We start from the raw sequence: 72089 nt of genomic DNA on the forward strand, positions 1-72089 counted from the left end.
AGCTGTGTTCTATGGCTACAGCTCGGCTGCAGTGGCTAGCAGGTAGTCTGAGACACACCCCCTGGCTCATCATTGGTTCTGTGCTCTCCCTCCCCCGATTGGCTGCAGAGTATAAACACAATGCTATCACAGTCTCACCAGGAAGACGGTGCACGGATCCGATGTCTATTACAGCAGAAAGATTGTAAAGTGCAGATTACTAAACCACAAGTGAGAAAAAGAAGATCATCAGGAAACTGCCACACAAATACTGAGGTAAATGAGCCTTAGTAAGATGGAGCCTAGAGAGTCGCTTTAATGTTCTTATTGATTTGGATGGCTTGGAAATACGAATGGAGGCAAGAAATGCTGGCTAACTTGTAGCCATTACATAAAAATAACAGAGTTAGCTTTGACAGACCTGATTTTAGACGTGTCAGAGGCTGATAGAAAATGAGACGATCTATGCTTCATTTCAAAAACACATTGAAAGGAAAATTTGTCCATTCTCCACACCATATTCTTCAGAAGAGAAAACATCATATTTAGATTTCATCGCTAAAAGCATCAGAATGTTAAGAGCAAAGAAGATCCATCATGTAGGAGGAAGGGCAAAATTTACAATTAGTGTTGAGGGAATCACAGTCAAACTAATTGACTTTGATCTGAATTTCAGGAAAAATTCAATTCACTGCGGGGCTGAATTTCCTCACACTTCATGGTAACATTTTTTTCCCCCTGAAATGGCAGTATAACCCCCCCCCAAAAAAACCTTACCACCGTTTGCATGTGAAGAGGCCATCGCGGCCATATTGATTCATTTAAGATGTCCACAATGGCCTGAGCAAATAGATAAGGTTTTTATTTTATTTTGATGAACCCCTGAACAGGAAGCGGGGGGGGGGGGGTGATCACCATTCCCCATGTTTGCGCCCACTACATACAGAGAAATGCACTTCATGACAAAATAATTTGTCACAAATCTAATTTCCTAGTGAAGCTCGGCAAAGCAGCCGAACAAAAATTTTCAGAACTTTGTTCATCTCTATTTACCATATTAAGACCTTCTTAAAAACCATGACAGCGGGACAAAGTGTAGGGCTGGGGCTACAAAGTGATTCTGCCCAAGACATCTACTGCTTGAGCAGAGATCGCCATGCAGCAATTGAAATGAATGGGACTGCAGCACCACTCGCAAGTTGCTGTGACTGCAACCCCAGAAATGCAAAAAATACAGCAGTTTTGGAATTTTTTTGTGTCTATAGTTCCCATAAAAGGAGCAAAGGATCTCTCTATACTACCTACTGTATGTGTGCAGTATTATGGCAATGTATAGTAGGTATAGAGAATGAAGACTAGCAGGGGTGGACTGGGAACTTTAAGTGGCCCTGGGGAAAGAAAAAAAAAAAAACTGATCCCATTTTGTAGGCAGGTCCAAATTAACAGATGGCGGGGCAACACAAGTAGGTGGGGTCAACAATACCATAGTGCAAAATACCACCCCATCAGAACCAAATAACACAGTGTAGCACAATATACTGTCCCAAAAGCTGTCCCTCTGTGGTAAGCCATCAATAGCTGCCATCTTCTGTCCTTCCTTCTTCAGTTGTCTTTGATTAAGATAAGGATCAGGGGGCTTAGGAGGGGAGGTGCAGGCCACATCAGTTGAATTGTGGAGGGCATAGGCGGTGGCTGGCCGGGCACATGAGTACCTGATTCTCATAGCGTTAACTACTGTTGAGAGCTCATTATGTACCAGGTCAGCGGCAGAGAGTAGGACTTGGGTGACCCCCTAGGGCATTGGTCCACTGGGAAATTTCCCTGTAAGGTCTATGGCCAATCCGCTTCTAAAGACTAGCAAAAATTAGTAAAAATGGGATTGATACATGGTTCCTATGAAAGCAGCTACATTGGTAGCTATAGGCCTCTACTCCATATTTCCCTTGCTATAGTTAAAGGGGTAGTCCGGGATTAAGGCCTTTGTTCCATTAGTACAAGACAGACATACATATAACATACATCCATGTCCTACCTTTTCCACATGTTTCTGAAGCCCCATTTTCTTATAGGAAATTCTTCTCCGGAAGTGAAGTTTTCTTAGACTCTGTGACGTACCGGGTGCCTTGCAGAAGCGCTGAAGCCTCTTCTGGCTGCTCAGGGAGCCCGGTGACATCACGGCACTGATGGGCGAGCTTTAGCGCTGCTCTAGCTAGTAAAACGGCTAGGGCAGTGCTAAAGCCCGCTCATCAGAGCCGGTGACATCAACGAACACACTGCCGGGCGAAAGCCTCCGCCCGGCAGTGTGTTATTGTAAATAAAAGAGCCTTTGCCCTGCGCGATTTAGCGCAGCGCAAAAGGAGAGCATTGAAGCATGAACTTCTCCGATGCTCAAGTCAGGGGGGCTGCCTGGATGAAAATAGAGGTTTGTCCGGGTTCAGCTCTGAACCCGGACAACCCCTTTAATAAAAATATTTGCATGTATGCGCATAGTGGTTGAGATCCCCCAAGCTGCCTCCAATTTACCCAAAACTCTCCTCCTGTCAACCGATAGCCAAATCCATAGATCAGAGTCACAAATCACCTTTTCGATCCTGCTTCTGCATGCCTAAAAACACATTTGTAAAGCGATCTTCTGGGGACAGATTCACGAGTTTGTTTTTTTAGCAGAAATATATATTGTAATATCCTGCACTGTAGCGGCGGTGCTATCTTTAAGTATAGCAATAAAACAAGGAGATGTATCATGTTTATCAGAGAGTAGTGAACTCGCCTCATTTTCTAGCAGAAGCTGAAATGTTTCAATGTAGCATTTGATCAAAACATCAAGAGAGATAAATCAGTCATCAGCGAACATTGATTTTATTTTCCAGGTGCTGTTTTTCATTCAATATGTTTTATAGAAAGATGATTAATGTATTGATGCCGGGGCCCTTGTTTATGATGCTATTGGAAACCCAGCCGGTTTTGGTTACATGAATATCCTTTCTCCGCTCAATAGTCTGGCTTGTGTCTGCTTGATACACAATGAAGTTAGAACTCGGTCAAATGGTTAGTTTAGGGCTATCAGATGGCAGATAATGACACCAGGGAGTTTAATATTTATGTAAATCACAAGGAAACATATGTTTCTTGGAAGATTAAGGCTGGATATACACACAAAGTGTATATATATATATATATATATATATATATGTTTTATGGACAGAAGGGATGTGGGGAGTCAGAAGATGATGTAAACTTGGTCTGGGGCCAGTTGAAGATTGCAGCAGATCATATCCAGTATTGTTTGGCCATTGACGATGCAGATTTCACATGTACTAAGAAACCATGGGTGTAAATATAAGGATATCAGCCATAGCATCTTATATGGAGCCCATCTTTACTGTTTAATATCTTCACAATTTAAATGGCTGTCCAATATTTTCACATTGATCTCAGAATAGGTAATCAGTATCTATAGGGTTAGACTCCTTGCACCCCCACTGATCAGCTGTTTGAAGTTGCTGCAATGCTCTGGTAAGCGCCATGGTCTCTTCCTAGACCAGGGACGTCACATTCACATGGCCTAACCACGGCTCAGTCCCATTGAAGTGAATAGGGATAAGCTGACGCCCTAACCGATGCTCCACTGCTGCAGTTCCTACACTGGTCAGGTCCCAGCTGCTCTACACTCCTTGGTCCTGATTCGACAGGCCAGAAAATGCATGATCAACCAATCACTCGCAGCAGTGACCTGTCTCAGCAAGTGATCCTGGAATGTCGAGTTAGGACCAGGAAGTGAAGAGCTGTGGTTTTGGACCAGCGTGGAATTGCAATGGCAGAGGATCTGCCAGGAAAACCTCTTTAACAATCACTGTGTTGCATGAAAGGGAGAGGTTGTAGGAAAAGGAGGAGAGGCAATAGAAATTATAACTTTGAAAAAGCCTGAGCCTTTTTCAAACTGCAATAATAATGGTATTGCAGTTTGAAAAAGGCTTAGGCTTGAGCTGAAACTGATGATGCTATTATGCTTTGAATAATAGTCTCTTCATATCGCCAAGAAAGTGAGTGTCGGTCCTTCTCCGCTATATGCTGCTGCTGGTAGCCATTGGGAACAGGCTCTATTCAATCTTTGGCTATATGGTCACATGGTTACTTGCGACACCCCTGCACGAAACCCTAACACTCATTTTTTTTTAAACCCTTGTAACTATGTAATAGTTCTTTGCTAGTAATGAAAGGGCCTGTCCTGAGGACAAGTTTTCTTAGGCTTCATGCCACAAGCATATTTTGCATCTATGTCCAATCCACTTCTTTTATGGATTGCACACAGACCCATTAATTTCTATAGGACTACGAAAAAAGAAAATGGACAGCACACATGATCTGTGTACTCTACCCTTCCGTATCGCCATTCCCAAAATTAAAAAACATGTTCTATTCTTGTCCATTTTGCCAACAAGAATCGTCATTTCTAGTGATGGAAGTGAGAAGAAGTAGACCACAGACAGAAGGTACCTGTATTTTGCAGACCAAAATATGGATATGGTCATGTGCATGAAGACTTAAATGTCTTTAATATGTCAGCTGGTCCTCTGGGCACAGGGAAAATTGGAATTGCAACTTTTACAAACTTTTGCCAATTCTTAAAAAAAAAAAAATGTGGCTCTTGGTAGCAGCTGTGATGTACTAAACATTCAGTTACAGCTGAACAGTTCCATATACTGGTCCCGAATCCACGGGGCCATCCATAAAAAGATGAACATGTTCTCACCTCTGTCAAAAGTCAATTCCTAGTAGCCTAAGTTCAAGGGGCACTTTCCCACCCTACTTCTCCCCATATGATTATTGGGAGAAGGGGCAATACAGTAAGAAAAGCAGTAAGGCGGGTCTGAAAACATTCAGATCAGATGTCATTGTGAAAAATATAAAACTTTCTTAATGTTTTATAGCTACCTATGTCTGTGTCAGTTCCAGTTAGTGAAAGATTGTGCTGTTGAAAACAATGCTGCTAATGCACAGTAATGGCGTCTGTAATAACCTTCTGGTAAACGTATGTAGAGAAATACTAATGATATGATGATGAAAATAATAATAGGAATATAAAAAATAATGATGCAATAATAATGATACAAATAATTATATAAAATACTTAATATATTTTAGGGATCTCTCGCACTGCTACACAGATTCAATGCGGTAAAGACCCCTGGTTCCTTGTAATAAATTGCACCTTTGAACAAATAATATGTAGCAACTGCCTGTCTGTCTGTTCTCAGCTAAGTGCTCCGACCGTGTGCGTGGATTATATTAAAACGAGCAGCTCAGGAGCAGCATGATGTAATTTAAAAGACTTACTCTGCAATAGACGCCATTGCCCACAGCAACACCTACCAATCACCCAGTTCATATCGTGGGTCCTCCTGACATGAGAACTTCTAATGCTGCGCTCCACGTCAGAGCCTGGCTGTGAGGTGGATTTCAGGCCTATTTTAATCTGTAAGGAAATAGCTGCAGGTGACATAACCTTTTATGTAGGCCTGCTGTGTACATATACAAATAATGTGGGCTCTTGACCCTGTCGACGTACATACAACTGTAAGTACAAACTTGACATTTGAAATCTCGATACCCCTCGTAGCCTTTCCTGTGCTTATTTTCTGTTTCAATAATCTGTTAGAGGTAGGAAAAAGAAACGAAGGGAAAAAATAAAATAAGTGAACGCAGGAAGGGAGCATGAATGATTAATGCTGTCAAACTAAAATAACGTATTTAGAAAAATCCATAAATCTGTTATTTTTGACATTTTAAAGCAGAGCAGGACGCTCATTGGCCCTGCCAGCCAATATTACAGGGAAGAAATGATGTAAATAGGATGCTACATATTAACCCGTTGGCTGCTGAAGAGTTACAAGCCGATGATAAAACGTCTTGGTCTTGTAGGATCAAGGCCTGATATCGCCAATGTAGGTTAATGCAGGTGAGGGACAGACAGCAAGGTGCTGAACATTCAGAATATATGCGTTAGGCCTCATGCACACAGCATAAAAAAATAAAAATATCAGCAAAATACAGATATCTTCCATGTGTATTCAATATTTCTCTCACTCCCATCAATAGAAAGGGCTATTTACAGCCACAATACAGACAAGAACAGGACCTGCTCTATAATTTGCTGTCCGGCCACAATGATCTGCCAAAAACAAAGATATGTGCTTGGCCCCATAGGGATGACTGGGTCAGTGTGCTACCTGCACAAATTGTGGATAGCACATGGATGAAAAATATATGTACATGAAGCTTATATAAAGGAGATTTTTGTAATTCTGAGTTCGGTTTATTTTCCTGGAACTAGAAGGCTCTTCAAGTATAAATATAGTATACAGATATAAAATGCATGTTTCCTAGACTTTGACATGGATGAGCTCTCATGATAAATCAGATATCAGACTGCAAGGGTTTACCTCAACCACAGCAATCAATGCGCTGAGGGGGCCACAACACTACGGTGAACCCACCAAGCCTCTATTATTTGCTAGGGACATTGCTGAATATTTGACAGTGGCTGTGCCTGGTACTGCAGTTCTGTGCGGCTCAGTTCCATTCAAGTTTATGGGACCGAGATGGAATACCAGGTATGGCCACTACTAAATGTATGGTGCTGGGCCTAGTAACCAAGGAAGTCAGCCAGCTGATCTTGGGAGTACCGGGAGCCAGGGCCTCTCACAGGAAATATTCTTACCCGGGTCCCCACTCCCGGTCCCCGCACCACCGCTGCTTCTCCCCGTGCACGGATACAAACATCCAGTGTCGGGGGGGAGCAGCCAATAACAACCTCTTTCAGTAAAGTAAAAGTCACAACATGACACTTGGCTGACGCCCATCTGATACAAACAGAGGTGATGGTGGCAAGACATATTACCCTGATGAGGTCTTCTATGGAGCTGAGCTCTTTGTTCCAAAACTAAGGGGGTCATTTACTAACCAGAAATATGCCTATATAAGGCGCATTTCTGGTGCAGATTGTGGTACAAAGGTCAATTGGGTCTCAATCTGCGACTTTCCCCCGGCTCACGCCAGTTCTAAAAAAGTGGGCATTGCATGGGTGGGGATGGGCCGGGAGGCCCGTCTCATTTACCATTATATACCTCTGGTTTAGGCATAGGAAATTGTCTAAATGGAAGACAGCTAGGAAGCTGTCTTACATTTGGAACTGGCATCGGATCCGCCAAAGTTATGAAGAGGCCGATGCCACCACCAGATATTGGGAATATTAAGACTGGCGTCTAAAACGGCGGTCTTAATAAATGACCCCCTAAGTGTTTTCTACTCTCCTGGCCCTTCCTAGCCCTACCTAAAGGTTGATACGCATGTGCAGTTAGATTATACTGCAGAAATGTGGCCAGGTATAAACATCACTAAATAACTTCATGAAGTTAAAGGGGAAGAACCAATTAAAAACCTCGCTTTATAGCTGTATAGAACTTTTGGTCACACCAAAATGGCCCTTCTGGCTCATAAGATGATATAAGTGCTTCAAATGGCATAGAATAGTTGGGGGACAATGTCCCCCTGTGGTGTTATCTATTAGTCCTCCATACTAATCTAAAGTACTCTGAGAGTTTTTGAATAATGCAGTCAAGTGACATTGCTATAGATAAAATGTCACAGAGGTGATGGGGACAGTGAAAGATCTTGGAAGACAACTATATTTGTTTGCGTTATATGTAGATTTGGCTGCAGATTTGCATCAATTTGACAAAAAAAAAAAAACACACGTGACTAGGGTTTCATTGAAAAACTTAAACTGATTGTGCTGTACTTTGTTGCAGATTTTCTTTGTGTAAAGTTTGCACTGAAAATCCATAAACTAATCTGCCATGTGTGAATGTGGCCCTACAGAACATAAAGTTATTTACTAGAAATGAAATGCTTGATTGCCATGATAACAGCCTGTTGGTTGCTAGTTATGCAAGTTTAGGTCCATGACATGTTAAACATGATTTTTGAATCCTATGGTAAACAAGGGATTGACATTATAACAGATGCTACATCTATAAATGACCCTGAGCCTTCCAGGAGAACCAGCAATCTACGTTTTCTCCAGGTTCTGATACAAATGAGAAAATGTCTCATTGTGCAAATATTAACATTGCAGCTCTTCTCCCCAGTGAAAGGCTTCAGTATAAAATAGCATGAGATTTTTCAGCAAGAATATACTCGCCTGTGGTCATGTATTCTGCCAAAAAATTCATATAAACCGGTGACAATATTGTACATCAAACACATTCCAATTATTTTCTTCTTACAAATCTGAGTTTCTTTCAACATGACCCTTATAACTAACAGCCTTTGTCTGTGCCTGGCCATAACAGACCAGTCAGTGTCACGCTCAATGGGCTCATAATTTGATATTAAATTCATTGATCATCAAGTAGTACAATAGAACTCCGTTACAGATTTAAAGAAAAGTTTATGTTCCCTCCTGCCTTCTCCTCCAGCAGATGCAAGAAGAGATACTTAAACTGTATATATTTTTTACAGCTGCGGCTTTAGCACTAAAGGCGACTCCCGGTGATTTTTGCTTACAAGAAACACATAGGGTTTATTAAAAATACAATTTGTAAATATTTCAAAAGAACATTGGGACGTAAATGACCTAATTTAAGCATTATCTTCGACCCCTGCTGTATAATTAACTTACAAGAAATGTAATGTAACTTCTAAATACATTACTTACCCTGTACTGATCCCAAGTTACATCCTGTATTATACTCCAGAGCTGTGCTCACTATTCTGCTCTCTGCTGGTGCAGTCACTGTGTACATACATTACATTACTTATCCAGTACTGATCTTGAGTTACATCCTGTATTATACTCCAGAGCTGCACTCACTATTCTGCTGGTGCAGTCACTGTGTACATACATTACTTATCTTGTACTGATCCTGAGTTACATCCTGTATTATACTCCAGAGCTGCACTCACTATTCAGCTGGTGCAGTCACTGTGTACATACATTACATTACATCCTGTACTGATCCTGAGTTGCATCCTGTATTATACTCCACAGCTGCACTCACTATTCTGCTGGTGTAGTCACTGTGTACATACATTACTTATCCTGTACTGATCCTGAGTTACCTCCTGTATTATACTCCAGAGCTGCACTCACTATTCTGCTGGTGTAGTTACTGTGTACATATGTTATTATCCTGTACTGATCCTGAGCTACATCAGAAAAGTTGCTCTGATGATATGTATTCTTGAATGTTGACTGTACAGCAAATGGTATAACAGTAATCCAGTAATGAAGTGTCATTAAACAATCTTTCGACTGACTCTAGTCGCAAACAGCAGAATAGTGCCAGAGTATAATACAGAATATAGCTCTGAGTAGTGCACATTCTAACTATTTCCTACTTTTTAACTTTTTCAAGCTATTTTAGAATTACATTTAAGTCATCGAATAGTAACATAAATGAAATAACAGTATAACATTATAATCAGATGCAATGTGCTATATTTGTAAGTACAGAGAAGTCACTTGTTTTGTGTTATCCCTTGCTGTTCAGGGCACCTGTTACGTTACATGTCGAGGTCACCATCTCAATGGCACTTACGGATGTACTGTACATTTTAACACAATAAGATGGTTTGTTGGGGTCTAAATTAATAGGGAACAATCTGTTGTTCTCAGGGACGATAATGCAGAAAATGACTTACATTTCGGCCCAAGGCAGTGGCTGAACAGGAGCGAGGCGCAGGTCAAGTAGAAGTCAATTGTCTTATCATGACACTGGGGATAGAAAAAAATGGTTCCCTTTTAGATTACATCTCAGAAATTAAATGCTGGAAAAATCATTTGTAACTATATTACATTTACAACTTTAGCTTAATCCTTGGTCGGCCTGGGGGTTTGAGACACTTTGTTGCGCAAAACATGAATTCAAGCCTGGAACTCTGACTTGGCCCAAATAAAGACTTGCAGGCCCTTCAAGAGGCAGCAGGTCACTGAGGCGCCCTCTCTATACTAATCAATGCCTAAGAACATCCTTACCTACTGACAGTCTACATCACATAGCAGCTTCTATTCAATCCAGGATACAGAATATATCATGTTTCATTATAATTATGTATTAGTGTTCTAGTATAATGGAGACAATTACTTATTGTTGTGATTTATTTTGCAGGCATGGATGAAATCTGTTTCATTTCAGTGACCACATTAGAAGACAGGAACTGGATTGTTATTAAATTTTAAATACACGGAAGATGGTTTAGATATTATTTTCACTCAAGAAGGAAACGTATATATGTTTCTTTTAACACAGACAATCACAGTTATGGACAAAATGTTACATTTTGGTTATTGATGGGCACTCCCTGTACTTTGGAAACACACCATGGTTCTAGTAAGAAACACTTAATAAGGCCTCATGCACACTGCCGTGTTCCGCAGCCGAGAGCGGTCCGTGTTAACACGCCCTGGATTCCTGTTGAGAGCAAGAGCGCACGGCGTCACTCGTATAGTGTATTACTGTAGTGCAGCGGCGGCATGAAGCGCACGGCGTCATAGCAACCAATGACACCGTGCACTCCTGCTCTAAACAGGAATCCAGGCCGTGTTACCATGGACCGCTCTCGGCCGCGGAACACGGTCGTGTGCATGAGGCCTAATATGAAGGGAAAAAAAATCTGATGTTTTCTTAGAAATTCAATTTCAGGCAGAATTTACATTTCTATTTAACACTTAGAGACAACATAACTTGTTAATGCTGCTGCATTTCAGAATATCAAGATTATAATACTGCTCCTATGTAAAAGAATATAACTACTATAATACTGCTCCTATGTACAAGAATATAACTACTATAATACTGCCTCATATGTACAAGAATATAACTACTATAATACTGCTCCTATGTACAAGAATATAACTACTATAATACTGCCTCTTATGTACAAGAATATAACTACTATATTACTGCTCCTATGTACAAGAATATAACTACTATAATACTGCTCCTATGTACAAGAATATAACTACTATAATACTGCCTCTTATGTACAAGAATATAACTACTATAATACTGCCTCCTATGTACAAGAATATAACTACTATAATACTGCCTCTTATGTGCAAGAATATAACTACTATATTACTGCTCCTATGTACAAGAATATAACTACTATAATACTGCTCCTATGTACAAGAATATAACTACTATAATACTGCTCCTATGTACAAGAATATAACTACTATAATACTGCCTCCTATGTACAAGAATATAACTACTATAATACTGCCTCCTATGTACAAGACTATAACTACTATAATACTGCCTCCTATGTACAAGAATATAACTACTATAATGCTGCTCCTATGTACAAGAATATAACTACTATAATACTGCATACTATGTACAAGAATATAACTACTATAATACTGCTCCTATGTACAAGAATATACCTACTATACTACTGCTCCTATGTACAAGAATATAACTACTATAATACTGCTCCTATGTACAAGAATATAACTACTATACTACTGCTCCTATGTACAAGAATATAACTACTATAATACTGCTCCTATGTACAAGAATAAAACTACTATAATATTGCCTATTTATGAGACTATAATTCTGCCCCATATAGAAGAATTTGAAGCAAACACATAACTGCTGGCTTTTACAGGAATATATATATATATATATTTTTTTTTTTATTTTTTTTTTATTAATTTTTTTTTTTTTTTTTTTAAAGGGGTTTTATTTACCATTGGCTATCTAAGGCTAGTTTTACACTAGCATTAATGGTTTCAGCAGGCTGTTCCAACAAAAAACTGCCTACAGGAACTCTCTGGATGGTACTGCAATGGTTGCCTTCCCCAATGACTGAGGGCTCCTCTGCCCGAATCTGGTTGACGCTATGTTTTTAACTTGTTTATGTCCTCAGATGAAATAGACATTTTATGCTCATCTTGCAAGTGCTGAGCAGACTATACTTCAGACAACCTATAATGGGATCTGGTGGAGATCTGGCCACCATGCCGGGAATCGACTGGATCCCATTATAGTTAGGGATTTGGCGGGCATTGCAGTAACATCCAGAAGTGCTGAATCCTGAGAGCTCATGTTGATGTGAAAGAAGCCTAAGCCTGGGTGTATACACAGCGGGCATTGCTGTACACGTTATGCCATGCTCACATGTAAACTTTATAAAAGCTGGAAGCTATAAAAAGTTACTTGATTGCTACAGATTTTGATAAAAAGTATATGCCAGCACACGAATGGTTAGATCCCAGCTGGCATATTCATATACTGTATGTGTGAAGACTATGTAGGCTTTTAAAAAACATGTAAAAAATGATTGCCGACAGTCTCCAAAACACAGACTTATGAATGCTTAAAACACAGCTCCCTCCTTTAAAATGTAAACTACCTTCATAAATGTGTTTTGCAAAAGTCTTTTTTTGTCAATAATACACTACCTCTTGTGAATTAATTATAATAAATAATGAAAAGTCTGAGCCTAACAATCACTGGCAGAAAGTCAGCTTTGTTCGAATGTTAAGATGCAAAAAATATGCACATTACACCAGCCTCCCCATCAGTAATTAAGATAAATGCATCAATTATTAAACATGCAAACATGTCAAGCAAGCATAACTAATTATTTGAGCATGTTAACAGTTGTTTAATGTTAACAAGCAGTGAATTATTAAAGACCCAGGTGTCACATTTTGGATTACATCAAACAGAGAGTTGTAAAAGAGATCGGGAGTTCTGCAGAGATATTTCAGTCTGATAAGCAATAAAGTTCTCCTCATTTCCAATAAAGACAAAGTAGTCATTTACAAATAATTATGGCAACCTGCAAGAAAGGAGCCCTGGGTGCATTGTTAGAATCTTATATTCACGGGAATGTGGTCATGAAGATTGCATATCTCATCTTCTAGTATGAGTTCTAATTGCATCGGAATAAAATACAATGGCAAGAAGCGCAGTCGTATGATGGGAAGTTTTCTTGATTGACAAACGGCGGAGGAAGTTTACGGCTGCAGCACCAGCGGTATAATGGCTGTCAATTTCTTATAAAAGTCATTTCATTCTTTAAAGGTACAGTCAAATGTGGCGGGTTGGCTGGAGACTGTCCCACAGCGGAACATCTCACATTGTATCTGCTGGGATTCTGCAGCGGCAAATTCTGCACCAGATGGGATTTTGCTGCAGAATTCAACACAAAATGCTGTTGATGCAGAATTCTTCCTCTGCATTACAATAGTTGAAATCTGCTGCAGAATTCCACAACAAACCGTAAATTGAATTTCCGTGAGAGGATGAGATTCCTTAAAAACTCTCCCACATCTCCCGCTACTGTAAACGCTGTGGATTTTTCACACACAATTATGCTGTGGAAAATCTGCAACCTATAAGTCAAATGGGGCCATACCATAAGTCAGGGATAAGCAGCCTTCAACACTCCAAATGCTGTGAAACTACAACTCCCAGCATGCGAACATGCTTGGCCGTTCTTCTAACTCCCATAGAAGTGAATGGAGCACTCAGAGTTGCAGTTTCGGAACACCTGGAGTGCCGGAGGTTGCTGATCTCTTCTCTAGGGGTATACGCACACGGAGCAGATTTACATGCAGAAAATCAGCATGAGGAATGCAATAAAAAACTGCATATAAATGCGCACGACACACTGAATACTATTTATCACCTTTTGTTTGCCGTGTTTGGTGAAGATTTTCTGTGTATTTTGACAACCCCATTAAAGTCAAAGGGGAAAACACAATACACCAGCTGCGGAGCCGCACAAACAGATGACATGCTGCAGATATTAAAAGCTGCCCCACAGCTTAATTTCCAACATGTACAAAGTATGCACCGTGTACGTGAGAAATTGGAAATCTCATTCACTTTGCTGCTACTGTATTTTGTGCATGAAAATCCACACGGAAAATCTGTGTGTAATTCACACCGTGTGCAGGTGCGCCAAAAGTGCCCATACACTGTCAATTGCTGTCGCCAAATGCTTGCTTCCTCTACAGCTGTCCCTCCAAAGGCCCCCACACCCATTTGTTCTCGGTTTGGCCAAGTGTGCATGTATTGTCAATTGAGAGAATGGAATAAGCTGCCGCTAGACGCTAAATCTAATTACCCGATCCTTCTTTCCCTGTTTCTGCTGTCAGGGGAGAGTTGGCATACACCCATGTACGTAAGATATGCGTCCGGTCCTAATGGCAGGTGCGGCTGACTGTTCTTTTTTATGGGTTCCTGATTTTTTTCCAGGCCAAGGTTGGTTGACAACTGCAATATCCGTAGGCCCCTTTTTGATTTAAAATAGCTTTTATTGGCAATCAGTCATTAATACAAATCACACATTATACAGCGACGCAGCGCAGGCTGAAACACAGTACAATAAATACTTACACGGAAACATTTTGTGCATGGGTGTAGAGCACAGCGCAGGCACAGATCCTGTTCTGTACACCACACTAACATTTTAACATCACACATCAATCAATAGGCATCTGACGAGTGATAGAAGAAGGGGGTAGGAAAGTGGGGAATGGGACGGGAGTCACAGGCCCGAAGCCCTTTTTTAAAAACAGACACACCGGGGGGAGAGGGGGGAAGGAGAGGGGTTTTAATCCTCTTTTTTGTCGACGTTTGGACCGTCCATGATGGAGTAGTCTCTAAGCAGGCTGAGAGCCAGCCTGCAGCAGTCCTGGACGGACATCCTCTCACAGTTCATCACTAGGCGTTTCCTGGCAAGCCACACAGGCCCCTGCATCCCATGAAGTCCCACCTCTTTCCAAGCCCCACACCCTTGATGAGTTTGACGGGGAAAAAGTGTAGAAACACTAGGGGGCACATTTATTAAGGCCAGCGGTTTAGACGCAGGTCTTAATAAGCCCTATACCCGGCAGTAGATCTGCCGAAAATACGAAGAGGCCTCTACATAACTTCACCGAATCCTCTGCTGTTTCTTAACATAAGACAACTTCCTAGTTATCTTACATTTAGACCATTTTCTATGCCCAAAACAGGTCCCCTTACCCACCCACACCACGCCCACTTTTTTACACTTGGAGTGAGGGGGGGGGGGGGGGGGAATTCGCAGATTGAGTTGCGACGCAAACTGCACCAGAAATAAGCCTAATTTAAGCGTATTTCTGTTTAATAAATGACTCCCTAGATGTGCCAAATTACACCACTTTTTTAGACAGATTTTTGGTGCAGACACATTAGTAAATCTGGGCCAATGTCTTAGTGTATGCTCATATGTGGCAAATTTGTGCCACATGTGGAATTTGCAAGAATTCATGCACATGCTGCAGCATTATCATACAAATGAATGGAACATTTCTGCATAATATCTGCTATATGTGAACATACCTACTGAAATATGTTGAAAGACAACCATGTTGAGGTGGTAGTGCTTTAGAGATATTACCTCTCGTCAGGACAGATGAGCATTTTGCATGTTTATGTGGAGATGTGTGCTGCCCCACAAGAACAAAACAAAAATGCTGCAGAGGGTCACATCTCCAGTTGTTAAAATCTGCTAAAAACCGCATTATAGTGATTTTATGAGATTAGAAAACACTACTCTCTTCAGCGCCACACTTGTGAATGGGCTTTGTCTGGTATTGCAAAACAGTCTCATTCACTTTAGCACAACACACGACCCACAGACAACAGCGGCACCGGAAGAGAGTAGCCATGTTTTCCTAACCGGTGCCAACCCTTTAATAAATGCTGCTGAGACATTAGAAGGGGGTTATTAATCACCATTTACTATATCAATAATCAAAGGACACATCACACAATGTCATCTTTTTTTAGGAGCTACTCCAGGTTTATGCCATTTTTACTTACTTCTTTTAGGACTGTGATATAAAAATAATTCAGATCAAAGACTCATGGAGAAAACTATGCAAAAATAAAGATCTGATAAAGCTCTCACAGCCTGCGGAGCTCTAGATTGAAGCTGTAAGTCTTGAGCTCAAATCAATATCCCTGTAATAGAAATACTAGTGTCTTTACATCTATATTTCCCCAGCATTTCAGCCAAAAAATTTATATAGATTAGACTGGTGTACAAAGTGATTTACTGACGTATCACATCCTGTCTCACCTCAGCCCTGCAGCTGGGAAGCTGGTTTATTGGCAGAAAGGCTGACCAGTATTTTATGTAAGGCTACTTTCACACTAGCGGTTTTTGAGGATCAGTGATGGATCTGCAAAAACGCTTCTATTACAATAATACAACCGCATGCATTCATCATGAACGGATCCGGTTGTATTATGTCTTCTATAGCCATCCGTCTTGAACACCATGAAAAGCCAATGGGGACGGACCCGTTTTCTATTGTGTCAGAGAAAACTGATCTGTCCCTATTGACTTACATTTTGTGTCAGGACGGATCCGTCTTGCTCCGCATCACTTAGCGGACAGAAAAACGCTACTTGCAGCATTTTACTGTTCGCGAAGGGGACGCAACCAAACGGAACGGAATGCATTTTGGTGCATTCCGTTCAGTTTTGTGGGGACAAAACTGAAGCGTTTTCTTCCGCTATGGAGACCCTATGACAGATCTCAATAGCGGAATTGAAAACGCTAGTGTGAAAGTAGCCTAACTGTACTGTCTTCTATTTATAGAGCATTGTGGAGATTAAGCATTTGGATAGATCAGGCATGCTCAACCTGCGGCCCTCCGGCTGTTGTAAAACTACAACTCCCACAATGCCCTGCTGTAGGCTTATAGCTGTAGGCTGTTCGGGCATGCTGGGAGTTGTAGTTTTTCAACAGCTGTACGGCCGCAGGTTGAGCATGCCTGGGATAGATGAATAGATAAATAGATCTGAGAGATGGACAGACAAGCAGACAGATATGAAATAGCTAGCTAGATAGATAGTCGATAGCCAGATAGATATTGCGGATATGAAAGATATAGATATTAGATAGATAGATAGATATGAGAGACAGATCTGTAGATATAAAGGCATACAGTAAGATATATAGATAATAGATATATATGAGATACAAGATACAAAAGATAAAATGGATAAATATGTATGCAATGGCCAGGTTTGGGGTGGTTCGAATGGTATGCTACTATATGTTGCTGCTCTCCGGAAGGCATGGTGAGGCGTGGTGCACCCCAATGGGAAAAAAGTCCGGACAATCAGGGTTTGCAGTAAACCAGCATGCTTCTTTACTGGAGAAACTCAAGAGCAAAATATTACAGGCAATGCACTGAGCTGGCTTCTTCAGTCTCCCCTCTAGCAGAAGGCGGCTCTGAGCTAGCTGTCCTCCTCTCAGAAGGCTGGCACACTGGCCAAAAAGCTGGTAGCCCATGGTCTTTGGCTCAGCCACAGTGGCAGCCTGTGGCAGGGTATCCTCTTCTCACCATCTTCTTCTGGTCACTCCTGTAGTCTTTCAGAATCTCTTCTGCTAAAAACTGGTCCCTATAAATTAGGGAATCTGACTGCCCTCCTTAGATACAGTTTTTCTAACTGAACTAGAAACTTCCCTAGTGGGAAGGGTGGAGTGGAGAATTACAGCCTAAACAGAAACAATTATGCAATGTCAGTCTGTCATAGACTTGTACACAGTTTCAATACCAGCCTATGGGAATGACTAAGCAGTTTTTCCAGACATAAACAGTCTTACAATGTAAATTACTGAGCTGAACCAGATAGTCAACAGGTCAGTGCGTCTGTTTCCCTCCAAAACATTGCATAGTCCCATATAGTAACTGTAAAAGATTTATAAATGACTCAGCATCGTTAAACTGCATTTTTTTTTAAGTGTAAACAACAGTATAAATCATAGTGCAAGGTAACCCTTCAAAGTGCACTAAAGTAGTGAGTTGATGGCTTTGCGCAGTAGCAGAAGGGCAAATGTCCACAAAAGTCCATAGTCCAAAGTACCCTTCCTCCAGGGCACTACATATATAAGCTAGATAGATACTTTAGACCAGACATGCTCAACCTGTGGTCCTCCAGCTGTTAAAACTACAACTCCCAGTATGCCTGAACAACCTACAGCTATCAGCCTACAGCAGGGCATTGTGCATGCCTGCTTTAGACAGATGTAGGTAGATTTGGCATAAAAATAGTGCAGCATGCAGTGCTGATCTTCCAGTCAAAATGATGCCACATTAGGACCCATGAAGGATAACCATTACTGTGTAAATTACATTCTGCACTGCCAAACATTCAGGAGAATACAGCACTACATCTCCTCTGATATAGACACTGTCTTTTCTTATCCTCTACATTCAGACAACCATGATGACTTCTTTCAGCGCCCTCTCATCTCTGCAGAGTTTGTCACACAGACATTTTAGGTTCCTACTTATATCATCCTCCGCACCTTGTGAAAACCCCACCCTGACAGCCAAAAATACTACGCCCTCTGTACTTCCCAATACTATACTGCAGAAACCTGATATTCAACTTGAAAATACTGGCACCCCACAAATAGTGCTACCATCAATAATTATTGCCACACAATGCCCTCAAAAATAATTCCACCCAGCAAATAGTTCCCCTGACAATAATAGTGCTGTACAGTGTCTCCCAAAAATACTTGTGCTAAGCTGATACTGTTACACTTCAGGGTGCCCTTAGTAGTAATTCTTCATCTAGAGTACCTTCGTAATAATGCACCCCATTCTGCCCATACTAGTAATGATGTTCTCCATAGTACCCCAGTAGTAATAGAGCCAAACATAATTTCCCCTGTACTAATAATTCTCCCTATAGTGTCCTCAGTAGAACTAATGACTTCTATAGTTCCCCAGGACACTGGACTCTTCCCGAGTGCTAGAATCTTGGCTCAAGCAGCTGAATAATGATAAGGTTGGTGCACCATCCTCTTCAGCCTAGTGCATGTGGCCTATGAGAGTGAATGGCAGGGCAGGGGGATATCATCTCCAATGCCCCACCGCAGTAATAACCTGTATCGCTGTCCAGAGGACGGCCATGCAGTTTAATGTGGTGTGGCTGTAGCAACCAGTAATTGCACAGACAAATTGAGGAAAATAAACAGTATGACCAGAGGAGGTGAGAAGCACTGCTCACATCTTTAGGAACGTCTATATGTCCAATGTCTCTATTGGTTTCCTCTTCATTTTTGATTGTCATCCATCTCGTTTCAGTGTCTGCATTTCAGTGATTAATAGAATTATTTTCTTTTATCTCTGTTGTAAATTGGCAATAGCTTATAATACAGATGGGTCTTTTTTTTGCCTGTCAAGGTCAGCAGACAGGGACTCTTCAAGATTTTCACCTCGATCTTCCTTCACCCTTCTACTCGTAGAGGATCTCATGAATCATCCAGTCTTCGAATTGAACTCCTGATGCCTCTCTCCCACCAAACTGCCCGACTTGTGCAATTTTTCTTCATTCTCACTAACAATTTGGTAATGAAATATTGATTTTTAGTTACATTCAGATAGATGTTATTAAGTTTGCATTGATAAATCTCTCCTTCTCTCAGGCTGGAAGTACCTCAGTCAAATTGTAAGTGTGGTTTCATATATTGTGATGTATTCATTTGACATAACTGTCACCCCACACTGCTTGGCTCAGGATTGCAGGCGGAATTAGTAGCCATAATATATTGAAGTGCTGGAGATCATTGCACATGAGGGAACGTTGATTTGTGTTACAAAATAGTTTAAGCCTAATCCGGTGAACACAAATGAAAGTTTGTGAAGTTTAAGGAGATGGGAATGTTGCTGCTATATAAAGTGAATATATTTTTATCCAAATATTACATATACATATTTCAAGTGGTTATCTCCTAATATTACAGTCATAAATTACTGTTCTCCTTCTAATTGGATAACACTGTTCTATATTAATCATTAGAGCATATGGATTTATTAACGTGGGACCCCAAACAACCCACCCAAATTAACCTAAGCCTCTGCAAATGCAACTTTCTCTGCAAGGCCACTAGATTCCATACATTGCATGTTGGTATTTAATCAGCTTCTCCGGAGGTTTGCACATTCCAGAGAACTGGTGCAGCATGAGAAAAGTTTTGGAGATGGCAGTGGGAGGTTTAGATTATGGAGGATGGCAGAATGTAGAGAACAGGTAAGGTGGAGGACAGAGATAAGGGAGGAGATGTAGGATGGTGCATTACTGTGGCACTTCTATTGTAAAGTGAATGGGATATCGTTGCAGTGACGGGCACAGGATAGAAGCATCGTTGTAGCAAGGAAATCATTACAAATAATAATTAAAAAGATAATAATTACCATACCCTATGTAGGGCTGTGTGCAGGTTGAGGGAACATCTCCAAAAAAAAAAAAAGGTAATTTAACACGTCCGCAAGTGTTTTGCGGTCCGCAAATTGCAGATCCGCAAAACATGGACACCAGCCATGTGCATTTTGCGGACCGCACATGGCCGGCACTTTAATAGAAATGTTTTTTCTTGTCCGTGTCTGCAGACAAGAATAGGACATGTTGTATTCTTTGTGGAGCGGAAGTGCGGATGCGGACAGCTAGTGTGTGCTGTCCACATCTTATATAAACCCTTTGAAAATGAATGGGTCCAGATCCGTTCTGCAACGCGTGAATGGACCCTAACCCTGTGTCTACTAGTAGTGCAGCCATGAATTATCCCCTCTTCTTGCTGTAGAGGAACCTATGGTCAGAACAGGTTAGTATTATTCTTACACGGCACGTTATATCCCTCTATAGAGACATCAGTGTTGCATTTTGTTTTCACAGCCATATGAGCAGCGTGTGGAAGGGGAGAGGACTCACAAGCTAAAGCATTGAGAGCAACTTCACAGGGAACACCCATTGAGCTCTGAACTTACAGCTTCAAAAGCAGAGGTGTCAGAGGAAGTAGAATATGACAATAAAATAAAAAAATAAAATCAGCTACAACAATTTTGTGCAACTTAGATTTCTCTAAAAAATAATATCTTCCAGTAAAAAGTTGCACAACTACAAAATTGCATTGGAAAATGGTCTTCTAAAGGTGGGTAGTCTCAAAGAATATGGCCAGTGGGCATAATAATAATAATATAATATGGCGAAACTGAACATCTGTCAGCTCAGATATGGTCTGGACAAGGAGATGGTCTTTTGGACATAAGAAAAATAAAAAATAAACTATATTTTTCATAACTCAGAATCCTCCTTGCCTAGGGTTCATAGACTAAATAGCATGGCCTTTCAGGGTCAGGGTCAGGTTACAAAGAGGAAACAGTCCTTCTCTATACCAATCCCAGTACATAAATAAAATGCTCTGTAACCTTCTCTTTTGAGCTGCATTATTGTCACAGGAACGCCATAAATTATAGAAACGAGCTAGGGATAAAGCTGATGGATACAAATTTACTGAATACTCAGGAAAAAATTAAAAATAAAAATAAATAAAACAAAAATGCCAAGAGCAAATAGGCTGGGTGACTTGCAATAATTCTTTATTGGGAGCAGTCTTCAGCAGCCCCTCATTGAACTGCGCTCTAACTGGGTCATGTTTCACAGAAATCATTGACCTTTAAAGAGCCCTGCTTAAATGTTTTAAGAACTTTGTGATGAGGAAAGAAAAAAAATAGAAAGAAAAAGAAAATCAATAAGCACAAATTATTAGGAGGATGCAATGACTGCTGTCGCTTTTGAGATGTACAAGTAGAAAATTTGAAAGACACCTCAATAATTACTCAGTTTATCACTTGGAGAGGATGGTAAGGCAGTAATGAAGTGGTTAATCAATAGGATAGATAAATAAGCCATTAGTAGTCACATGTTTTACTGTTAAACCCCCCTAAGAGCGGTCACAGTTATATTAATAGTATACAGGGCCGGACTGGGACTAAAAAGCCATCCTAGCACCCAAACCCTGTCAGCCCAAATATTATGCCGTGATTGTATCACTGAAAAATAGTCAAACTTATTACACCAACAGATTATCTGACCAATTTCTGTCCATTCAGACCAATAGTCAGTGTGTATAACAAAAGATCTGTGTGTGTAAACGGCCTTCTGACCAATGATTGGTCAGAAAATCTGTTGGTGTAATACAGGCCTTATTGGTATCACCAATGTGGCTAAGACTGGCTGCAGCAGTATGCACATTTTCCATACACTGGAGGTCATTTACTAAGGGTTTACACCAGTTTTCTAATGTAAAAAAAGGCACAATATAAAGGGCATGTTGCTTAAAAATTTGGTGACATTATAGGGGACAATGTTGATATTTGTTGTATATTAAGGGGAGACGGTCACATCATTTTCACCAATATAACTAACAGCATTGGCCGACAGAAAATGTTGTGTCTTTATTCCAAGTTCAGGAAAAGCCCTTATTCTGCTAAAAACAAAGCAAAAAAAAACCTTCCACTTCTGAGTTGTTTTTCAGCAAAATATAAATGATTTTCTTAGACACGGAATGCACACAGATATGTTTGGAATGCTTCTGTGGGGCAATGCTGTAAGTTATATAGGCGAAAATGACGTGACAGACTTCCTTTAATGAAGTCTTGCACTGGCTAATGGTGTCATACAGTTTATAGTTTTTGCTGCTGTACAGTGAATGTATCATACAGTATAGGCCCCATACATACAACCTTATTTTTATCCGTGTGCTATACACTTTTTTTTTCATATGCATGTCCGTTCTGTAAATGAATATATTAAATTAAATATATGTCCTATTCTGGTTCATCCGTTGGAAAAGAATAGCTATGTCTACCAATGGAGGTGAGAAGTAGGCGTAATACAAATAAAATCTGGCTATAACGTAAAAGAATATCACTACTATTACACTTCTATATACAAGAATATAACTGCTATAATACTGCTCCTATGTACAATAATATAACTACTATAATACTGCTCCTATGTACAAGAATATAACTACTATAATACTACCTTCTATGTACAAGAATATAACTGCTATAATACTGCGCCTATGTACAAGAATATAACTACTATAATACTGCCTCCTATGTACAAGAATATAACTATTATAATACTTCTTCTATGTACAAGAATATAACTACTATAATACTGCGCCTATGTACAAGAATATAACTACTATAGTACTGCTCTTATGTACAAGAATATAACTACTATAATACTGCCTCCTATGTACAAGAATATAACTACTATAATGCTGCTCCTATGTACAAGAATATAACTACTATATTACTGCCCCTATGTGCAAGAATATATCTACTATAATACTGCCTTCTATATACATGAATATAACTACTATAATACTGCCTCCTAGCTGAGAGGTTGTGTCTCAGTAGCTCTCCTCATGTCTGGAGCAAGCCCAGGAAGGGGCCACCCTGGGCAGGGATGCTCCCCAGGCAAAGTCCAGACTCGAAGGCCCAATTTAGGAAACAATTCCCAGTCCTCTCAATCTGTGGATGAAAATCCCAAAGTTCTACTAAAAAACATGAATGTGCATAATCTCACAAGCAGTGATGGCCAGTTCGCAGTGTTCGCCGACGAGCACTGCGATCTGCCATCTTCACTCCCAAGTCTGGCGATGAAGAGGCAATTCCTTACCTGTGCCTGCGCCGCGAGCCGTTCTGAAACACATGCGGTCACCGGGAGCAGGCAGTTCTGAGAACAGCCTTCATCGGGATGTTCTCGGAACTGCCTGCTCCCGGTGACCGCATGTGTTTCATCGCGGCTCGCGGTGCAGGCACAGGTAAGGACTTACCTCAGCATCGCGGGACTTGGGAGTGAAGATGGCAGGCAAGGCTATGACATCAGTATCAAGCTCATGTCTGACTTGGACTGTTTCTGGGCTAGCTTCACCAGGTTCAGAGAAGAAGAGGGCTGAAATAAGTTCAGTTTTATGCCCATTTCTAAGCCAGATACTGTTAATGTCACCATCATTTTCTGGAATGAGTCGGTTCCCCACCAGGACATTGTAGTTTGGCTGAGGAGACATTGTGACCTTATGTTAGAACTCACTAAGACCAGAGATGAAGGCGGTATCTGGACTGGGGGGTGGAGGGTTTTGGTGAAGCTTCATCAACACCAAAATATAACTCATCTGCCCAATTCTTTCTTCATTGGCCAGGAGAAGATTGTATGTTTCTATGCGGGTCAGCCTAGAAAGTGTTTTAAGTGTGGGAAGACTGGTCACTTGGCGAGTGTGTGCACCATGGTGAAGTGCAACCTGTGTGGAGAAGTTGGTCATGTAAGTGCAAATTGCCAGGTCATTAGATGTAATTTGTGTGGTAAGATTGATCATCCCCACAAGGACTGTCCTGACGCCTGGCATAACATCTGCAAAGACTTTCCAGACAATGACTTACTAGCAGGGACAGATGACCTAGAAGAGGGTGCGTTGATGTCAGGGTCAGTACCGACAGGGACACAGTTTCAACAGGATGTACCACACAGTGATCCAACACAAACCCGAGTCAGAAAACAATGAGGGGAACATGGAAGTGGTCACACAGGGTGTAGACTCAGAGGCTTCCTCTTCTTCTGCTCTAGTGTCCACCACTAGGGGGGATAAGCAGTCTTAAAGAAAGAAGATGGATAAGTCTAGCCGTAAGCCCGAGAGTGAATGGACCACTGTCCAAAAGCCAAGTAAGGTGAAAGTGGACAGTAGACCAGATGGGACAATGACTGCCAATAGATTCAGTGTCTTGTTTGACTCAGATGCAGAGGCAGAAATGAAGAGTGAGTTAAAGCGTATGATGGCTAAATATGATTGGGACCCAAATGATGATCCTCCCCAAAAAAAAAAAAAAGACCCATTCAAGTTGAGCAAAAGTATGATTCAGACATGGAAACTGGTGGTGGTCAGCAGGAGTGCTCAGACTCAGATTTATGATGATGGGGTCAGTCTCTCTGTTTTTTGTACTTTGTCTTACTCTGATGGCTGATTTTTACCTTAAAGTCATCTCAAGTAATGTGAATAGTATAAAAGTAAGGATAACAAGGCATTATGTGTATGAACATCTGAAGTATTTTGATGCCGATGTCTTCTTCTTGCAGGAGACCCATCTAAATACTTTGGGACTTGTACGTGAGGCAGAGAGAGAATGGCGGTCTGGTCTTTCCTTCTCGTCACTGGCTTTGGAACCATATGCTGGGGTCTCCATACTGTTTAACACCAGTGATTTGACCATACATAGATTAACGGAGGTTTCAATGGGAAGATGTCTAGTCCTGGAGGTTACTATCTGAGGTAGAAGGCTCCGGCTCATCAATATTTATGGTCCACAGACAGTGACTGAGAGGACTGACCTTTTTAATGAGGTAAAGCCATACCTGTTCACATCTGTTTCTGTGGTTATGGTGGGGGACTTTAATGCTGTTATGACACCAAGTGACAGACCTACTGGCAGACCCCTTACTAGAGACTCTAAGGTCCTAAACAGGATGATTCTTCAGACTGGCCTGTCCGCTGTGTTTGCGTGTGGTGGTAGAAAGCCAAAGTTTACCTATTCTTGTGCTGGCAGAAGCAGTCGGATAGACTTAGCTCTGGTGAGTCCTTCCGAAAATATTAGTGAGAGGAGGGAAAAAGTTGTCCTTTATTCTGACTATGTGGCCTTGTCTTTCTGTTTGGGAGCCACCAAGCGCTCTGATGTGGGGAGAGGCTTATCGAAGCTCAACTCCAGTCTCTTGGATGATTCTTATGTCCAGAGCTGCATCCACTCCCTTCTGGAAGATCAGCTAGAGAGAGTGGATTTTTATGAAAACATGGCGGACTGGTGGGAGGATGTTAAGGATGAGATTAGATCCCTCTTAAAGAGACTGTCAGTTAAAAGACAGAAGAGTAAGTATAGCAGTATCTCAAGCTGCGGAAAGAATTAGAGTCACTATATTCGGCAGATGGGGGGGGGGGGACCAACAAAGGATTGACCGACTGAAATCTGAGATAAGGCAGTATCACTACAGCAGATATACTCCCCTGGTTTTTTAACAGGATTATGGGTCCTTAGGGTCACCTGATCCCTTTGAGAACTGCCGGGAGCGTTTTGCCAACAAAGTGGTCACAGGTCTCACTGACTCCCAGGGCGTTCTGCATGAATCTCGGGAGGGTATCCTGGGGGTGGTGAGATCTTACTATGCTGACTTATTTCAGAAGAAGGTTTTGGATAAATAAAAGATGACACAATTGTTGGAGGCAACTTCAGGCCCTGATACTAATGATGTGGACTTTTCTCCTTTAACAGCAGAATTAACGGTGGAGGAAGTTAAAGTGGCCATTGATCGGTTACATCTGAAGAAGGCACCAGGTCCAGATGGTATAACAGCAGAATTTTATAAGTAGTTCAGAGACCACTAAGCTATAATTCTCATGGACGTGTACATAAGTTGTCTAGAAATCCACTTGATGCCTCCGTCCATGAGGGTGTCCTCGTTAATTCTGCTGTCTAAAGGTAAGGAGACTAGTGACATCAAGAACTAGAGGCCAATTGCCCTCTTGAATGTTGTTCTCTAGATTAGTCTGTTTGTCCCGGCCACTGTTGGCAGGCTGTCAGTTCGGCACAGTAAAAGGGGCGGAACATCTCTGGAGCAGTCATCTCGATAAGCGAGATGTTTGAGAAATGTAAATCTCTTTGGTGTGGGAGCTATGTTGTTGGTCTTAACCAGGCTAAAACCTTCGATAGTGTAGACCATGAGTATCTATGGGCCACTTTGTCAAAGTACGGTATTCCAGGACAATTTATTGATTGTCTGAAAACCTTGTATAGAGACATTTCCTATATAGAGCTTTCCTTTGGTCAATGGTTGGCAGGGTGACACATTCAGGGTTGGGGCGGGGGTGAGACAGGGTTACACGTTGAGTCCGCTGCTGAATGTATTTGTCTTAGACCCATTTGTGAGGTCATTGCAGGAGTGTGATTTTTGCAGGAGTGTGTAGCCTACGCAGATGATGTTATTGTGGTGATATCTGAACCTCGTGAGGAGCAGATGTTGTCTGCAGCCATCATAAGCTACTCAGAGGCCTTAGAGTCTCTGGTCAACCTTGAAAAGAGAAAAGCTTTTTGGACACTGAATTCTGTTCCAGAGTTTGATCTGCCACAATTAGTGAAAATCCCCCATCCATATTAAGATCTTAGAGGTTAAATTTGGGAGGGATGATAATGATAAATTGGGAAGAGAAATTGGAAGCCGGAAATGCAAAGATTCAGCGATGGAAGAACTGGAGCCTGTCTTCTTGTACGTATCTGTAATTTTCCCTTTGCCAGAATCTCTCTCAGCTAGGCTCTTTAGCCTGTTCTTCCAAATGTTATGGGGGAACAGGTTGAACCTGATAAAAAGGGGTATAATGTATCTACAGAGGAGAGAGGGTGGGCTGGATATGATAAATCCAAGGGTGTTTTTTGACTCCATGTTTCTAAAAGTTAATTTTGATGGTGACTTGGACACAAATAATAGTCCTCTGTGGGCAAATAGTATCAAGGACTAGATATTGCCTTTCGCAGAATCTTGGGTACGAGGCAGCAGTCTCAAGAGGAAGAGATGGACGCAGGACTACCTCCCCCAGTATCTGGACTATGCCCTGAAGTGCGTCAGCAAGTGGAGGCTAGATAAGTCTTTCATAGGAAGTAAGACAAGGAAAGAACTATACTTTAAGATATGTAGGGATTTATTTTGCTCTCCACTTGCTCTGAGTGATTGTTCGACCACCACAATTCAGGAAAGTCTTAGGTTCCTCAATGGGAAACGACTCCCCGCTAAACTTTATGACATTGCCTGGTTGTCACTACATGGGAGGCTCTTTGTCAAAGGAAACCTAAAATACTTGAAAGTCAGATAGGAAGTGTCCCCCTAGGTTGTCCACAGGAGGAGACCATGGAGCATTTCATAACTGAGTGCTGGGGAGGGAGGAAAATATGGAGGGAAGTCTCTGACAACTTAAAGACCTCAAGGTTGCAGTCCCTGAAATAATCTATGGTGTTTCATCTACTACTATCGACAGGGGAACAATGTATGTGATAATAACCACCATTAAGCACTATCATTGCAAGAATCATGCAAGAACCCAGGTGTCTCTACACAGTAAGGCCTACCAATACATGACAGCAGTCAGCCAAATAGTGTCTCAGCTCAGGTGGATAAGATCATTAGAGATTAAGAGGAACCATAAAAACAGACAGTTATGGAGAAATGTATCTCTGGATTAAAATGATTATATCATTTTTCAGTTAGCATTATATATATATATATATATATATATATATTATTTTTATTTATTTTTTTCCCTTCTTCAACAGGTGTGGACTCTAAGTTAATTTTTTTTATTGTGTTTTCCATAATGGAGAAATAATTGTATGAACTCTGAATGTGATTTCTGTTTTGAACTGATTGAGAATTTTGGTTCAATAATTGTATTTGCTTTGTTTTTTACAATTAAAATTGCCTCCTATGTACAAGAATATAACTACTATAATACGGCTCCTATGTACAAGAATATAACTACTATAATACTGCCCCTATATACAAGAATATAACTACTATAATACTGCTCCTATGTACAAGAATATAACTGCTATCATTCTACCTGTGAAAAACAAAATATATTTTTTGTAATATACCTACTGTATATTTGTTAGGAAAATCCCCTAGCCCAGCTTGTAGCCCAGGGAACGTCACAGTATTAGGTCCCTAAAACAACAGGCCCCTATATAAGTCTAGCAAAAGACAACCATGTATCTCCAATCTGACATGAAATCTGACTTTCTAGTTCTGGTGTTGTCACTGGTTTAGACCAGTCAAACGAATACTGAGGTGTAATCACTGACTCAGCGAGATACATACTGGAAGAAGAACATACGTAGTGGTTTCCTTTTACCCACACACTAGGAATAAGTGATACCTCACCAGGTGGCATTATTCCCTCTGTCATCTGTCTTGAAGTTTGCCAGCACATGTTTGAAGAGCAAATTAGTTCAGGTGAATATGTGGGCCTCTTTGCATGTAAGCTGAACACATGCTGAAAGTACAATTAAGATGCATTTTTTTTCCCCTAAGCAGGTGATAAAATTTAATTGTAAATGGTGTGATGACAGCTCTAAGTGGCAATTCATTCCATACCAGAAGTACCTGGATCTCCATAATATTAACAGGTTAATAGGTTTATCCAGTAGATGCAAGGTCTATATTTCATCTGAGCCTAAAGAATGTGATTGCGGAGCAATGGACGTCACATGTTGGGGGGGCATTTTTACAGGTTAAATAACACATAGACTGCAGCAAAGAAGATTGTAATTTTCTGGTAGAGTACTGTGATAAACCACATTACAGCTAAGCACACATACCGCTGCCCTCACATAGTAGACAAGTCACTACCCTCCATCATCAGGCTCCTCTCCTGTAACACTCCATGCTACATTGTGTCCAGAGAGCATGTGCAAGCTTGATGACACTCAAAGTTAAAATGAATGGGGCAAGATACAGTACAAGGAAAAGCCACAGTCCTATGGATAACACTTTGTCTGGTACTGTATTGAAGATGGTCCAGCAAGAATCACTGTCATTTTTGTTCTTCTGAGCTACAAAGGTTTAAAAAACCAATCACACATTTATGTTCTCCTACGGATAGGTCATGAGTGTAATATCTGCAGAATTCTATCACATACTACGTTGGGATATGTTCCTATGGCATAAATCCACATCTCTTTGCTTCTAATTTGAATTCATGGTGCTGTTCATACAGCAGTGGCTATTTTCAACATGGATTTCTGAATCAAGAAGGGATATTCCTTTCTGGACATGGAATCTGTGCAGAAATCAGGTAGCAGCATGCATTTTATGGGGCCGATCTGTGGTCGCATCCACAGCATGAAAAACTATAAATCTGCAGCAGAAACCCTACAGGTATTTCAATATGTGTGATTATACCCTAACAGAAAAAACCTTTAAGTGCATCTGTGTCGGAAGCTCAAGTCTCATAAATGAGTAATTGAGAATTATATATGCAGTACCCAAGTGCAGATGATATCTGCAAATAGGTTTGTTCGTGAATATTATGTCATGTATTATCATGTTATGTATGTCAACTAGTATAGTAAGTATGGATGGCAAACGCAATCACCCTGGCTCTGCCCTCATAGGAGGTTAGATGTGGGCTGTCCCCACCACTAGGCAAAAGGAGAGTCTTAGGAGAGACTTCATAGGGGAAGGAAGCAAAATCCATGTGTTCCTTCTTCTTGGGCTTCAAGTTCCAGAGACTAACAGAAAGGGAGAGAAAATGAGAACTTGGAACCTGCATTGGCCAATTAATTAAAGGAGTCCGTAAAGTAACCTGAAACTACAGCTATTCAGACCTTATTGCAGTGAAGGGAAACTGTTAAAACCATTCCATTCACACTTGGACACATCCTGGTCAGATGTGCCATTAAGACACTGTATCCTGCAGTGGATACTACAGCGATTACTGCCAGTGTACTGTTGCCTGCCATAGATTCTTTTGAGAGAGGAAAGAGGGCCATAATTCCCATCCTTGCTGAAATCCATACACTGCTATGTGGGAGAAGAATTGTAATGTGAACAGTTGGAAATGTGTTTTCCTATAGTTGGATGTACTACTGCTCCTGGTATTCATTAAAGAGACATTCATGAGGACTTCCGGTTCCGGCGCCAACATGGCAAGTCACGCTGAGTAGGAGCTCTGCTGACGCCCGCTAACTAAAAGTCTGATCCCCCAGCATACCGGGCCTGACGATAGTCAAAGTCCGGGCCTATCACTCGGGAACTATCTCCGGTCTCATATGGACCGATTTCTGATCACAATGGGGGGAAAAAACAAGCAGAAAGGACAGACTATAGGTACCAGGTCCCAGTCGGTGGCGCGAAACCTGGTAGGCATGGCCGCTCAAGAATCTCTCGCAGAGGAATCGCTGTCCCAAGCAGGGGATGAAGCTGCAGAAGATCTCGAGCATGGGGACGAGCTTATGGTCGATTACAAGAGGCTGGCTCTAGAAGTTGCGGCGCGCATTTTACCTGATCTACAAGATTCCCTCGCTACGACCGTGACTGCCTCCCTGACGCAGATTCACCATGACCTGGCCGAACATGGCCGCCGTCTCACTGAGGCTGAGGGGAGAATTGAGGCGGTTGAAGATAACCAGGGGCAATACCGAGCAGTGTTCCAGACTCCAGCAGGAAAATAAGAGGATTCTACTGAAATTAGATGATCTGGAGAACCGCTCAAGGCGGAACAATCTGCAACTGGTGGGGGTTGCCGAATCGGTGCCATTCCATGAGCTGGTGAAACTATGTGAACTGGAGCTCCCCCAGGGACTAAATCTCTCGGTACCCTGTAAAGTCGAGAGGGCCCATCGGATTGGCAGACCGCCGTCCCCAGCAGGAAGGCACAATCGTGAGTTGGCGTCACAAGGGCCGTTGACTCAAAGGCCAAGACAAGTGATTGTACGCTATCTGGACTACTCAGAGAAAGCGGCCATACTAAGAGCCTACAAAAATTTTAAAGCACCTCTGATACTAAGAGGATCCAAGACGTTGCTGTTTGAAGATTTCTCAGCGGAGGTTACCAGGAAGAGGCGTGAATTTTCCTCGATATGTTCTGGTCTCTATAAAGCGCAAGTGAAATTTGCCCTGATATACCCAGCGACATTGAGGGTCCATGATGCAGAGGGGAACATAGATACTTTCCAGGATCCGACAGAAGCCAGAAGAGCCCTGCAACACGTCCTTCGTTATGAGAGCGATCGTTCGCCGAGGGAGAAGGACAATGTCGGGAGTCGCTCGTCCCAGCGGGAGTCAGGTCAGTGAGTTGCTCCTGTTTCGTGACAGAGACGCTACGAACTTATGTCTTGACCAGGACGACACACATTGAGGATTACAGTCTTTGGAGCGGTTTGAACACTGGACATTCTGGATATCTCGGATGTAATCGTTATGTGGTATGGGTCTGTTGACCGGGACGCCTAGAGAATTTCTGGTCACTTTTACACATGTTCTTTACAACTGTTTTTTCATTATGCTTATAGATCATACTCAGGGCTAAAGTTAGAGTTGAGATTGCACTTTAACATATTGTCTCAGCGGGATGTTGAGGGGAGCTGTGAGGCTGTGTTGGGAAGAAGTGAGGTCCAAATGTGTTAATATGGGGATTGTTTTGCGGGGGGAGGCATGGTTGTGTTAGGGGGTGGGAAGGGCTTATCATCTCAGATACTGGATAACTTGCTTAGGAAGAGTGAGATGTATACTATTGCAAATATCTGTTTTAATGCTTGAAAATGGTCCGGTTAGTTACATGGAATGTAAAAGGGTTGAAGTCACCTCACAAACGGATCATGGTATTGCGCCATCTGAAAAGGTTGCAGGCAGACGTTGCTTTACTGCAGGAAACCCACTTAAGAAGGGATGATTTTCAACGGATGTGTCGTCTATGGGTGGGCCAGGTACTTGGGTCGCCGGCAGTTGGTTCTAAGGGGGGCGTTGTGCTTTTGATCCATAGACGCCTACAGTGCAGCATTTTGAATACCACAGAAGATGGCGAAGGTAGACTCCTCCATGTGAGATTACAATTAGGATCTGATATTCTGAGTATATATAACGTCTATGGACCAAATGATAACAATTCTGCTTTCTTTAATAACCTGCGCCAACTGGTTCTGCAAGATGTCACGCCATTATGCTTGGTAGCGGGTGATATGAACACGGTGATGTCGGTAGAGGAGGATAGGCGTAGTGTTTCCAAAAGCCAGCCCAAAGCTAGACTGAGGGATAGGGTTTTGGATACAGTAGTCAGGGATTTGCGTCTGTATGATGCATGGCGGGTCACCCATCCAGAGGGAAGAGAATTCACTCATTTTTCCCAACCGCATAATTCCTGGTCGCGTATTGACTACCTATTAGTTTCGGAGCCACTGTTACTACGTACAACTACAACGGACATAGGTGATTTGGTTGTTTAAGACAAGTTCTCCAGTGATCATGGAATTCTCAAAGTCCATACCTAGAGGTAGCGACTTCATATGGAGGTTTCCATCAGACTTGACAACTAATGAAAATTTTGTGGAGATGATGACTCACTGGTGGATGGAATACTGGAACGATAATTCTCCCTCCAGTGATATCCAACTAGCATGGAGGGCGGGGAAAGCAGTGCTGAGGGGTAGGATAATAGCGCATGTTTCTAGCTGGAAGAAAAAGATAACTGACAGGCTGAAAGAGCTTACCAAAGTACTTAGGAAGTCTTACACACAATTTATTTTGAAACCCTCCACGTCCAATAAGTCCCTATGGGTGAAAGCCAAAGGGGATCATGATAGTTGGCTTAGGAAGAGAGAGGAATTAGAGGGGAAGAGGAGGGAAGCAAAATATTACAGATACGGAAATAAGGCGGGAAAGCTTTTAGCAAATCTGGCAAAGGGATTTAAACCCTCCAGTCAGATAACAGCAATAAAGGACAAAACAGGTACCCTGCTCACAAAGCCCAAACAAATAGTGGATACGTTTAAGACGTTTTATTCCGAGCTATATGCTTACACCATGGCTCCAAGTACCCAGGGAAAGCCATGGTTGGATACCTTATCCTTGCCGTCAGTATCACAAGATGAGTTGGAGGTTCTCAACAGTCCAATAACGGAGGAGGAAGTTCAGAGGGTCATTGGGAATTCCAGTAATGGTAAGGCGCCGGGGCCAGATGGGTTCACTAATGAATTCTACAAGGCACTAATCCTAAAGTTGCCCCGGTACTAGCGACAGTATATAATAAGATCTTACAGGGACAGGAAATACCACAAGATATGAACACAGCGTACATTAAAGTCCTACCGAAAGAGGGTAGAGATGGTACGTTGCCTTCTTCATACCGTCCTATATCTCTGATTAATAACGACTTAAAATATATCTCCAAGATTTTGGCAGATAGACTAGCCAGCTTTCTACCTAGACTTATCTCACCTCATCAGGTCGGTTTTGTCAAAGGCAGGTCGGCGGTATACAACATCCGCACAGTGCTGGCGTTACTGGATGACATTAAAGGCAGACCGCAGTGTCATCCATCTCCAGCTTTTCTGGCCATAGACGCAGAAAAAGCGTTTGACAATGTAAGCTGTAGATGGTTGAACGAGGTATTGGATGCGATGGGATTTAGTGGCGCCTTTAGGACATATATAGATAGATTGTATAACTTCCCAGTAGCTAGGATAATCAATTCCGGGATTCCTCTCTGACCAATTTGTACTTCAGAAGGGAACAAGGCAGGGATGCCCACTTTCACCCCTTCTTTTTAATATTGCCTTGGAACCACTTTCCAGGGCCATTGTCCAAGAGCAAAACATTAAAGGTATTGGCATCAGATCTAAGTCTATCAAACACTCATTATTTGCGGATGATCTTTTACTATTTCTTTCAGAACCGCAGTCTGAACTTCCTGTCGTGTTCAAACTGCTTGAGGACTTTGGTTATCTGTCAGGGTTTAAAATTAATAAATCCAAATGTGAACTGTTGATCCTATCCCCATCTAGCGGCAGGGCATTGATACGGCTAAATAGTGTCCCAGTTAAGATGGCGGATCCATATATTAAATATTTGGGTATAAAGACAGGAAGGACACCTGATACTCTGTATTCACTTAATTATCCCCATCTATTTAAGAAAATTGCTACGGAACTTCTCCATTGGTCGAAGTTACCCATTTCAATGCTAGGTAGGTGTTCTCTAGTTAAGATGATGAGCTTCAGCAAACTATTATATCCTATGCAGACGCTACCCATTCTTCTAAAGCACAAAGACATCCAAAACCTCCAGAAAACGTTTAGGGAATTCATTTGGAAATCTAAGAGAAGGAGGATATCGATGCGGACGCTATGTAGGCAAAAGGATAGAGGGGGGGTAGGGTTTCCAGATATCCGGAGATATAATCTGGCCAGTCTATTGAGGCATGGAGTGGACTGGATACATAATACTTCACATTACTCAGCCATACAGGTCGAGAGGGAAATGGCGCGTCCCTGGGGTCTTGCTGCCCTTTTGCATACCAATTATGCACAATTGCCCAGCAACATTAAACATAGTGTATTATTTAGAGACACGATAGCTGCGTGGAAAACGGTAAGAAAAATGTTCAACCTTCCCTTTCAGGTATCTAAAGTATGCCACTCTGGGATCATCCAGAATTTAAGGCTTATGGCATTAATGCTCAGTTTGTTAAATGGAAAGACAAAGGGATAACCATACTAGATCATATCTGGAACCGAGAAAGTGGCACTTACTTCACTTTTCAAGAATTGCGGTTGAAATATCAATTGGAGGCATCTCAATTCTTGGCATACAGACAGTTGATGTCATTTGTGTCCACTAGGGCCAGGGATTTGTCTAGTGAGTTCACGGCCAATGCTTTTGACTCTCTCTTGCTTTCAGCAGGATCAAAGAAGGATCTGTCAACCATCTATGGCTTATTGAGAGATTTTGACTCTAAGTTGGGGGATGGCTCACTTTTTAAGTCCTGGCTCAAGTTCTTCCCGGATATGATACTTCCGGATCAGCTTCTGGATGGCTGGAGTCTCATTAGGAAAGTGATAGGGAGTGAAATATGGAGGGAAACATATTTTAAACTCATGCACAGGGCAATCTATGGGTTTCATTTACCGAAGTCCGTCTCCCAAATGTCAACAGAAAAGTTGACACACTGCCCTAAATGTAATACATCAAATACCGATGTCACACATGGCATGTGGGAGTGTCCTTCGGTACAAATCTTCTGGAAGACCCTCTTGAATGAGATAAACACGAAAGGTGACTTGAAATTAACAATGAATCCAGAAATTCTACTGTTCCATATTGGGAGGGATGAAACACTATCAAAGATCCCACCAGCTTTCAATATCTTGCTTTTAGCTGCAAAGAGATGTCTGTTAAATCATTGGTTGGTTCCAAAGGTGCAGAGTATAGGAGAGGTATTTCAGCAGACCAATAACTGTCTGGTTTTAGAAAGGATAGAAACTGAACAAAGGAAAACAAAACTCACGGAACCGTTCTTCAAAAAGTGGAGAAAATATATGGAAGCATTCCTACTAGAACAAGATATTGTCGTCCACGTCAGGCCGTTCATATATACGGAATGGTACTTGAAATTAGGGACATCAGATAAATGGTATCAGATTCATGCGAAAAGTGTCTCGCAATCGTAGATAGTGAGAGGTTAGACTTGAGTATGTCATGTGCTTTGGATTACAATAGGTATTTAGTAATAGGTACATGCTTTAACGAAGCTTGGATAATACTAGTTAGTGTCTGAGATGAGGGGGGGAGGGTCCGTGTTGGGAGGTTAAAAAAAAAAAAAAAATGAAAAGGAATGGAATGATTAGAAATGTCTTCAATGTGTGTAGGAATACCATCCGATTATGACACTATGTACTGTGAAAACTATGCATGTTATTTTAACTGTATGTTGAGAGATATTTCTCTTATACTGGATGATTGTATAATTCCGTACTTTTCAATAAACAGAAGTTTAAAAAAAAAAAAAAAAGAGACATTCATTCTTTTATGTAACTCTGGCCTGGTTTTCTGATTTCTACACCATATGCTGGCCATTGCACTCTACACGCCCTGCCTTGCACCCATCCAAGTACCTATCAAGGTCACCACAACGACCATCAAACAGAAGCCCCAGAATAAGGATGCACCCTGAAGGAAGTAAGGGTGCCCCTCCTTTCATTGCATGGCCCTAAAGAGCAACAGTGTGAGGACAGCCACCATGATTGACTTCTACAGCCAGAGCCATCCAGCCAACTGCCTCCATCCTTTGCTCTGGCTCCTCACAGTTAACTGTATACAGACATTTTCTGCAGTAAAAACCCAACATCTGTGTTGTCATCCATTGAACATTAAAGGGGTTGTTCACCTTTTGGGGGTGTTTGGGCAGACCCCACCCCTTCCTGGCTAGACCAGCAAAGTGAAGCATACTTACCTGCTCCCTGGCACATCCTCTTTGACTCTGCTGCAGCCAATGACTGGCCACAGCAGTGACCTGACTCATTGCGTCATTTGGCCAACTGACGAGACGCAATTTAGGCAGGTTACCGCTGTCACTGCAGTGGTGTCAAAGTGTATGTTGAAAACAAAGAACCTGAGCCAGGCAGTTGTGGAGTAGGAGCAAAGGAGCTGGGATCCAGAGGCGGGGAACAGGTAAGTATGCTTCATGTTGCAGTTCTGGCCAGAAAGGGGTCTGCCCAAACACACCCAAGAAGCTCCATTGCTTGCAAAAAAAAGAACTTAAAGCATTTTTAACATGGAACACGTTAATATTGGAAGTTAACAATTATACCTCTGGCAAAAAACAGAAACTAAAATCAGAATTTATGTTCAAAGCTCAATCCATAGAGTAGTGACGCAGGCGCACACAAAAGTCAATCAGATTCCAGCTTTCATTTTTTCATGCCAAATTTAGAAATGGCAAGGGCTCCACTTGCTGTCTACACCAGTATATAAAAGCCCACAGCGTGGCACGGGCTGGCATTTATGAAAAAGTGCCTGATAATACACTGACTTCACAGAACTGCACAGCGAGCGTCCTTCTTATTATGGCTCCATCTCTAAATCCTCTGCGTTCAAGTGAAACGTCCTCTGCCAAAACCAAGAAACAATTGATTAAATAAAGAGAGATTTAACAACAGCGATCACAAACCTTTCTCTTGCATTAATATATATTTAAAATACAATTTCAAGCAGGCACTTTGATGCCACCTCGCTATATATGGCGCCTGATTTAGGTTTTAGCGAGCCTACAATGACTGTAACGTTCCGCGGCCTTTTTTCGCAGGCAAATGATTCTATAAAATCCTATAAAAGTAAGTGAACCTATAAAACATGAGAGGGTTCTCCATGATCGTCATAAAAATCATAAAATTATACGTCTGCCATGAAAATACTATGTGATTTATTCCTGAAAAGTATTATACTCTCCGAGCTGGAATGATATTTTGCTTTCTTAACTTCAGGAACTGTTAAACATATGCCAGGGATGGCTCATATTTTATGTTTGTTACCAGCGTTTAAAATCTGGCAATTCTTTTATGTTTGAGTTGTATTATGTGGACAGCATGATATGATGGGGCCTGGGATACACGTTTCCCGTCGCCATATCTGCACCCTAGTTCTTTCCAAATAAAATTATAATTCGTACAACTAAATTTTGAGGTTCTGTATACAGCCAGGTGATAGACAATGACTGACAAAGTTTCATCTCTAGACTGCTACTTCTTTCAACAGATTTCTCAAGATGCAAGCCCACAATGGATGCATCGTTTTTGTGGCCTAGTCATCACAATGGATGGAGAGAGACCGGAGACACTGACAGTCAAATAATTGCAACGTGAAACAGGCATGGTTTTCTTTTTTTCTGCAGGTTTCACAGGAAACACCTCATGCAATCCCACTTTGCTAGCTGAAATACAGTACATAGCAGTACATACCTAGAATGGGGTTAGTGTTCTTTACATGAAAGTAAACAGATCTCATTGTGCCACATAGCATTATGAGATCTATTTACTTACCTGAGGAGCAATGTAAGGAACACTATGCCCATTCTACGTATGTACTGCTATGTACTATATTTCTGCTAGCAAAGTGCGACTGTATGAGGTGTTGTCTGTGAGATTTCTGACAATATGTATTATTTTTTTTTCACAAGTGGAGGAATTCTTTAATAAAAAAATAAATAGTTGCTGTCCGCCCCACTCACTGGGGTACTAAGAAGAACTATTTTTGGATGTTTTGCCAGGGTGCAGTTGTGTGTTTGACAAAAGCATGCCATGGGTGAACTGAGCACCCTCATGTACAGATAATGGACATGTATCTCTATTCAGTTGCCTGTTTAACTGGACTACATCTATTGCCGAAGGACTGTGCAGATATAAGTAGTACATATGTAATGCCCCAGAGTGGCATTACCATTACTGCACCCTGCTGCTACCTCTAATGGGCCAATATAATGTTATCTTGTGTATTTATTTCAGGTCCACTACACTGTGCATTCCAATTTCTAATGTAACTGTTATGTTCAAATGTAATGTGCCTGGTTCCCCAGCAGGTGGAAGCAAACATGGCAGAGCTACAGTTAGGTAGAATGGAGCTTTCCATTCCATTCTAACACCCCCCCTCTGTGGAGGAGTGGGCGAATCTCACTTCCTGCAGGAAGGGTAGGGACCAGTTTCTAGAGCAGTCTAGCTTACCCCCTGCTAGGGGAATGAGGGTGTGCTGGGCACGACTCTGCTAGACGTGCCTAGGCCAAGCCAAGCCAGCCAGAGCACCTTCAGCTCTGCTGCATGTGGAGGCCACAGCTTAGAGCTTTAGGAGCCAGGAGGAGAGTTCCCTGGCATTAATAGAGACAGAAAGGAGTGGGGTAGCGTGGGGACGCTAAAAAGGACCACAGAGAGGCGCCAGAATCCCTAGTATCTAGGATTGTGGTGGTATAAAACCCAAAGTACGCAGCTTATGTTGTTAAGTATACATAAGTGGAGTGGCACTACTCGTACACTCCCCAGGGTTTGTTGTTCTTAGGATTAGTTAATATACAGTAGACAAATAGTAAAAGCAATGGTAAATTGCAAATATAAAATCGCAAATATAAAATCAAGATATAAAATCAAAATCTCAGTGACTCACTTCACCCAGGAGGGTAATGTGGGATAAAAATATGGAAAATTTCAGCCCGCACAACCCTTAGCAGGTGCAGATTGCTGTGGCGAAATAGAGATAGAATGTAAAAACACAAAATGCAATCGCACACTGCAACCAGCTCTCTGCCCTACCTTTATGCTGGATGTTGAATAAGGCATTGGTGTACATTTTGGCCAAAGCGTAATAAGCCACTCACCGCGTCAAGGTTGCCTTCATGAGTGGTCCCTAACACTAGTTCCTACCTTTTATGGGCCATGACAGCCACATAAAGTCCAGGGAGCGCAGGTACAGCATGCACGCAAAGCACACTCTGCTTTTAACCCCGTCCGGTGCCATTACAGCTTTCATCGGATCCAGGGATGCAAGTACTCACATGCATGCTGAGCCCACTTTATACTTCTCCTGGAGCCTAATAGCTACTGGTAGGTGCTGTATAAGCAGACTCAGTTTTATACTGACTTTAAAACCAGCCTCCAGGGGGCAGATCAACTGGACAGGTGTGCTTGACTGCTTGGAGATCGCCACACCTCCAATACGTACTACAAGGAGAAAAATATGGAAAATTTCAGCCCGCACAACCCTTAGCAGGTGCAGATTGCTGTGGCGAAATAGAGATAGAATGTAAAAACACAAAATGCAATCGCACACTGCAACCAGCTCTCTGCCCTACCTTTATGCTGGATGTTGAATAAGGCATTGGTGTACATTTTGGCCAAAGCGTAATAAGCCACTCACCGCGTCAAGGTTGCCTTCATGAGTGGTCCCTAACACTAGTTCCTACCTTTTATGGGCCATGACAGCCACATAAAGTCCAGGGAGCGCAGGTACAGCATGCACGCAAAGCACACTCTGCTTTTAACCCCGTCCGGTGCCATTACAGCTTTCATCGGATCCAGGGATGCAAGTACTCCTGGAGCCTAATAGCTACTGGTAGGTGCTGTATAAGCAGACTCAGTTTTATACTGACTTTAATGTGGGATAAAGCTCAAGACACCCACATCGCACCTCCTGCGCCTGGAGTGAGCGGCTCGACGCGTTTCGGGGCCTCTTAGTGGGTCCCCTTCATCAGGAGCATATACCATATACCTGGCCGTTGCTGCTGCGTTGCACATACATGTATATATGTTCCTTTATGCTGCCAGTTGGGGAGAGTAAGAGCTCATATATGGAGACGTTTCGGCAACAGTCTGGGAGAGTTTGGTGATAACACGTGAGCTCTGGACCTGGAGTTGTACGCTTGTGCAAGTGATAGGCTAGACCCTGATCATTTGGAGGTTGGCTTCGCCAACCTCCTCTTCAGCTCCACACAGTGCCACGTCATGATTTCCTGGCCTCCTGTTACCACGACTCTCCAGCAGAAGAACTGAAGCGGATGTCACATGTCGAAACATAACAGTATACTTCTTTACTGAACAAGTCTTGGAGTGCAGATCAAGAAGTAGTCAGTGATTAAGCAAGTGACAATTAGTAGTCTGGCAGCTGATAGAGTGGCACTATGTAGTTGGGCCAACTTTTGTTCTGTGTGAGACAGCCGAGGTGTATTGTCAGGTGGAGTCTTTTGGGTATAGTAACCAGTGTCGGGGGGCGAGTTTGATGCAAGACTTTGTGAAGGAACCTCTGGGGGTGATCTCTGTGAAACAAAGAGTGTCCTGACTGATCATTTTAAAGCTCATCAGTATTATAACCACATTGAATATAAAAAATAACGCACCTAGATAGAAATGTCGGATTGCAGATACGTTTCAGACAGATAATGATAACAGGTGTGGTCTGATTAGTTACTGGGTCTTGCTGCAAGAGGTTGTAAAAGTTATTCCCACACTGCCCTATAAATAGGCTTTTAGAGGCTACTTTGGGGTACTGTACCTTTTGCTGACAGATCAGCTGGTGCTGATGCCTCTATGATGCATTCAAAGACAGTTTATCCATTTGACAGTCTTTGAGATCATCACTGGACTGACAACAGCAGGACGGTTATTTCAACAAATTGCCCTCTATCTAGGCCGTTTTGGCGTTCCGTACAGGCTCTGGATGGCCCAGACAGACCATCAGAGAGGATCATTTGATCCAACGACAAGCACGTGCAGCTCCTGCATTTACAGGTGCTTAGCAGAAGGTGTCATGGCGCCCCACATGCGTTGCCTCTCATGGCAGGGCCTCTAACTAGCATTTTTATCCAGGATAATGCTTGCACGCACACAGCAAGGGTTTCCCCAGGAATGTCTTTGACAGATAACCTCTTCTTTGGTCTGCCCAGTTGACAGATTTATCATCAATCAGGCATTTATGGACCAGCTGGGACATCAGCTTTAGCAACCTACGAGTGTGCAGGAGTGTGGCAAATGTGCCACAGGATGCCTTACAGAACCTGTATGTCTCAATGCCCAACAGTATCTCATCTTGTTCTATAGCCATATTTTAATTGTTCAGTTTTCCCAAATAAACTTGTTCTTTTAATATGAACACTCATTAACAATTATATTTTTAATTCTCGGCCTGCGAAAAGGGCCCTTAACTCTCCCTTCTTTACAAGGACCTAGGTTTGCTGATGTCGTAAAGGCCTGTAAGATGGGATGACTGTAGGGCAAGACAATTCACTAAATAAACTTTTGAGCACAGTCAAACTTCTGACTCACAAGGACAGGAAGATCCATCATCCACCCAAATGACCATGTATCCATAATCTAGTGGTCATCTTCTTCATCCTGATAACTAAAACCATTTCCAGTACTAGGAGGAGAGATGGTGAAACCAATACCACTGATGACAAATTACGCAAGGCTCAGTGCTCCCATGAAAAACAATTTGATGCAAGAAAATCCTCAACTTTGTTAATGAGTTTACAAAAGTTCCAACACTCTGCAATGCTAACAGATAAAGGCTCCGTCACCTCTAAAAAAACTCCTTTCATTTTCCTTTAAAAAAAACTTTTACAAATTCTACTGCTTATCCCATTTTCAGTCGTGAGTCATTTTCTTCCAAAAACATCCTAAATTGTATTTCTATCCTCTTTTTCAGCCTCTTTCTTCTCACTTACTTGATAAAAGCCTGGAGTGCGCTTCTGAAAGAGCTGGTGTAATTTCAATCTAACTCCTTCCCTACTTTAAATTATCTTGTATTCATTACTTTGTACTCTTAGGAACCACAAAAGTGGTTCTTGCGATTACTCTACTGTAAATTAAATGTAATTTAAATGATTATCTCTTACATTTGTCATAACAAGAATTTATATTGATGTCTTGTTCGGTTAAGTGGCGGGCGGGAAAAAAATGAAATAATTTCTGTAACTTATGAGGTGGTATGCATTATGTGGTATGTGCCATGAATATAACCAATGTATTCATACTTGACACTTGTGCTCAAGAAAAAATCCTTTGATCAGAAAAGTTCTCTCAATGCCGCTTACCTCAAATAAAAGGTACCTCGAATCTTAAGATTCTGAACCAGCCGCTCATTAAGAAAGAAGACACTGAGTGAAGTTAAAGTAATGTATGATGTCAGGTCAGTAGAGGGGAGCGTTGTAGCCATGTCGTCATGAACTGAAGACAAATCATGTAAAATATATAACAGATGTAGCTGTGCCACCACAACGTGTATTTCCTTCTGCATAGTTTATTAGGGAGAGCTGCCATGTTTAGTATCTGCTGCTTAAAGCAAAATGTTTCAAAAAAAGACAAGACAGCGCCGCCAAGTGGCCAAGGTCCCATCCAAGGAAGGAGTAAGAAAAAGGTACTTCTTGGGATAGTACTACCATCATTCACAGATCATAGATTTTTCCACTGCAGTTTTTCAAGTCCACAGAATTTGCTAATTTTATGTAGATTTTGGCAGACTTAACAATAATAGTAATATGCAGCAACCTACTTTGCAAGAGATGCATGTGGATTTTACAGCATATTCATGGAAATATTTGCCAGGTCTGAACATGGCCTAATGTGCCATATTAACAAAAATATGTCTATAGAACAGCACCTCTCCAGTACTAACTCATATACAGTTATAGTAGCTAATTACAATTAAAGGGGTTGTCTCATCATGGACAATGGGGGCATATCGCTAGGTGCGGGTCCCACCACTGGGACCCGCACCTATATCGAGAACGGAGCCCCGCAAGTGAAGGAGGGCGCACTGCGCATGTGCAGCCGCCCTCCCTTCATTTTCTATACGGCTGGATAAAATTGGCGCTGGCTTGGCTTTTTCCGTCGGCCCCATAGAAATTAATGGGAGCGGGGGCCCCGCATGCGCAGTATGCTTCCATTCATTTCTATTGGGAGTCGACTTGGTGGTGGCCGGACAGGAGTCCTTCAGCCACCAATTTGCAGGGCTCCGTTCTCGATATAGGTGCAGGTTCCAGCGGTGTGACCTGCACCTATAAGACAATGGGGGCATATCCAAGCGATATGCCCCCATTGTCCATGATGAGACAACCCCTTTAAAGCACCAAAAACATTATAGCCAGGGGGTTAGCGTCATTCTTGTGGCTCAAACTTTATATGCAATATATGTATGTGATATGTATCACTCTTTGTATAGGATCTCTAAGTATTTATCTGTATAGTTAGATTACTGTGCACAAATTTATCATGCAGTGTAACATCTGCCTCCCCCCATATTTGTGCCAGGGTTGTCCATGAGTCCACTTGGTCTTTGTGATTGCAATTAGGGATGAGCAAATCTACTTCGGATGAAACATCCAAAGTTGATTCACATAAAACTTTGTTCCAATACTGTACTGAGCTCCGTACAGTATTAGAATGTGTTGGCTCCGATGAGACGAAGTTATTGCTTCGCGAAGTCTCGCTAGACTTCGGGTAACAACTTCATAAATGAATTTGTACTGTAAAAAAAACATTTCCCAAACTCTGGTTCGGTTCCAAGGTACAAATTCATTTATGAAGTTATTACCCGAAGTTTTGCGAGACTTCGCAATGCAATAACTTTGTCTCATCGGAGCCAACACATTCAAATACTGTATGGAGCTCCTGCTCTGTACAGTACTGGAACAATGTTTTATGCGAATCAACTTCGGATGTTTCATCCAAAGTCGATTCGCTCATCCCTAATTGCAATCTCTGCAGCACCATAACTATACAATTGACCTCACCATAGATTTTGGCACAGACTATTCCCTTTTTCTTAAAGTTTACAATTGACTGTGTTGGCATAGTTTGCTCCAAATACACATTGCACATTGTGAAATTTGGAGCATCTTTAAACTTAACAGTTTATCTAGAAATGTTACTACAGATTTTTTTAAACTGCAACCCTACTGAAGTGAATTTGTGACTTAAAAAAAAAAATATTGCAGTGATCTGAGGATAGATCATCAATATTTTAGCACTCCCCAACCCCTTTAATATAACAGCCCCTTTTCAAAACTAAAGTACTTGTAAAGGGTGTAAAAATGCACAGAGTTGTAAACTGTTGGCAGAAGTAAGTTGTGAAACCCTATTTTGCGACTTTTTTAAAGTCAGAATCCTGGAGTGCAGGGCATGTTATAGTCCCACCAAAGTCTCAGAAATAACTCATGACATGTAACCTCTAATAAGCTTATAGGCCGCTTAAAGTAAAGCAAGGGGAGAAAATAATCAAAGGTAAATCTGAACATGGCCGTTGTTTAGTGCTGTAGGCTGGACAGAGTCTGCAGACCACAGAGCTGCCTGCTGTCATGACAAAGATCAGTTTAGCCTGAGAAGGGCATTACGGTGTAATGAGGCATGCAGGAAAATATACCTTCAGCGGTCACTTGATGAAGGCGCGCTGACACACCAGTCCAGACAGAAATAGTTTTTTGTGTGTGTGTGTGTGTGTTCATCCTTATTTTGTCCATCAATCAAATCATTAGTCAGAGCAGACCGTGTTGTCATCCGGGCCCAGATGCAAACTGGCAGCGATTGCTGGACAGGTGTTCCAGTAATACCGAAACAAGTTCTTGAAATGTGAAGAAGGAGTGAAGACCTTGTCTCAATGGCTGGAATGTCAATAGCAAGATACAAGAGGAAAAAAAAAAGACACAAAAGGGGAAAAGTTCAGGGTTGGCACAAGGGGGCGAGAGGCTGATAAGTAGTTAATTAATGGAATTGAATAAAGCAGCTGCACTTTGAATACTGGATTCTTGCTGGAATTTTCTAGTGGGAAAGGCTTCTTAGAACAGCTGAAAGTAATATATATCTTGCTAAAGACTCGAATAACATCCAAAGTCATTAAATAATATGACAACTATGTCTCGAGGACACCATTAAAATTAGGGCATCTGCAACTATACCCACTAACTCTAGTATGCTGGAGAGCATATACAGGAGCATCCTTCTACTCAATGTTGTGACTGGCCAAAGAACAGCACTGAAAGTGATAATGTACTGGGCTCACTTGACTCTTACTTCTAAGGATTTCATTAGTGTCACCCATTTGGCAGTGCTTTCCATTAGCATCGGACTGAAATCCCTTGGGCCCACCAGATGAAATGATTCTGATAGTCCATCCTTTGTGTATTTAGGACCTTGAAGACCATTATTATCAAAGGTTGAGCCCACCTATCACAACCGGCGTGCCAATCACATACGTGATGCAAAGGGAGGGAAAAGGGAAAGCCCTGTCCAAGGGAGAGGGAAAAGATGGTGACCCCTAACTCACCTTGAGGCTGGCATCTGACTGCCCTGACATCCCTAGATGTTTTTTTTTTACCTGTACGCCGATCACGTGCCTAAACCCTGGCTTTCCTTAAGATGAGCCCTAAGTAGTGAATAGGGCGGTGGGAACACTAGTCCGCACCACTAAGACTAAAGGAAAACACCTGGGAGAGGACAGACACTACTGACGAAACATATAATTCCAGGTGGGCAACAACAGCGGACAACAAAAGACCAACAGGGATCCGGAGGGTAATGCTCTGGTACGACAACCAGGAATAACAGCTCCAGTGGGTCAGTATAGAAGTCCAGGTAGGAAGCTCTATATCTGGCAACCAGAGAAGTGGGAGAGGGGAATATAAAGGAGGTTGGGAGTGCCGGACAAGAAACAGCTGAGGATAAGAAGCTACGGATCCCTGAGTGAGACAAAAAAGATTGCAAGGCAAACACAGAAAGCTACCATTAAGAAACAGCGTGATCTTTAGACATAGAGCGCGCAGCCACCCGCTGCAACTTCCTGACCCCGGGTATAACGGAGTCAGATATGGCTCTTGACACCACCAGAGTCCAGCCCTGTTTCCCTTTAAGGTGAAACATAGTGATATGTACAAACTAACAATTTTTAAATATACAGTTGCAAGCCCCAGAGAACTACATTTGCTTAAAGGCATATTGGCCTATATTTACTAGTGTGTCTGTGCCAAAAAGTGGTCTTAAAAAGGGGAACAAATTTGATGCAAATTGGCTTAAACTTGGATTTCTACACTTCTTTCCCAACATGCTCAGCGAGGGGCGAGCCTTAGTGGAAAATGGGTGAAGCTTTCCAGGGTGGGACATAAAATGCACCATTTTGCTGCATTTCTGGTGCAAATATCGGTCTCAAATTATGCCCCAAAATAGTTGGTGTAGAGTCAGAGAAAAGTGTCTGTCCCTACACCACATTTATCATCCAGCTTCAGCCACTGTGATAAATCTGGTGGAGGTTTAGACACCCTGTCTAAGCTTACGCCATCTTTACAATCAGTAAATCTGGGTCATTGTGCGTAGCGCATGGGCCAACAACCATGGATGATGCTTAGCATTGTCCCGGATTTATGGCTCTGTGTAGTTTTGTCCATATGAGGTACACTTGTCCATCCATTCACACCTATTTCATTACCCACCACCACCACCCAGTCACCCAGTGAGAGGCAAATTCTACAAGTTTCTTCATTCTGCAGCGGGTTCCTTTATCACTAGAACCTGAAGAGACCCTTCTTCTAGATCAAGGGTCAATAGACTTGGGCACATCAGCTGTTAGGAAACTATAACTTCTAGCATGCTCCATTCACTTTTATGGGAGTTCAGAAAACAGTCGAGCAAGTGTGCTGTAGTTTCTCAACACCTGAAGTACTGGAGGTTGCTCACTCCTACCCTAGATTATGCTTCTCTAATAAAATCCATTGGAGCAAATTAATAATCACAACATGTAACAGGCTTATTCCTTAGATATTATATATTGTACATTAGGTCACCTAATGATTATAGCAACCCCTTTGCATTTGTCAGATCTCCCTTCTAAGTTTACTTTTTCTCTGTACCCTACTTTTGCCATTTCCAGTGCTTGAACCTTTATTCTACAGGACTGAGTTACACGGCCATTTGTGTTGTAACCAGATAGCTTGCATGTAAGTTTATTTGCTCTAGTTTTTTTAAAATAAGCATAGCTTCAAAATCCCTAAGCTATCAAGACTATTATATCAAGGCTCAAGCAACATTTTTACTTGCAGGTCTTTGTAGGCTACTTTACATACATTACTTGCATTACTATGGAAAATCAACCAAAGATGACATTGTATGCTTCATACATCCAACTGATATAAGCATCTCCTGCTGGAAATGAGATGTTTTGTTGTACAGCAGTATTTCAGATGTCACTTAAAACATAATAATTGGGAAATACCACCCACGCAGGTTTAATAAATGACGGAAGAATGGAAGATGCTAAAAAGGTCTAAAGACCAACACGTGAACCAGCAGCTTCCAACCAACCTTTCCTCCTGTTTTGTGGAGGACAAGAATAAACAAATATATATATATATTTTTTATGAAAATGAAAAATTTTGACAGTCTTTCAGGTAGGAGGAACTGCAGCATTCATTAATCTCATCGGCCAGTGCATGACACCTTTGTGCCAACCGTTGAACACAGGTAAAATAGCATTATCCGAAAACATAACTATTGATTTGTCAGGAGGCAATCTGTAATAGCGTGTGTGTCAGCTGGCTCAATATGTCTCTAACCCCTTGCTTTTATTTCAGTAAGTACATGACAATTAATGCCAGGCTGATCCTGCACAGCTGCATTCTGGGAAGGGCAGCCGGCAAGCAGCCACTAGGGTCTGCTCCGAAATGAGTTGTTCAAAAGCAAGAAAAAGCAAGATTTCTCAGAACGCGGTGGAATTAAAGTCATGTAACTGTAATGAGTTCACTTCAGCCCCTGAGTCACTGTCGTTTGCTGTCAGGATCAATTGATGAAAATGAGTAAGATCGTAAAATGACAGCAAATTCTGTTATAAAGTTTGTGCTTTTGCATGATTGGGTTATGTTACAAGTAAAGTGCCCTAGAAGGGTGCCGAGACTATAGCCTACCAATATACTATGGGGTGCATAATTTCTTGCTAAAGCTCCTTCCTTTTGTCACAAGCTGGTCGCAGACATTCAATATCTTCCTGTCCTCAACTCTTCAAAATGAATTTCAACAGATGTAGGTGGAAACCGCTTATCTCCAGAGGAAATAATGGATGAGGACAGACATTTTCTAGACGCCCACAGATATACATTATAACTGGAACTAGTTTGCCAACTAAAACTGAGAGTCTGAGGCCTAAAAGCTGCCATACACATTCAACAGCTGTCGGCTGACAACTATCTCTGCAGACTCCCCCATACAGATCCACATTCAGCTGAATTTGATGGGCAAAAAATATTCTCTTCCCTGTCATCGGAGAGTTGGGACCTCCCCATAAACAATAAACGTTAATAGAAACTGCCATTCTTGGCGGGTTAGACTGACAATCAGTGTTGAGCGAATCAAAGCATCCGAAGTGGAATTCGATCTGAAGTTTAGGCTACTAGTTACAAAGTGAAAGTAAGAAGCCTGGTAAGTAACACGCAATACGACCCATAATGCAGTGCAGCTACACAATCAGCAGATAGCCATCCCCTGTGGTGTCACATTTCATTGTGAGCTGAATATAGCGGGAGACATAACAAGTGTTTATGCGTGAAAGTGTTGCAGAAAGATTTTAATTGTAGAATATTGGATAGGGAGAGTGCAGGTACAGTGCAGGGAGAGCCAAGGGAGTGTTTTTAGACACTATAGGTAGAGCATAGGGAGGCTGCAGGGACAATACAGGTTTAATGTAATACTTGTGTGCATCTTGTTCACCTGCTGCTACATTCCCAGTTAATCTGTTGTGTTAAAAAAATCATTTCTGTTCTTTCAGTAGTTTTCCATTTGACAGAACAGAGCCATTTAACCACTTCCTGACTGCCCATTGACTATAAACATCCTGGGCGGTCGGGTTCCAAAACGTCCATTCAGAGATTGCAGCTGCACGGTAATCGTGCAGCTGCTGTGTCGGAGCTCGCTGTCAGTTACAGTAGGGCACACCAGAAATAAGGCAGGGGCCGTTCCTGGGTGTCTCTGCCTTCTAGATCGCTGTATACACAGCACTGAATGAGCACTGTGTATACAGCTGAGGTAGTTATGTACTGCTTCCTGTCCCGGCCCAGTGGTCATGTGACTGCCCGGGCCGAAGGAGTGCTGGAGCCGCTGGGTCTTCCATAGACCTCGATCAGCCCTGCACTGAGCCTGTACAGCGCAGTATACTGTTGTACAGCCTCCCTGGGGGATGTATTTCCCCTGTAAATTGGGCTATGTCTCTTGTATGAACTTATGGGGGGGCACAAAGTGTAAAATAAAGATAATAGCTTTTTTATAAAAAAAATAAAACTTTCACATGTAAAAAAAAATTCCCCCCCAATTAAGCCATTTAAAAAATGTTCAAAATAGAAAACCAAAAAATATATATATATATTTGGTATCACTGCGTCTGTAATGACCGGCTGTACAAAAATATCACAAAAAAACATGATGTTAATCGATCAACATGTCTCAAGGCCTTTACATAGGCCCTGAGACATGACTTGAATATTAAATAAGCCAGCACCTCATCTGCAGACTGCTGTTTCGGGGTGATTACCCCTCATCAGTGCAGAGCAAGAGTACTGGCTTAACAGGGTGAGAGACATAAGGCAGGATTTGGGGGGTCCCATCTCTTCTTGAGGATAGAGAGCCTTAATCGGCGTGAGGAGCCTTAAAGGCCATACATGCTCCTCTGGAATTCTGTGAAGAAAGGCATGTAAAATGAGTTCTTAACAAGCTCGGCCTCTAATGCCACCAGATGTAAGGAAGCTATCATACAAGTCAATGTTTGACCCTTTATATAGGCCTTGAGACATAGTACCCTCCAAATCATGTCCTACTGTACATCGGTTGACCATCCCAGGGGAAATCAGTGTTTTTCAGCAGGGTAAACACTCATTTGGTTAACACCTTATGATCTGACGTGATGACTAGTGTTGGACGAATTGAAGCTGACAAAGTGGAATTCGACTAGAAGTTTAAGCAAAATTTGATTTGGACCGAATCCCAATTTCCTGGTGCTACGTGGTAACAAATTTTTTTTTTCCTAAAATGGCGGCTACCCGGGTTACAAAGTGAAAGGAAGAAGCTCTGGAACGTGAGATCATCCATAATGCCATGCAAACAGCCAATAAGCAGCTAGCCAGTCCCTGTGATGTCACAGCCCTAGAAAACGCTTATTCGCCATTTTACTGTGAACTGAGTATAGGGAGAGATGTGACAAGTGATTGGGACAGTGATTAAGAAAGCCTTTAGGTAGTGACAGCTGCATTATGCCCATTCAGCAGAGGGATGACTACTGGCTCTCCACTATGTTAGACCCTCATTACCGGTCCAAAAAGGGGGCCCTATTTCTACCTGCTGAGAGGGAGGATAAACTCAACTACTATGGAGACATCCTATGTAGTCAGTTGGTCGCTGCCTATGTGCGTCATCATCCATCCTCATGAAGGTCTGACCAGGGGATTCTCTGCCTCACTCTCCACTGCTATGACTGCTGGAGGGGGTGGGCAGGTGCAGCACCAGCTCCATCAGCAGCAACTTAAGTCTTGAGTCTCTGATGAAGAGTTTTATTCAGCCACTTACTGAAGAAACGACCCAGCAGTAGCAGGACATGGAGCAGGACCTAAACCAGCAGGTGGTAGCAAACTTATTTGCATCTCTTTAAGTGTCTAAAGATAGAAGGCAGGCAGTGTTCCAAAGTGTTTGTATCTGGTGAGCATCCCCATAGCATATATATGGTGGCATACTTGGACTGCACTCTGCCACCCCAGATCCAAGATCCCCTGGACTATACTGGGCAGCCAAACTTGATTTTTGGCCGCAACTGGCCGAGTTTGCCCTGGACAAGCTTTCCTGCCCAGTCAGTAGTGTGACATCAAAGTGGGTGTTCAATGCGGTGGAGGGACCCAAAGAGAACTTGCATTTCAACACATAATGTTGAGAGACTAACTTTTGTAAAGTAGAATCAGGCATTGATCAGCCAGGATTTCCACATGTCGGTGCCTAATGCATCAGACTAGATCATTCTGGAAGCCACACCAAAACATTGTGAAAAATGGCCAATTACTCCTGCCCACGTGCTTTATTATTCTGATGCTGCCATCTTCTCCTACTTCCACCATCCTATGCTGTCACTGCCCCTGCTGTTGCCATCCTCACCACTCTGTGACTGGGCCACCTTCATGACTCCTTATGCTGTTGCCACCCACTCCACTCTGTGACTGGGCCACTAGGCTGACTCCTCATACTATTGCCACCCAGGGGCGTATCTATCACGAGGCAAACAAGGCATTTGCCTAGGGCGGCACTTGCCAATGGGGCGGCAAAATGCCTTGTTTGCCCCTTGGCCTATCAGTCTCATCTGCCTCCGGTATATTCAAAGATCCGATGGTATATTCTAACCCCCAGGCGTTCCCATGGTGACAGGGACGCTTGCCTGGGGGTTAGAATATACAGAGCCCCGCCGCTCACAGGAAAACATTTAAAAACGAATCAGTAACCTAAACTTTATTCATTAGTGATGTCTTTACTGTATACCTTACTCTGTCTTTCAGCTCCGGTAACAGCAGGCAGTGCGGGCGGGCGGCGCTCACTCACTGACGTCACGCGCCTGCGCCGCCTAGTGGGAGGAGCAGGCGCGTGACGTCAGTGAGTGAGCGCCGCCTGCCCGCCCGCACTGCCTGCTGTTACCGAAGCTGAAAGACAGAGTAAGGTATACAGTAAAGACATCACTAATGAATAAAGTTTAGGTTACTGATTTGTTTTTAAATGTTTTCCTGTGAGCGTCAGGGGGAGGAGGAATCTGTGGATGGCACCGTTTAGGAGGGGAGGGGGGGGAATCTGTGGATGGCACCGTTTAGGGGAGGGGGGGGAATCTGTGGATGGCACTGTTTAGGGGAGGGGGGGGAAATCTGTGGATGGCACCATTTAGGGGAGGGGGGGGGGAATCTGTGGATGGCACCGTTTAGGGGAGGGGGGGGGGGAATCTGTGGATGGCACCGTTTAGGGGAGGGGGGGGGGAATCTGTGGATGGCACCGTTTAGGGGACGGGGGGGGAATCTGTGGATGGCACCGTTTAGGGGAGGGGGGAATCTGTGGATGGCACCGTTTAGGGGAGGGGGGGGGGAAATCTGTGGATGGCACCGTTTAGGGGAGGGGGGGGAATCTGTGGATGGCACCGTTTAGGGGAGGGGGGGAATCTGTGGATGGCACCGTTTAGGGGAGGGGGGAAATCTGTGGATGGCACCGTTTAGGGGAGGGGGGGAATCTGGATGGCACCGTTTAGGGGAGGGGGGGAATCTGTGGATGGCACTGTTTAGGGGAGGGAGGGGGGGGGAATCTGTGGATGGCACCGTTTAGGGGGGGGGGGAATCTGTGGATGGCACCGTTTAGGGGAGGGGGGGGATCTGTGGATGGCACCGTTTAGGGGAGGAGGGGGGGTCTGTGGATGGCACCGTTTAGGGGAGGAGGGGGGGATCTGTGGATGGCACCGTTCAGGGGATGGGGATCTGTGGATGGCACTATTTAGGGGAGGGGGATCTGTGGATGGCACTATTTAGGGAAGGGGGATCTGTGGATGGCACTGATTAGGGGAGGGGGATCTGTGGATGGCACTATTTAGGGGAGGGGGATCCGTGGATGGCACTGTTTAGGGGAGGGGGATCCGTGGATGGCACTGTTTAGAGTAGGGGGATCTGTGGATGGCACCGTTTAGGGGAGGGGGATCTGTGGATGGCACCGTTTAGGGGAGGGGGATCTGTGGATGGCACCGTTTAGGGGAGGGGGATCTGTGGATGGCACCGTTTAGGGGAGGGGGATCCGTGGATGGCACCATTTAGGGGAGGGGGATCCGTGGATGGCACTATTTAGGGGAGGGGGATCCGTGGATGGCACTCTTTAGAGGGGGATCTGTGGATGGCACATAGGAAGGGGTGGGGTTTAGAGAGAAAGGGGTTTGGCCTTGACAGGAAGGGGTGGGTCAAATTTATATTAGGGGGGTGCCCGAGTTTAGTCTCGCCTAGGGCAGCACAAAACCAAGATACACCACTGTTGCCACCTTCACCACTCTGTGACCAGGTCACTAGTGTCCCTGTTTGGCCTTGTTGACATCACAGCTTATTTTGCTGTTCTCCTGATCCGTCAGAAGAACTGAAAATGAAAATTAAAACCACAACGGATCCTTTAGTTGGAGTATCCATAAGTCCTCTATGCCACGGTCAGTGTTTTGCATTAGGATTTGCTCATGATTTGGAAGCCAAAAGCAGGAGTGGATCCAAAAGACAGAAGACATGCAAATACTTCCTTCATGTGTCATCTCTGTTTTGGACCCACTCTTGTTTTTTCTTTGGCCTTACCAATACTGATCAATTAATGACCTCAAAAAGACAGGATCTGTTTTTTGTTAGGTTGTTCTTCTGACAGATCAGAAGAAGGTAAAAATAAACTTACTGCTGACACCATATCCACTCTGTCATGGGGCCACTACTTGTGTCATTGTGTTACACACCAGCTTCTCAAGCAATCTATGTGGAAATAGGAGACATTGTTAAATGAGACAGCCTTTTCACTCTACAGTGGAGTTTGAGTGGGTAACACAATAGCTTATCTATCAACCAATGTGGACACCCCAACAGCAGCGAGATAAGACCGCTCTACCCTATTTGGTAGAATCAGTGTGTAACACACCAGGTTCTCTAGCAAACTATGCATAAAAAGACCACTCTATAGTAGAATCTTGTGCCACTGCACGGTTAAATACATTATACCTGAACCAAACATTTGACCTGTAAGGCTGAGTTCAAACTTTAGTTATTTGGTCAGTTAATTCCAGCAGTTACTGTATGTTAAGCCAATCTACTCTCAAATAAGGTATCAGGAATAGATCTGTGCCAGTTCTGTGTTTTGGATCCGTAACTGACCAAATAAGGGACATACTGATGAACTTTCAATTTTGTGCAGTGCGATAGTAAACCTAGGTTTCCTTTCAGTCCTATGTAAAGCTATTGATAGCATGATATTACAATGAGACCTGTTAGATGACAAACTTAGCACTGCTACATCTGTACAATCAGTGACGTTCAGAAGATGATTTAATCTGAAAAAATATCATGACTTTAATAGACCCTTTCGGAGAGACCATATACTATAGCTAGTGACATTAAGGGGATAACCTCACTTTATAACAATCACTTCATCGTTATCTTTCAGAACTAAAGATCAATAACTAAGCTCGGTACTTCTGTGCTATGGTTTATTTTTTATTAATCCAAACTTTGTTTTTAGTCATTTATATTTACAATGTTTAAGAGAAAGTATTATGATCGTGCAGTCTCATTTTTCCAGGGTGTCCGGTTACTATCTAACCATAGATTAGCCTGTGCAAGATAATTTGTTTAACTCATTAAGAATGACAGAGGCCTAATGCGATTTGCTCAGCAGGTATGCTCAGATGGATGTCTGGTCGACTTTGTCCATATCAGCAGGGAACAAAAGAAAGCAAACTCTCACTAATGCTTGAAAGAAAAGAAAGGTTGGAATTGAAATGGCTGAATATGTTTTGAAATTCATATGGATTCATTCTAGCGAATCCATTACATCTTGATATTAGCCCTTCCTGATGGCTGAAGAGTCAGTAATAATGAGCTGTTTAGAAATATCTTGTCTACAGATACCAATACCCCATTTGGTTGTTAAAGATGGCAGGTGCCCACCCCTCCAATGGATTCAATTCATTCTGTTACTTACTGACTCTTTTACCAGTTCTGAAAATATATGTCTGAGTTGGGCAGAAATTAGGAGGGGATGATAAAACAATAAAAGAAACATTGGTTAACTTTTTATTCTCTGTTCTAATGCCACCGCTCTAGACCTCCCCGCTGGTCTCTATTTAGTAGGGTAACATGCCCGTATACCAACGTGACTGCTGTAGCCAGATCAGTATACGGCACAAGACCACTGAGACCAATGACTGGCTGCAGCAGTTGCTTGGGTATATATAGGCACCTGTGACATCAGGGGAATAAAAAGGTAATGCTTCTGTTTTTCTGTTATTATCACATTTCCTTTAACTGCCCCTTGTGTCTTCCAACAACCTTATTGACTTTTTTTCATAGTAACTGGAAGAAATGTGAATGTCAAATTGCTAAGAGAATGTTTTTTTACATTTTACCCTCACCTTGACCAGATGCATTTTTAATAGTGGAGTTTCCAACCAAATAACCGTTTTTTTTTAAATTGGTAATTCAAATACATTGTGTGTCCTTTTTTGGCAATATATGGGGCTTCATTTTAATTTTATAAATTTTTTTATTCCTGGGAAAATGTAGAAAAAAAAATAGTACAAAGTACACCTAATATACTATGTTAACCCATTCAGAACCAGCGCCACACATGTAAAAATGTGTCCGCTTGTGAGCAGAGTAGGTGTCATAGCTGCCAGGTTTCTGATCTCTTAAACAGTAGACGCGCCAGAGTTTATCTCCGCGATCTGCTGTGGTCAATTGCGAAAACGGAGTCTGAGGTGGCTTTCCCCAGAAGGATTGTGCTCTAGGGCCCAAATGGCTTCCCTACATGGTGATCAGAGGAGCTGGTTTTTCCCTTATGGTAGCCTCAATACCAGAAGCTCAGGCTACCACAGCAATAATTACTATGGAGCCACCTGTGACTTGTTTTTTTATTTTATTTTAGATGCATTGGAGAAATAAAAAATTGTATTGTTACAAAAAGATGCATAAACAGGCTTTTTGGGGCTTTGATGTTTGTTGGTCATGAAAACAATCTTTTATTATAGTCCACCTTTGATTTTTCAGAGCTCCTTTGGGAAATAAAATCAATCTGAGGGAGATGTTATTGTATAGAACAGCCTGGAGAAGGATTGCCCTGAAATACTGCCCTGCTCTAGGGCTCATTTGCCATAATATATAGGTATGCCTTTAATTCTAGCTGCCCCTATGTAACATACAATGTGTTATATGGAAGTGATGTCTGTCACACTTGGAAGATTTCGCTGTTAAAAGGAGATAAAAAAAAAAAAAAAATGTGTTTTTACACAAATCTCTCTGCTCGGCTGATATTTATTGAGTGATGATGTACCTCATTTTTATCCCTTTGTTTTCACATAATTGCCAGTAATTAGGAATAACATTGTGATTTATGTCAATGTGCGTTGCTCTAAGGGGAAGGGGCTTTCATCTTACGAAGGCAAGGTAAAGTTGCAACATATTACCCAAAAATGACTTGCTATTGAAATTAAATCGCGCTAATTGGTGTCGGAGTGATAATACATCTCAAAACACATTATAAGGGAAGGTAAAAAAATATATAATATATATATATATTAAAAAGTAACTCAGCATTGTGGAAGAAACTACTGATCTGACACAAGAGGCGTAAACATACCGAGCATGTAAAAATGACTGTTTATGAGAAAAAAGTAGTTAAAAAGTTTAAGAAACAGGCAATTAGCAATAGTTATTTCTGTAAGAGTTTGTCACGACAGAGGGGGATAAGTGCTGCCCTAAACTCCACCCCACTTCTGTCCCTGCCTACTTGCACGGCCAGTCCTAACCGACGGCGTACAACTTGGCCTCGCTTAGATACGTGCAGAGGCCTAAGAAGGTAAGAGGAATACCGTAACAGAGTCAGGCAAGCCAAAGTCAAAGCCATGAGGTCACGCGGGTACACAAGGAGCAAAACAATATTGAGGTTGAAACACAATCCGGAGTCAGAAGCCAAGAGGTCACATCAAATCCAAGGAGGCCAGAGGTCAAGGTCAAACACACTGCCGAGGTCAAAACACAAAACACACAGAGTACACGATATACACAATGCTGGTGAGGGTAGCAAGACCAATCACAGGCAACCTGTGGCCAGCAGGTTACCTGTTTAAATAGGTCCTCCTGATAGGTCATGTGACGTGGCCAGCGTCACATGACCCGTCCCCAGCAACTCAGAACAGCTGAGTGCCGACTCATCAATATCGGCGCTAAGGTCCCCACGTGCTCATTGTCTAAGGGATGGAGGACGCCGGCCACGCTGAGAATGCCGGCCCAGCATTAAATATTATATTAAATATATATGCCATTACATTAAATATTGGATAAGGTATAATAAAATGTATTTACATACCATGGAACCAACTGGTGTTCAACGTGTATAGCAATGTGCATGTCCATCTACTGAGTTGTGTGCTGGATCTGCTTAGTCTCCCCACATCCAGGACTCCAAGGAAGGATAACCGGTGAACTAGCGACAGGGTAATGGGTGGCAAGGCTCATTCATAAATGTGTCTACGGGGGTGAAGGTTAGTCCATTTGGTCTGATCCCACAGAGGAGCTAATCTAGATAAACTGCTGAGAAAGCTAATGCTGAGCATGACAGAAATGTGTCTGATCACACAGGGCATCACAGTTTGCTGTATGTGGGTCTGTGCAGTGCAGACTTGCCAGAGCACCCATGCTGATCTCTGTCCACTATCAAAAGGAGCAATGGAAGAAAATGGCCTCGTCTGATAAATCATATTTTCCTTTCCACGAGAGTTGCTTACCTGGTGAAGAGAAGGCACTATGGGAAGGAAACAAGCCAGCGGAGGCAATGTGATGCTCTGGGCAATGTTCTGATGGGAAATTGTGGGTTCTGGCATCATGTGGATGTCAGATGTAACACCTAGATTCCACACTGCAAAGATTTCACAGGAAAGAGAAACATTGTAAAGAGTTTAAAAGGTAATGACTTGACCTCCATATCCACCTTCAAATCTGTGGAAAGTACTGGAAAAACAAGACTGATCCATGGAGGCCACACTAAGCAATTTAGGACATGTAAAGGATCTGGTGATGTCTTGGTGCCAGAAACCACACAACACCTTCTTGTGGAGGTCAAGAACGAGTCCCCACGGCTTTGGCAGATTCAAGTGGCTAAACATCTCACACAGCCTTGGTAATTTTGTGCATGTGCCATTACAGCGAGTATTAGTGCAAGCACGATGATAGCAAAATGAATCCACAACAACGAATCTGCACGCACCACAAAAATTTTTTACTGGCACATGCACAATCGCTGATTCGGTTTACTAGGCAGAAAATTCGTGCATGTTCCAATATTCGCAGCACACGAGCGGGATAATCATTGGCCGCGCAGGATGTGCGACCATGTTAATCTGTTGGAACATTAGAGAATCATCTGTAGAGGGACACTTACAGATGTAAAATTCATTCAGATCATCCCTAATATATATATAGTATATTACTTTAGCATATGCCAGATGTGCTAGATGGTAGAAAGTCTAGAGAGGCTGAAGGTCATGGCAGCATGTTTAGGTCATGCAGGCTGCTTACAGTAACACAAGCAACATTTGACCTGGCATTGTCCTGTTGAAAAACAGCTCTTGGGACACTGTGGAGAAATAGCCATATCACTAGTTCCACAAACAAATAAATGTAACGGCGAGCTGTTGGTGTACCTTAAATGAAGGCTAGGGAGTCCAGCTACCGTGCATTATGCCACCGCACGCCATAATCTCAGGAGTAGGACTGGTGTGACACTCCCTTGTGATAGCCAATTCATGGTGTTGCCCAAGTAGTCTCTAGACCAATCTCCAGCTATTATTGCACCCGAGACAAAAGCGGCACTCATCGCTGAAGAGGACAGACCTCCATTCCAGCCTCCATGTTGTGCACTATGATAGCCTTTGATAGTGGTTGCATGGGCTCAATGGAATACATGTAGCTGGATGTCTACCTTGTAGCTCAATGTCGTGCAAACAGCTTCTGATCGTCTTTGTAGACACTGTTTGCCGCCCTAGGCTTGGGATATGATGTCTAATTTCACTTGCAGTACAGAACGGATCACTACGCACCATTCTTAGAATCAGATGATCTGTCCATGCATAGGCTCACCTCTGTGCACCTCCTGCTGTCAGTCCAGTTCGTTGTTGTTCTCCCAACCCCTGGGACACACAACGTTAAACAGTGCTGATATCTCGGCCTAGGCGCATAACAATTTGCCGAAATGATAAATGAAGAGCTCTCAGTTCAAGAATTCTGTCCTTTGAAGTTTCATTTGGCTAAAAAACTTTGCTTTCAGTTTGGCTTTAATGCCCTCCCACATGCCACAGATTGGAGCTAGGTGCTTGAAAATGTAATCATCTTAGTGATATCTGCTACTTCCTCGATTTGCATAACATTACGTCTAGTCCTTGGTAATTGTTGAGGAGTCAATGTTGAGGAGTGTGTGTATATATAAATATAATACATTTCATAAAATATAAACAAAAAGTATAAATATATATACACACACACACACACACACACATAATGCATACATTTTAAATTATAAATTATTTCTCTCCCTGTAACTGAACTCGACCGCCAATATCCCCTTTGTAGCAGAGGAGCCATTTTTCTGTCCATAAGCAGCTTGCATTTAAGAGTATCCTGCTCATCCATCTTCATTTGAGCAGTAGGTTAAAAAATAAAACTAATGATTGCTATCAGGGAGAAGATGAGCGGCTTCACCACTGAAAAGTAGTTCTGCCACTTTTTCCCAGGGCTGACATTTTTCACTGGTTGGATATGGCTGGATATACTTGTAAACATTATTAAAAATAATAACTTAATGTTTCCTTCCTGTGACTGGCTGGCATTAGCTAGGTATTGCCAATTAGTACTTCCTTGAAGCAATATCAGCCATTTACTTTATTCTGTTTAAAATGCGATTTGTTCTCTAATTTTTGCAGCTGCTTTTTGCCAATTAGAGAAGATGGCTGTTCTGCTATTTCATCGGTTGACAAGGTGACTGCTTGTGAGTCATGGTCTGGGAACGTAACCTTTCTGATCCTCCGGGCCGTGGCACTGTGCATGGCAGGTAGACCGACACGACAACAGGAATGTAAGAGCATATAGCATCTATCCTGCTGATTACAGAGGTATATTATGTTCACCATTAGTTGGGATGAAACTTTAAATATACAGATATTGCTCACATCTCCATATATATTGTGCAGCTTTAAAAAAATCATAAATCTAGAGTCCATACAAAAAAAAATACATTACATATGTCCTAGCCAGTGTCTCTGGCATTGCCCATTAAGACATTTGTAATGAAATAATTACAAACCATGTAAATAACGGAGCTTGAAAGAGAATATCAATGGATATCCCCATAGATAGGACAAGCATGTATGATCTTGATTTTATTTAAAGGGAGTCTTTCACCTAAACTGACCATTATAGAACACTTACACCATGATCTGCATTATAGTCTTCATATTGGAATGCTACTTACCGTATAGGTGTGTGTCACTTATTTTCGCCAAAAAAAAAACACTTTTATTCAATATGTTAATTAGGTTCTGAAGGTGCCCAGGGGCGGCGTTCAAGCAGCCAGTTGCCAGGCCCCTCGTCGCTTTTCATATGAAACCCCTCCCTTTTCACCCCTCTGGCCCACCCCTAGGTTCTTCAGAAATCCAGCGCCGTTCACAAGATTCACCGCTCCTGCGCACTTCATTCCCCATAATGGGGAGCTGCTGGAGACAAAAATGTGGGCCAATGAGAAGGCAAGGTAACAAAAAATAGCTGTTTTGGCACTGTTTTTATTTTTTGTTATTTGCAGTGTTCATCTGACAGGTTAGTTCATGTGCTATTGTTATAGAGCAGGTTGTTACGAACGCAACAATACCAAATATGACAACCTTTTTTTTGGTTGTTTCAGTTTTACATAATAAAGTATTTAAAAAAAAAAAAAAGATTTTTTAGTGTCGCTATATTTTTTTGGGGGGCGTCTTATGTAGGGGCTCATTTTTTTTCGGTATAAGATGACGGTTTTATCGGTATGTATTTTAGGGTGCATATGACTTTTTAAATCGATTGGTAATGCACTTTTTATGCTGTAAGGTGACAAAAAAATAGCTTTTTTTACACACTTTTTTTTTTTTATAGTGTTCACCTGAGTGGTTAGGTCATGTAATATTTTTATAGAGCAGGTTGTTACGGATGTGCCAATACCCAATATGTCAACTTTTTTTTATTTCACTTTAGCACAATAATAGTAGTTTTGAAGCCCAAAAAAAAAATCATATTTTAGTGTCTCCATTGTCCGAGAGTGATAGCTTTTTATTTTTTGACCGATTGTCTTAGTTAGGGGCTCATTTTTTGCCGGATGAGGCGACGGTTTGACTGGTACTATTTTGGGGGGCATACGCCTTTTTGATCGCTTGGTGTTGCAATTTTTGTGGTGTAAGGTGACAAAAATGGCTCTTTTTGGCACTGTTTTTATTATAATTTTTTTACGGTGTCCACCTGAGGGGTTAGGTCATGTGATATTTTTATACAGCAGGTTCTTGTGGACGCAGCATATTTATTTAGGTTTTACACAATAACAGCATTTTTTAAACAAACAAAAAAAAATCATGTTTTAGTGTTTCCATATTCTGAGAGCCATAGTTTTTTTAATTTTTTGGGCGACTGTCTTATGTAGGGGCTAATTTTTTTTCGGTATGATTGGTACTATTTTAGACTGCATATGACTTTTTGATCGCTTCGTATTTCACTTTATGTGATGTAAGGAGACAAAAAAAATATTTTTAGCACAGTTTTTATTTCATTTTTTTCGGTGTTCATCTGAGGGCTTAGGTAATGTGATATTTGTATAGAACCAGTCCATATGGATGCAGAGATAACTAATATGGCTTTTTATTTTTTTTACTTGAAACTTTACATTTTTTATTTATTTTTTATTCTTTTTTCACTTTATTTTTTGTCCCACTCTGGGACTTCAACATTACAGGGTCTGATCCCTGTTTCAATGCAGCACGATACATCTGTATTTTACTGCATTGATAGCTTGCCTATGAGACCCAGCCCGGGGACTGGACCTCATAGGCCTCCATTCATGCCAGACCCCAAGGCCTTGGAATAGCTTGGGGCTGCCATGACAACCATTGGGTCCCCGCCACCGCAGCATGGGGACCCGATGGCTAAGGAGAGGTAGCGCAAACATCCCATATGCCGCGGTCAGCACTGGTCAATACACCGGCGTTATCATCGATGCTGGTGGATTCAGCACGGATCCGACTGTCAGTAACAGCCAGATCTCTGTCGCTAATCGCGGCATCACACGTGGGGGAGAGGAAGGACTGCAGGACAAGAATGCTTGTCCTAGGGGGGCAAAATACAGTGCATTTAGGACAAGCATTCTTGTCCTGGGTCCTTAACCACTTCACATCCGGGCCATTTGCCCCCTTCCTGACCAGGCCTAATTTAGCAAATCTGACATCTCTCACTTTATGTGGTAATAGCTTTGGAACGCTTTTAGTTATCCAAGCCATTCAGAGATTGTTTTCTCGTGACACATTGTACTTCATCATAGTCATAAATTTTAGTCAATATATTCCACCTTTATTTATGAAAAAAAAACAAATTGACCAAGAATTTCGAAAAATTTGTGATTTTCAAAATTTCAAATTCTCTGCTTTTAAAACAGAAAGTGAAACCTCATAAAAATTTATAACTTAACATTCCCTTTATGTTGGCATCATTTTGTAAATGTCATTTTATTTTTTTAGGACGTTAGAAGGCTTAGAATTTTAGAAGCAATTCTTAAAATTTTTAAGAAAATTACCAAAACCCACTGTTTAAGGACCAGTTCAGGTCTGAAGTCACTTTGTGGGGCTTACATAGTGGATACCCCCACAAATGATCCCATTGTAGAAACTATAACCCTCAAGTTACTTAAAACTGATTTTACTAACTTTGTTAACCCTTTAGGTTTTCCACTTCATGTTAATGTAGCCTAACAAAAAGAGCTTAAGAATAAGTCCCTGATTAGCGTACAGAAAAGCCATGTGAAAGTTTTATGGCTTAAATTGATGTTATTTTAGAGACCTGGTGCCCCCACTATCTCCGGTATAGATTTTTTAGATCTTGTAGTGTGATATAAATCCCATACAGGCAGACCACGCAGCTGCTATGGGGCCCGTGGGGAAGGGGGGCCAGCCGCTGAGGATAGGCCCCGCTCCCTTATTACCTATAATACTGGCTCCCGTCCATCTTCAGTTTAAAATTCCTATCATCAATGGAGAAAGCTAAAGGACCTTTGATGATATCAACACAGGTCCTGTACATCTAGCAAGTGAACTGCTAAGAGCAGGGATAGGAAACCTCCAGCACTCCAGCTGTTGTGAAACTACAACTCCCAGCACGCATACGTGCTCTGCTCTTCTATGGACTCTCATAGAAAATGAATGGAGCATGCTGGGAATTGTAGTTTCACAGCAGCTGGGGTGCCGAAGGTTGCCAAACCCTGGCTTAGAGAATAGTGTAATCCCCAGGTTAAAACAGTGCACCTACCGGGACCTGCGACATAATCATCTTCAGCATCACAGGTCCTGCATGATCTAGCATTGGAACTGCACCAAGAATGGTGTAGTTCCCAGGTTTGAAAGGTGTATCTGCCAGGACCTGTGATGACATCATCACAGGTCCTTCAACCTCCTAACAGCAAGGATTAGAAGTGCACAATGTGCTCTGCATTGATCCATTGAGACTGGAATGGAGTGGTAGGAGGAGGTCCTCCCCTTTGCTCTTCCTTTGCCCCTCCCCATCCCTGTTTTTACTCATTGCTCACTTGTTTATAATACTGCTGACAGTTACAATAACCACTACCTCATGTACCTCACACACAGTAACCACAATATTAAACTGGCCACATATATCTGTACACACTGCATCTATTATACTTTGTATGTCTCATATCAGTACACTGCTCTCGGTCTCTCTATATATATATCTATATACACTGCATATATTACACAGTATTATAGATGCAATATGTACAGATATATAGTATATACACAGTAGTGTACATAGAGAAATAAGACCCCTATAACAAGGATCAAACCAGGCCACCCATACAGGACAGAAGGGTTTCTGCCTAAACCCTTTTTAATGATTCTTAGGCCATTTTTTTCCACTGCCTGATATGCTAAAAGTTGTTCCTTTAGAGGGTAGAGTCCTGACAAAGTTTTCACCTCCAGTAGAAGAGGAAATAATCCCAACTTAGACTGGGCCCCCTCTTGCTCTGGGCCCCATAGCAGTCGCATGCTCTACTGCTATGGTAGTCACGCCCCTGTATATACAGCAGTGTACTGATATATGAGATACAAAGTTTAATAGATGAAGTGTGGACAGCTATATACTATATACAGCAGTGTACTAATATGTGAGGTACAAACTATAATGCAGTGGACACAGGTAAATAGTATACCCAGCAGTGTACTGATGTGAGGTATGAGCTGTAATTTATACCTCGTACCTCACATGTCAATAAACCGCTGTATATACTATATAACTGTCCACATTGCGTCTGTTATACCTCTTAATACCAGTCCGGCCCTGGTGGCATACAGTATAACATGCAGCAAGCACAGTCCATGGAGCAAAGGGAGAGGCCCGGAATGGGTATTGGGATGTTATAAAAGGGGCACGGGGCCAAGTCTAGATTCTTGCTATGGGGCCCAGTAATTTCTATGTACATCCCTGTCTATGGGGTCTGGCAGTGAACAGCAGTAACCTGCAATGTCAGTCTATGGCATATGTGAATTTTTCCTTAGCTAATCATTAGGCTCGCACAAATTGACCTTCAGATCATAGATCCGAAGTTGATTTGTTCAAATACTTCGATTTTAAAACAGTTTCCGTACAGCATTAAAATGTATTGGCTCCGCAGAGCCAAAGTTCTTGCTGAAGTCGCGCGAGACTTCGGTTAATCACTACTGTATGCATATCTGCTGTGGCAATGTGAACATTGAGGTGTTGTTTCCCCAGGTTCCAGTTCGGGACTTATGGCATGCTCATGTCCAGGGATCCTATTTAATCCTGCTACTGGATCTTGGGGGTGTCTCACTCAGGAGAGTGTGCAGACAGAGGCCTGGTGAGGCTCTGTCAGTGTGGTCTCCGCTATGCAAGGCTGAAGGGCCACAAATAAATTGCACTGTTTGGACCTTAAACCCAGTGGTTATAAAGATAATTCTGTAAGAATGATCCCCAAATAAGAGACGATCCCTTACAATGCGTAGTGAAAAACTATTTAAAATAGCAAACAGAACTGGGCTTTGGTACCGAGATACCAGCCAATACCAAAGTGCAGTTCGGATTGCCATTTTAAATTGTTTTTCAATATGCAGATATACATAAAGTAGGAATTAACCTAATAGTCGCGAGACTTCAGCCGTAACGAACTTTGGCTACACGGAACCAATACATTTTAATGCTGTACGGAAACAGAATTAAAATATAATTATTTGAACAAATCGACTTTGGATCTATGATCATGTTTGATACTGTTGGTGTATCTTAACCTACCATGTGTGATACAGTCTGATGATCAGTTATAGGGATATATGGGAAAACCATCAAGTAGAGGACATATCAGAAGTTGTTCTCAGTAGAGGGTCCGTGAGCTTGAACCCACCAATTGATAAACTGCAGTACCTCTTCAAAGCTCCATGGGGTGCAAAAAACTTTGGGCACAGGTGGATACTTCCATAACTGGAAGTCTCTGACAGATCATTCACTGCAATTAAACTTGCAATGGTCAAAGAGCTTTGTAAATATTGCAATCCCTTTAATTTTGCAATTAGTATGGGGCAAGATTTGATTATTTAGATAGAATTTTCTCTTTCCCAGCTTCTGAACTGTTTTAGATAAGAACGTTATGGTTGATACTGTCAAACAAAATTACAATTACTCATTCTGTGTTAGAAGAGGCTACTGAAGTTACTAATTTCAGTGGATAATACTATAAAAGAGTCATCCATATTAAGGAGAGTGTTAAAAAAAGGCTGATTACAGACATTCACTACATTAATGTTCGTATTAAACCACATGAAACTATAGACAGGGCCGAAGCCAAAAAATGACGAAACTGATGGCCGCTGTCATTCACCGGTGGCATAAAAGAATTGCAAAAGAAATAAAGGAAACAGGACAATAAAACAACACAGTCTATGCTCTCGAAGTCTTGAAAGTTTTGTTCCATGGGTAATGCTTATTTTAAGGCCGCAGTAAACTACAATTCTTGTTATTTACTGGTAAAGTGTGAAAAAATTTTATGGAGCCAATAAAGATCGTCTGCTTGCATGTGCTCTTACTGAAAGCCCGGGACAAATATGTTTACTAATGGAAGTCTAACTGAAAGGAGCCATAAATTTGTCACGGCCTGAGATTAATACATTTCGATTTAGCAATATGGCTCGATGAGTATAAAGGGTACATGGTTGAGTAGCAGAAATTTGCAAAGAATGTTTTAATTTGTGCAGAAATGAAACCTTTCAGTGGCTAAAGGCCAAACATTTATACACTATATTATCAATTCTAAGAGATCTATCATCTCCGCACAGGCTGCAGGCAGCAAACTTTGGATAAGAAACTGAAAAACGTCATAAATTTTGTAAAGATATTTTAAAGAAAAATAAAAACAACATGTTAAACGTTCGGCTGTAAATTGCCATTTACAGATATGATTAATTTGTCAAGCAGGCAAAAGTCAGCAATATTTAGCAAATTTAAAATGATCAATTCTAGAATAAACTAAAGAGGAACAATAAGTAAAGCAAAGTCGGAGTATATCATTCTGTGAATATCACGTATGTCTTCATTCTTAAAACAGACGCAAAGTGTCAAGAGCTTGGGACGGAGAGGTTTATAAAGTAAACAAACGTGGAGGATTAATGGAGACTTACTCGGAACATGTCAATGAGAAGGATTTGTTGGGACGGTCGACTGACAGAGTGTAAAAATGACATAAAACAAATGGATACAAGCACTGGCCAGATGGATGGCTGAAGGTACGGGAGTTTGTGGGAAACTAACCCTCGATGCAGTGACCCAGGAGTTAAAGTGACACATGAATTGTTTAAGAAGAAATAGGTCACGAGGAAAATGTACACTAATTTTATTGGTTTCAAGAGCACTTCCACCTGGTATAACTTGTGATATTTCACTTTGAGTAGGCTGCTGGTCTAAAAAGGAAAACACAGGATTACAGCAAACAGGGTGTCATCATGAGGCCTTCACAGAGCTTCTCACTCCCCCTCTATGAAGTGAAACAATAACTAATGGAATTAGTAACCAGGGTACAAGTTCAATCAAAACACCTAAGCCCTGACCAATAATTTACAGACCAGTGACTTTTTTAAGTGAAGTAATTTCAATAACTTTTTAGATTGTTACAGTTTGACTCATCATCGTGCTGTACAGAGATAGCAGCCCCATTAGGTACCTGTATTCATTAGGGGTGACAATCTAAATTCCCATTTAAATAGAATGTTCTGGTAGTTAAATATTGATAATCTATGCTCACAGTAGGCCATGGTCAATATCCGATTGTGGGGAGGGCGTCTGTCTTCCAGCAGCCCCACCAGTGAGCTCTTGGGAGGGGCAGCAGTGCTAGGTTGAGTGCTGTGGCCTCTTCCTCAGCCGGTGACATCACATCTATTGGTCATGTGACCTTTGTGGAGCTCAGTGTCCATTAAGTGAATAGGACAGAGCTGCAATCCCATGCACAGCCGCTATCTAATGTATAGTGCTGTGCTTGGAATAGTATGAAGAGGCCACAGCTCTCCTCCGAGTGCCGCAGACCCTTCATACATTTGATCAGTCAGGAATTTTTTGAATCAAACTATCCTGAGGCTGGCTGATCAATATTTAGTTTCTAGGAAACCCCTTTAATCTATTGGTATTCCATTTTGTGCAGTGTGGGAGGCATCCAGAGCACCCGGACGAAATGCTTGCATACAGAGGGAGAACACACAGTCTCCATGCAGATGTTGCTCTTGGTCAGATTTAAACCCAGGATTCCAGTGCTGAAAGTCAACAATGCCAACGACCGAGAAAATGTATGGCCCATGTATGATGCTTCTAAAGTTTAGTGCTGTATTCATCCGCATTTAGACTCTTGGCCAGCCAATCTGGGATCCAGCTATTTGTGTTGAATGCAGAAATTGAATTTTTTTGTCTTGAATTAAAGTTTTTTTTTTTTTACTTTTTTATACTGACGACCCATCCTCAGGATAGTATCTGATTGGCAGAGGTCTGACACCCAGGACCCCCGTCAATCAGCTGTTTCAGAAGACAATGGCACTATAGTGGGCGACGTTGCCACCTCACAGCTAAACACAGCGCCATACATCGTATAGCGGCTGAGCTTGGTATCTGAGCTACACCTAGGCCACGTGACTGAAATAACTGGCCTAGGATAAGCTGCGAAAAAGCTACAATGCTAACAGAAGCACTGGTGCCTTCTCAAACAGCTGATTGGTGGGTGTCCTGGGTGTCGGACCCCCACCGATCAGATACTGATGACCTATCCAGAGGATAGGTTATCAGTATAAAAAAAGTCAGAAAAACCCATTAATGGCATTTTACGTATATATCTGTAAAATTCTGTACACAGGCCGAGCAGGTTGATTGATGCCGCGCTTGTCCTCGCCATGTACATACACATATTTTTTATAAAGGCTGGAGCACGTTATAGCGCTTTTATAAGTTCTCCACAGGATACAGGATAATGTTCATAATGATTTGTTGGACAGTCCACGATTATTGTAAGACAAGTTTTACTCTGGACAAGGTCAGCGTCTGAATCCTGATTATATTTTTCCCCCTGAGCCAGAAAACATTGATTTGTGCAGAGAGTCAACCTTGTCGCCTTTCCTGTTTCGGAAACATGACAACAGTTTGTTCTAAAGAAAAAAAAGCCACATAAATAAATTACGACTTCACATCCGCACACAGTTTCATTTTGGAGTTGGCATTTGAATATTAAGAGAAAGACGAATATGACGTTTTTCACAAGCCGACGCGACGGATGATTCTGATAATGCTGTCATGTGTAATGGAGCAGAGGCACACCATTAATCAAAACAGCCGATCAAATAACTAATTTTGCCCATATTCTTTAACGCTGACACGCTGGTCAGTAAAAAATGCATTAAAATATCTATAGATCAATAATATGCACTTGGGATTTGGTTTACAAGAGGAGATTGCACTTAATGACAGTAACAGCTCATGCTTAAAGAACAATATGTTTTGTAATGTAATCATGACAAACGGTGCATGAACTTCTGGGGGAAAGGAAGCTCTCTCCTGCAGAACTTACAGTCAGAGACACTGTTCCTTAGATTTTATAACAGAACATAAAGCATTAGCAAATGGGCCTAATGGAGACTTATACTAGGGCTAACCATTGGCCAAAACCACAAGAAGGGAAACAATAGCTGACACTGGGAACATTGTACACCATTAGGCCTCTTTCACATGAGTGAGTCTTCAGTCGGCATGCAATACATGTTGCTATCGGACAGCATTCGGACTTAACCCTGACCCATTCATTTCAATGAGTCTGTGCACATGAGCATTGCTTTTCACTGATAATCTTTGCATTTAGGGGAAAAAAAAGTTAAAGCATGTTTGTTTTTCGCGCAGCCCTGGTTCCATATACATGAATGGGACTGAAGACATCCAGGTGCAATACGTATTTCACTAATGGTTGCTAGAAGATTATTTTTCAGTTTTTCTTCACCACATGAAAAACGGATGCCATCCGGATGGAAAAAACCAAACACTGAACGCAATTGCAGAAAAAACAGATTGAACTTGTGTGTAAAACCCCTGAACAGATCTTGACACATTCCGTGATGCTAATGTGAAAAAGGCCTAAGGGTGAAAACAGCTTGTCCTATCCCAGGAAAGATACTGGCATAGCTAATACTTAGATACTTAGCATAAGCTAAGTAAAGTATGGTTACCTGGCTTATTCTGTTCGAGGATCATCACCTTGTAATCTACAATAACAAGCAATGGGGATCACAAATTAAAGTCAAATCTTAGAGACATAGGGGGAGATTTATCTCTTTTGCACCATAAAAGTGGCTTTAAAAAGCCACAGGTTGTGTGTTTGTAACTTTTTAAATGCAACTTAAAAAAAAATATAAAAAAAAAATTGCAAGTGCCTCTTAATGCCACCCTCGCCACTTGTCTAAAAAGGGGTGTGACAAGGGAGGGAAAAGAGCGTGGCCAACAGCTTAGACAAATTTATCTTCATTTATGCGAAACCAAAAACAACCTCGATATGCAAAACAATGAGTCTGGGCAAAAATTGGAAACCAATATATACCTACAGTGTTGTTTACAAACAAACAACGACAAAATGCCCAAAATAATCAAAAATATAGTTTTTTTTAATACCAATAAAGTCAGAACATATCATAATGTGCATAAAAATAGAAATAGCAGGGAACACCAGCAGAAAGGTAAATGCCAGAATCGACCGGCCTATGCCGCTAGCACCCACCAAAAGTTGTAAAATATGTCGAGCACAACTGAGTTATACATGCATACATAATCCAGAGTAAAAGTGGCTTTATGACCGCGCTGTCCTACTAGTCATCGCTCCCTGGCTGTAGTCTTCAGCTCATCCGCCACCATGCTTCTAGGGGTCCTTGCGCAGCACGCCCGGCACTGCTTGCTTCCGCCGCCCCCAGGAGCCAGCCCCTCCTCCTTCCAGCTTCCCCTGCTGCAGGGCGCTGTATTGCTCTGGTGCCCGCCCGAACCAACCAATAGCAAAGCTCGTTGCTGTAAGGAGCCTTGCTATTGGTTATTGCAGGCACAGGCAGCATCGCTGCACTGCCTGTGCTGTTCACAGCGCGCCCTACGCTGATAAAAAGCAGGGAAAAGTCTAAGGCGTATTGGTACGCCTTAGACTTTTTCCAGGGAGTAAAATGGCCTGAAAGGGCGTCTATGACGCTTGTACAGGCGTTATTGCGACCTCTGCTCCCAAGTGCGATCAGCTACATCATCATCATTGAGTACTATCTGTACGTCACTGATGTCCTCCTCAACAGTCTCTGGGTCAGGAGCCTGACCGCTCGCAACACCAGCTCCCACGCCACTCTCCTCATTTCTACTTGCCCACCTATCGGAGGAAGCGGCGGATGTCTCCTCCACATCTTGGCTGGCCAGTAGCTGCTGACTGTCTTCTAGTAGCTCATCCTCGCTGTATAGTGAAGCTGAGCCCACAGCATATAATACTTCTCTGGCTGAGGGAACAGAAAAGGACAGAGGCAGGTTGAGGACAGGTGAGGGCACAGGGCCTGCTCCCGGGCCATACCAAC

Source organism: Bufo gargarizans, chromosome 10, assembly GCF_014858855.1.
Source record: "Bufo gargarizans isolate SCDJY-AF-19 chromosome 10, ASM1485885v1, whole genome shotgun sequence".
In the NCBI taxonomy this organism is placed as follows: domain Eukaryota; kingdom Metazoa; phylum Chordata; class Amphibia; order Anura; family Bufonidae; genus Bufo; species Bufo gargarizans.